The 55,928-nt window shown below is 41.4% G+C and overlaps 5 protein-coding genes across 12 annotated transcripts in view; 2 read left to right on the forward strand and 3 right to left on the reverse strand.

Annotated features, from left to right (window-relative positions):
* The window catches only part of LOC125303978 (transmembrane protein 178B-like), a 4,437-nt gene extending 2,154 nt beyond the window's left edge, over positions 1-2,283 (reverse strand). Inside the window, exon 1 of the mRNA XM_048258011.1 lies at positions 1,601-2,283. Coding sequence (XP_048113968.1) covers positions 1,601-1,997 — 397 coding nt within the window. The 5' untranslated portion in view covers positions 1,998-2,283. The remainder of the gene's footprint in view (positions 1-1,600) is intronic.
* Positions 2,284-17,810: 15,527 nt separating this feature from the next.
* Positions 17,811-21,410, forward strand: spi1a (Spi-1 proto-oncogene a). Of its 3 annotated transcripts, XM_048258013.1 has the most exons (5): positions 17,811-18,217; positions 19,102-19,195; positions 19,395-19,567; positions 20,564-20,717; positions 20,817-21,410. In XM_048258013.1, the coding sequence occupies exons 1-5, from the start codon at positions 18,194-18,196 to the stop codon at positions 21,131-21,133; spliced, it is 762 nt and encodes a 253-aa protein (XP_048113970.1). In that variant the 5' UTR covers positions 17,811-18,193; the 3' UTR covers positions 21,134-21,410. The 3 variants fall into 3 exon arrangements, with proteins under 3 accessions (XP_048113970.1, XP_048113969.1, XP_048113971.1); XM_048258012.1 differs by lacking the exon at positions 17,811-18,217 and having other exon boundaries at positions 18,244-19,195; XM_048258014.1 differs by lacking the exon at positions 17,811-18,217 and having other exon boundaries at positions 18,244-19,195; positions 19,400-19,567.
* Positions 21,411-24,917: 3,507 nt separating this feature from the next.
* On the forward strand, positions 24,918-35,340 carry LOC125303973 (protein regulator of cytokinesis 1-like). 2 transcript variants are annotated; one of them, XM_048258000.1, is made up of 15 exons: positions 24,918-25,179; positions 25,851-25,983; positions 26,316-26,438; positions 26,859-27,092; positions 27,673-27,843; positions 28,457-28,606; positions 30,190-30,337; positions 30,621-30,757; positions 30,991-31,086; positions 31,556-31,702; positions 31,799-31,909; positions 32,107-32,199; positions 32,372-32,536; positions 33,838-33,872; positions 34,835-35,340. In XM_048258000.1, exons 1-15 carry the CDS (start codon positions 25,169-25,171, stop codon positions 34,881-34,883), a joined length of 1,803 nt encoding a protein of 600 aa, XP_048113957.1. In that variant the 5' UTR covers positions 24,918-25,168; the 3' UTR covers positions 34,884-35,340. The 2 variants fall into 2 exon arrangements, with proteins under 2 accessions (XP_048113957.1, XP_048113959.1); XM_048258002.1 differs by lacking the exon at positions 33,838-33,872 and having other exon boundaries at positions 24,919-25,179.
* Positions 35,341-35,475: 135 nt separating this feature from the next.
* LOC125303977 (ubiquitin-associated protein 1-like) lies at positions 35,476-38,731 on the reverse strand. Of its 2 annotated transcripts, none has more exons than XM_048258010.1 (6): positions 38,622-38,731; positions 38,060-38,192; positions 37,166-37,848; positions 36,819-36,998; positions 36,562-36,663; positions 35,476-36,397 (listed from the first exon to the last, which is right to left on the reverse strand). In XM_048258010.1, exons 3-6 carry the CDS (start codon positions 37,658-37,660, stop codon positions 36,263-36,265), a joined length of 912 nt encoding a protein of 303 aa, XP_048113967.1. In that variant the 5' UTR covers positions 37,661-37,848; positions 38,060-38,192; positions 38,622-38,731; the 3' UTR covers positions 35,476-36,262. The 2 variants fall into 2 exon arrangements, with proteins under 2 accessions (XP_048113967.1, XP_048113966.1); XM_048258009.1 differs by having other exon boundaries at positions 37,166-37,859.
* Positions 38,732-39,268: 537 nt separating this feature from the next.
* Positions 39,269-55,162, reverse strand: LOC125303971 (ATP-dependent Clp protease ATP-binding subunit clpX-like, mitochondrial). Of its 4 annotated transcripts, none has more exons than XM_048257996.1 (15): positions 55,144-55,162; positions 53,226-53,297; positions 51,577-51,740; positions 51,329-51,443; positions 50,996-51,150; positions 50,340-50,499; positions 49,993-50,034; positions 43,439-43,615; positions 43,022-43,186; positions 42,621-42,709; positions 42,190-42,354; positions 41,782-42,084; positions 41,500-41,592; positions 40,601-40,707; positions 39,269-40,408 (listed from the first exon to the last, which is right to left on the reverse strand). In XM_048257996.1, exons 2-15 carry the CDS (start codon positions 53,281-53,283, stop codon positions 40,318-40,320), a joined length of 1,884 nt encoding a protein of 627 aa, XP_048113953.1. In that variant the 5' UTR covers positions 53,284-53,297; positions 55,144-55,162; the 3' UTR covers positions 39,269-40,317. The 4 variants fall into 4 exon arrangements, with proteins under 4 accessions (XP_048113953.1, XP_048113954.1, XP_048113952.1 ...); XM_048257997.1 differs by lacking the exon at positions 55,144-55,162 and adding an exon at positions 53,677-54,018 and having other exon boundaries at positions 51,577-51,737; XM_048257995.1 differs by lacking the exon at positions 55,144-55,162 and adding an exon at positions 53,677-54,018.
* Between the last annotated feature and the right edge of the window lie 766 nt (positions 55,163-55,928).

Raw genomic sequence — 55,928 nt, forward strand, 5'->3', positions numbered from 1 at the left:
CACTGCAAGATACTTTGCTGACAATTTCCCCAATATAGGGACATCTTTAAGTGTAGTTCTGACTTTTAAGCAAGCTTGAACTTTTGAAATGTTTCCTTTCTCAGCAGGCCACAGAAGTTCTAAATCACAGATTGCCATATACAGTATATTTGTCAGGAATATTCTGAATTATTGCTTTAGCATAATCTGCAGCCTCTATGGCGTCTTGTTGATTGGCATGTGTTTGTAAAGTCATAAGACCATGTCAATTATGTAACAATAAATTGAATATACAATTTTGAACACCTGCAAGGCTCCTCACTGGAAAAGCGTGTTCTATATCTACTTGTTCCCACACAAAACAGTTCAAACAGTAAGTGTCACTGTGAGCTGAATGTAGCTACTGTATCATCCCCTAATAATTAACTAAGTAGCTTTGCATTAATTACATACAACTAGTTTTGGACAAAATAATCAATGTAGTCATTTGAACCCCTATTTGATTGGTGAAACTTGATAAAGTGGTAGGCACACCTGTGTCTGAAAACCATTACCTAAAATATTATATCATTTTATCAATACAAATGTAAACACATAAAACATACACATTATTTCAAATCAAAGCAGGGAGTAATTCTGTATTACGCCATATAGCCTACTCTGGGGAAAGAAATCCTTGTCATATTACACACTGGCAGGATATTCTTTTCAAGATTCACCTTGGTCTTATAAAATTATGTTTAGTTGTTTGTTTTAACCCCAAAGTCCATATTGTGCTATTCTGCTTCTGTAGTGTAGACACAGCAAATAATACATAATTTATCGGTAAACATTGAGAAAATGTTTAATTGTTAGGCTTTGCAGACCAAAGGGCAATGTACTGCAGATGTGTGCAGAAGTAAGTGTGTTATGGGGGGTCGTTCATAGCCGTTTCTGAGGTCCATGCGACTGCCCCAAAGCCACACAACCATAAAAGTGAGAATTGTATTTCTCAGTTGTAATGGGGGTGTCAAAAGGATAACCATAAGTACTCATATAACATAACACAACAATGGACCTCAATCAACATGCATTAACATTTGGCCTGGGCATTGGGCCTAAATGTCCATTGGGCCTTGGTGTAGGCTGGCCCCTGGCTACTCTGGAAATACCAGGGAGCTTGAGCAGAAGCTGCATTAACATATAGATCTGAGCAAACTGGGTTTAATTCAGGGTTGACATCCCCTGATTCATCAGCCTCGGGGTGAGATGTTTATGTGAGTAAATGCTCTATTTTTGTCTTTCCAACCACAAAAACAGTTGCCAATCGAACGTTTGGTTCCTAAGCCTTTCAAAAATCAGGACCTTGGATAGCGTCCAACGGGGCGTTAGACATATGAACTCCAATTGTTAGTTCATTGACCCTCACACTAGCTATCCAAAAGACACACAAACACAACTGAAATAAAAACATAAAAACAAATCATAGAAGCTAATCCACAACTGGCTACATCACATATGCTACCGTAGTAGCATAAACACGATGGCGCATGGGGTAACTGGAGCGTAACGGTATTGTTTAAATAATCTCTTGACGTGATTTGCAATGGACCCAGGATTAGAGACAAATGACAAATCCTACCTTTGAATATCAATTCCTCATTTTCTACATCGAAACCTGCCCGGTGACACTTTCTCCACAATCCGGTTACAGTCGAGTTAAAACGCCGACTACAGCGGGATTCTATGCCCGCAGCTGGAGCTATAGATTCCCGTCTAACCCGCAAAAGAGCCCCATCAGTGGTCTTCGTCCTTTCAACAACATTTCCATTTGGATGCATCCGTAAAGGAAGGTTTTGATTTGAAATATAAATATATCCAGGGTCAATCCTTTTACTGGCGTATTTTTTGCATCTTTCTCTGTGCCGCCTCGCATCAGTCTCATACCAGTAGTCCGTGCTTATGGCCATTGTCAACAGTCCCAGAGCACAGAAGGCCAAGAACAGTCCGGCAGCTGTTAATATCCTCATGGTGGCCATGTTCAGAGTCCGCTTGAGAGCCCGGGTTTATCTGAGACGTGTGTGCCGCGGCAGCAATTTTATCCCGGGACAGAAATTACGGTTTGCCAAGCATCCCCCAATTCACTGCCGAAAAAGGCATCGATTAGGTCGAACGAAAGACCCATAGGCCTATCATTTGAGACATTTTAGCCCTGCATGGTAAAGCTGTTTTTGTTGTATTAAGATGAGACAGACATTTTTTTTCTCACCACCTGAGCTGCTTCCGATATAGACTCGCATCTGATGCTAGCCAATGCTGCGAGGGGACAGCTGATGAAACCTCTTCGGATTCGTCCGGAGTTGCGAACATCTGATTGCATGTATCCAAGTTAACATGCAAAATAATTCGAATGCCTTCATGGATCTAGGTTGGAACAGCAACACAAACTTCATTCAGTTTAACAATTCAAGATTAAAAAATATATATATATATATATATATATATATATATATATATATATATATATATATATATATATACACACTACATACACTAATGATAATAATAATGGAATTACCATGAAAGACCACTCGTTTTTGCCAGACTATGCTGTACATTAACCCAGTTTAGCCAAGTTGTCGCCATTGTTGCCAAACAGGGATGTAGTGGAGAGTAAACCCAAGTAAACGCAGTTTATCCACCTCTCAAACGAGTTTATTGACCAATTGCAACTTTTAACATTCAAAAATCACACCGTAGCCTATTATCCACTTTCACAATATGTAGGAACCATTTAATACCCCTGATATCGTTATAAACATTGGACAATAGCCTCCACGATCATCAAACATGTTCTGACACAGTCCACCTCACAGAATTCATAGTTTACCCACCTCTTATTTTACCACTACATCCCTTTTGCCAAACTAGGCATAATTATGACCGCCGCGCAGCGAAGCGGCGGCCATATAGGTTTAGTCAGATTTTTTTTTTTTTTTTTTTTTTCGCATGCCCAAATTTCCGTCAATGATTCCCGGGACACTGAAAGACCGGGGTACACGAAACTTGGTGGGCATGTAACCCCACATGGATAGCATGGAACCATCGTTTTTCGTTTTGATCTGTAGCCCCCTGCTGGACTGGACCCCCGAAAGGAGGGTAGGGCAGACACAGTTTTCTGTGAATATCTCGAAAACCGTTGGGTTTAGGAGGACCATTTTTTTTTTGTATGTTGATCTCAAGGGGCCATGTCAACCCATTCCATAACCACTCATTTCATGTATAGCGCCACCTAGTTAAACACAAAAAGTAAAATGAGGTGTTGTAATTGAAGGTATCTGTGACCTAACATAGTCAAACTGCACGAAATTGGAATTGTAGGATCATTATGACACCCTCTGTATGCACGCCAAGTTTTGTGGAATTCCGTTCATGGGGGCCACACAATAAATTAATTTATGTTACTATACACCAACTGGCCTGTAGGTGGCCGGAGACAGTTTTCTGTGAATATCTCGAGAACCGTAGGGCCTAGGAGGTCCACCTTTTTATGTATGTTGGTCTTAAGGGGCATGTCAACCCATCCCATTACCACTTATTTCATGTATAGCGCCACCTAGTTAAAAAAATTAAAAAGCAAAAAATTTGGTGTTTTCATCACAATATCTCTGGCTGACAAGGTCAAAACTGCACGAAATTAAAAGTGTAGGATCATTATGACACCCTCCGAATGCATGCCAAGTTTTGTGTACTTTCGTTCATGGGGGGCTTTAATAAAATAATTTATGTGTACATTTAGTGACGCACACCAACAAGGATTCCCGACACTGAAAGACCGGGTACACAAAACTTGGTGGGCATGTACCCCCACATGGATAGCATGGAACCGCCATTCTTCGCTTTGATCTGTAGCCCCCCCCGCTGGACTGGACCCCCCCGAAGGAGGGTAGGGCAGACACAGTTCTCTGTGAATATCTTGAGAACTGTAGGGCCTAGGATGACCAATTTTTTCCGTGATGTTTGCCTCCAGGGGTCATGTTAACCCATTCCATGTGCACACATGTGCATAAACAGATACACACGCACACACATACATTTACAGTAATCATAATGCATGACACATACTCACACAGTAGACATATGTACGCATGCATGCACATGCACAAACACACATCCGCAGGCAAACACACAAGCACGCACATACACACACACCCACACACCCACACACATAAACATAAATTTGTACACGCACACATGCACATAATTCAAGAATTTTTCCCCGCCATCTACTCCCTGAATTTTTGGTCATTGATACCGGGACACCGAACCACCGGGGTACATGAAATTTGGTGGGTATGTAGCCCCACTAGACTTTTACGGAAAAATTTCATTTCGTACCCGGGGACCACCACCAGACCCCCACCCCCACCCCCCGGGCTGGGCCCCCCGAACCGCAAAAAAAAAAAAAACAGTTTTTCCTAAATAACTACCTGAACCGTGGCACTGAGGATGAAGAATCTTTTATGGTATGTTGGTCTCAAGGGCCCACATCAACCTGGCTCATAATCTCATTTGTGATTTGCACCCCCACCCCTGGTAAAAATGAAAATGCAATATTATTTTGCTTTAATTGCCCCTATCTTCAGTTAAGATGTTCAGAACTGCACCAAATTTTATGTGTATGATTGACCTGGCATTCTCTGGGGCCAAGTTTCGTAGAATTTCATCCATGGGGGTCTAAAAAATTAGGTTATGTGTACATTTAGTGACTGTACACTCATTGGCCTGTAAATGGCGGTGCACACATATACACATGCACACACACAGGCACCCACATACTATCGGTATTAGAACGGGCCGATACATAATTACAAATTCAGTAGGATTAAAAGAAAGCCAAAATAAATATTCATCATCATCATCATCATGGCTGCATTTTCAGTATTGGCGATAAGTAGTCGCTTTGTCCACTAGATGGCGATCGTTGCAGTGAGACGTAATTTTGTTGGAAGTTAAAAGTGGGTTGGAAAAAACAATGGACGCTTCCTACAAGGACTGTAATTTACCGCAGCGGACATCTAATAAGGATAGGACGATGTTCACATGAAGTGTAATTCCCATTTCTTCTTGAAGCCGAAATAAATCTGAGGATGTTTATCGGACATGCTTGGTTTTTACTGCAGGTACGTTAATCTTGTAATATCAATAAGGACCTAGGTAATGTTACCGTTAGCGCTTAGTTGAGTGATGGAGGCATTTGATTGATTGCATTTGTAGAAAACTATAAAATGCGGTTATACCAAGCAAATTGATAGCAGCACTGTTTGTATCTTCGACTGTCATTTATTGCACGTATACAAAATCATTCTGTGCAATGGAAGATTTACCAACGCTACACTGGGTCTGATACAGTTTTGCCTATACATGCGTGAGACTGAGACGCCTGTTTATTTTGTTTTAAGTGCGTGCATGGTGTGAGAGGGGAATCGATGTGCTTTGATTACAGCTTGGTAGTTGTAGTCTTGTGAAATTAAAAAGCACGTGTGTGAAGTATCCAAACAATGACACCTTCATTTCATTATGGCTGCTTTAGCAACACACCTTAAGCTACTGTGTAGTGGGTCCCATCTAGAAGTGGCTACTTCATTCGCGCTTTCCTTGACTCATGGAGCTGCTTGAATGTTATTACAATTTTTCGCCACGATATGGCAGTTTAAGTCCGCTTGATACTGTAAGGCGAAGCCATTGGTTTCAAAGGAGATTTTATTTGTGTCGCCAGCATAGCCTATTGACAATTTATGTTGTAAATAGGCCTACCTTATAATCCTACCTGTAGCTTAGGGAAGCTAACAGCTTTCTATTAGGATCTAGTTTGTTAGTTACCGCTTTGTCATAACTCCCTGATGCATTTTTGCATTTAGAATAGCCAGAGCGTGTATATCTCAATCGAAAATTAAACAATATCGGGTGCCTATGGACTAGGCTGGGTGAACCCAGCCTGATCTGCCCGCTATTTATTTTTTTGATTTCTTAAAAGATTGAGCTTGGTCTGATGAAAGCCAGACTAGCCATGGACCTCAGTTACACAATGCAAGGGAACATGAATCAGCCTATATTTGCAACGAACAATAACGGACAAAAGCTCTTCAACTTTGGCCCGCTAAAATGTGTATGAACAGTCTAGCGACGATTTCATCAAGGCCCATTTGGACATGTCAGTTATTTGCACCACTGGTTAGATGTAAAACAGCATTTCGTTTCAGACTAGGCTACTGTTACTTAATTTGTGCATTAACAATGTTTCAGACTACTGTTACTTAATTTGTGCATTGACAATGAAGTATTACATGAACTAAAGATAACTAAAATCTTATGTAGAAGAAGAAACATTCACAAAAAATCCATCCATCCAAAAATGACCTTTGTTTTTGATAGCTGTTGAAAACGGCATGGAACTGACAGAGATGTTTTTGTTTATAAATACACAAAAAATAAATAAATAAATAAATAAATAACTAAATAAATAAATAAATAAATAAATAACATTATGCTGATACCTTTTGCTTTTCCCAAATACAATGTAGCCTACAGGTGTAAGTGACCTTTCATCAATCCAGTTGCAATGGATGAACTGTGATGAACTGCCCTACTTGTGATTGTTTAGAGATTTTAAAGGTTTTATAACAATGCTACATCTTCTTTGGCTATTCTACAATCTATTCACCTTTTCAGCACCAGTAGGCTACTTTCTGTGCAGCCGCACACACACACTCAGGCATGCCAAACAAGCATACACAAAAGTTTCAAGAGTGGGGGATGGAGTAAAATATGGAGACAAATTGAAGTGTGATTTATTTTCGCTGAACGGATGTACAGGACTGAGCGGCGGTCATATTTTGTACCGCTATGCGGTACATCTAGTTTCTATAGTTTTAACTAATCGCAGCCAGCCTTTTGGTTGGGCTATTAGTAGGGGGGGCCTATGTGTCTAATTTGGGGGCTTGTGGGATTCGCATGTTCATTTTTGGAGAGTATTATATCTTTGTTCTAGGGGTTCTTAAGAGTAAAAAAAAAATGTCTCCATTTTTTTTTTAAGGTTTTGAAGGACCCAAATCAAAGGTCAAATTCAGAAAAGGTCAAATTTGGTGTTTTGTCCATAAACCTCACATGTTGGTATTATAGCATAGGCTAGGGTTTGGTGCCAAAAAGCAAAGATATTCTACAAGGCAGTGTGCAAAAGTGGACCACATAAACAATACAACATTATAAAACATTTTTAGGCTGATGATTGATCTCTTTTTAGAAATTGTGCCTAAAATTCTTGAAATTGTCCGCTTAAAAAAATAATACTTCAATATCAATACTATCAATTCATGCCTTATTAGTGTGCTTGAGTGTAGGCCTAGCCTGCTCTGCCAGTTCTTGTCTACACCCCTTCAGAGCACAAAATGCAGAGATCTCTGTTAAATCATGTTTAATAGACTTTCACATAGCTAGTAGGCTACCAGCTGAAGTCTGTAAGGCCTTCCGTAGCCTATGTAAGTGTGAAGAAAAGAAAGGGTAAAAGGATCAGATAGACAAACAGACAGGTGAGTTTATGTGTGTGTGTGTGTGTGTGTGTGTGTAAGAGAGAGAAAGAGAGACACTAGCAGTGACAGTTGGCTGTTGATAGCTGGCAGTTATAGAATTTAGAATATTGAATAACCTGAAGCACATAGTGCTCTGTTCTTCATGGTTGGTGATATTAGTGACCTTTTAGCCTTCTACATTTGAGCAAGCACATTTAAGTATAAGTATATACAGTGTTGGGAAGTAACTGAATACATGTATTCAGGATTACGTATTCAGAATACAAAATATGAGTAACTGTATTTAGTTACAGTTACATTTTCAATGAGTGGTATTCAGAATACAGTTACTTTGGCAATTTTAAGGGGTTACTTTTAGAATCCTTTTCATTTGAATTTCTGGGCTTTTTGAACTGAAATTCTAATATTTCTGTGAGATGATCTTGTGCATTAACAAAATGTAGAATGTTTCAGTTTATCCTATAAAGTTAAGTTGTGGGTTTTTTGCTGACATCGCCTGTGGGTCTTACAAACTGAAATAGCAGCTTGATTCACACTTGATACAATGTAATACAGCGCTTATGTAATCCAAGTATTTAGAATACAGTACATAGATAGAGTAATGTAACGAAATACGTTACAAATTACATTTTAGGGCATGTATTCTGTATTCTGTAACTGATTACATTTAAAAGTATTCTTCCCAACACTGAGTATATATACTCTTTTGATCCCGTGAGGGAAATTTGGCATTTATCCCAATCTGTGAATTAGTGAAACACACACAGCACACAGTGTACACACAGTGAGGTGAAGCACACACTAATCCCGGCGCAGTGAGCTGGCTGCATCAACACCTACTGGTCGGGGTTCGAACTGGCAACCCTCCGGTTACAGGTCCGAAGTGCTAACCAGTGGGCCACGGCTGCCCCAATAAAAAAAAAAATCATAGTTCATGGTGGCACAGTCTAGTTAGGTTATATTCCGAGATGTGTCTTTCTGTTAGTCAGGTGATGGCACACATATTTTAAAAGAAACAGATTTTGGGCTATGTATCCAGTGGCAGATATGTGTGGACTTGTGAATGACCCATCACTAGAGACTCTCTCATGGACAAAAACAAGAAATTTGGCATATTATGATCACAGATCAGCCAACGATTACAACGTTACAGTGCAGTTATTTTACAACAGAACAAAGCAGTTTGGCACAGGAACTGCTACAAATCCACCTGTAACAGTGAGCATCTGCAGCATGCTAAGATTCACTACTAGAAATCATGTGAAGCAGGCAGGAATCAGTGTCTTCAGAAAAGACGTGGTAGACCATCTTCTGAACCTGCAGCAACACCTGCAACTGCATCAAGTCCATCTAGAGGGACTTTGTAAACTTGTTCAGCAGCAGCTGCTGCCAGCATAGATAAGTGCTTCTTCTGTCAGAAGCAGACAAAAGAGCGTCTTCATGAAGTGTCCTCTTTCAATGCAGGCAACCAACCAAGAGATATAAGTAATATTTTGAAGTCAATGACTTATAACAGGTAGCCAGTGTAAATATGCTAGGATGGGGGAAATTTTGTGTGTGTGAGCAGCTGTATTTTGTATAAGCTTTTTAGACAGGTATTATTACAGCCAGCATAATAGCATTGCAATAGCATTGCAATAGTCTATCCTTGAGGTGACAAAAGCATGGATTAATTTCTCGGCATCTGGTAAGGATAAGGACTTCCTTATCTTTGAAATGTTCCTTAAATGGTAAAATGAAGTTTTGGTGATCTGTTTTATGTGATTATTTAGTGCTAGGTCCTGGTCAATTATAACTCCTAGGTTTTTAACACTTGTGGATGAGGTCAGTGGAAGATCACTATACAGTATGTAGCCTGTGATGTGGATAGGATATCCCTCATCTTTTTAGAACCTAAAACCATGACTTCTGTTTTATCTGAGTTCAAAAGCAGGAAATTATTCGTCATCCATGTCTTTATATCTCTTATACATGTGTCAAGTTTGGCTAATGGGGTTAATTCATCAGGCTTTATGGAGAGGTATAGTTGTGTATTCTGCTAAACAACAGGGGCCCCAGTACTGAGCCTTGAGGCACTCCATATTTTACCATAATCTGGGTAGATGATTTACTATGGACCTGTACAAATTGTTGACGGTTAGGAAGGGATGATCTAAACCAAGCCAGTGCTGAGTCTTTGATGCCTATCAAATTTTAAAGCCTAAGTAGTATGTCATGGTCTATGGTGTCAAAGGCAGCGCTGAGGTCCAGGAGGACCAGTATTGATACAAGGCTAGGTTTTTTGAGGGAGGGCTTATAGGGACACCAGGCAAACCTGATGCTTTTTCTCTACGAAACTCCCCTTCGCTCGGTCTGAAGCTCTTTTCCTTTTTTCTTTCGCTTCCGTCAAGGGTTTTCGCTGCTTCTTTGCCGGCTCTGCCATTACATGTTTGCAACAATCTCTAGCGTTTCGGTAGCCTGCCTCTGTGCTGTAAACTGATCCTGCTTCGGTCGGCGGGTGATACACCGAACTTGCAAGTGGGATATTCTTCCTACAGGCAGTAGGGGCGGGCGAGAGAGCCTTCATTCGCCCCATAATGAGTCATTTAACCATACACCGACTTACGAAGATGATTAATTAACACGAAAACGTTGCCTGGTGTCCCTTTAATAACAGATGTCCTTAAATGACTGCGGTACATGCCCTGATAGCATTGAATTATTTATAATCTAGAGCAAAACATTATCCAGGAAGGGGAGAGCAGTCTTTAGAAGGTGAGTAGGAATAGGGTCTAGTAGACTAGTTGTAGATTTTGATGAGAAAATTGTGGAGGTGAGATCTAATATGTTGTGTATATGTTAATTAATTAAATGTTGTTTCGAGGTCTCATCTGTGATTCTGTTATGTTTTTGCTATCTTTCAGCAATGGAGTATGTGTATTTGGTGAAACTGATTGGTTATTGTTCTGCCCAAATAAGTTGTGTGTGCTAAAAAGACTTTAAAAAATTACTAAGTTGTATTTTTCTATGTTAAGGTAATTTATGTAGTTGTATTGTTGCTATTGTGGGGCTTTTGTTCTGACACTGATTGCTATTGGGTAGATCGGAACGTTAGAAGCAAAGATTATACAACAATTGGGTTCTATGGAACTATTTATTTGTTTCTGATTGGCCAAGAGACGTTCCATGAGTTGGAATATCCCTGGACATTTCAACTCCAGCTAATAATAAATCACTCCGCGATACAATGCGAAGATTTGACACCCAGCTCTCCACTATTTCAAGCAATGGGTTACTCCTTAGCAAACCATAACGAAACAGTGCTTCACCACATCTGTGGATTAAGCCACACAGTCAACTCAATGTAAGTAAGATAAACGAGGATGCTAATTGTTCTCAGAATTGCCAGCATTGTGTATAATATGATTGTCACTTGGAGGAGACTTGTAAATAACTAACGTTAGCATAATTAGCTAACGTTAGTTATTTACAAGTCGTTAGTTATTTACAATTGTTGCCTGCGCCACTCGGCCTTCGGCCTCGTGGCTACAGCCGAACAACACCCGTGGGAATATCCATGACCAACCCCACTCTCACTCGTGCTATATTGCTTAATTCTAGAACAGAGCTCTATTCTTTGGTTAGAAGGAAGTGGTAAGAAAGCAGGAAGAATAAGAACGTAAACAAATGCATGGTTGCTACTGTTTTACCTTGTGTGTAAAATCCCTTTTAATCCGTTGGATTGAGCCTTCAGAAAGCAATGACTAAGTCCTATGAGTTTTGTACATGTTTAGAGTTTCTGTATGAATGCTTTCGATGAATGCTTTTTTAGTACGTCATACTATGCTACTGTTGCTATATATAGCATACTAAGTGTATTTTCCGTTTTTCTCTTCTTTTTTGTAGTTTCACTCCAATTCAATGTTGTCAAATTGACTTTATGCTGCAAACTTAATAAAAAGGAGCAAGCACGCTCAGTTTCCTGGCTCTTGAAAAGGAGTTTGGCTGCCTGTTTAATCTATGTTAACACTGAGGAAGTACAACACATAGTGAGAGCAGAACAGTGAAAAGTCATACTGTCAGAAGGACTTGACAGCTACAGATATGGAGACCCACACAGCAGATAAAGATGAAAAAGCACCATCAGTGGCTGGCTCTAAGCATTCATCCTCCTCCAAGTGTTCAGTGGCTAGCATTTAATCCAAAGTCATGTCTAGTGAGACAGCCGCCAGAGCCAGGGCTACAGCTGAAGTGGCGCACCAGGGCTACATTTGTACGAAAGGAACTAGAAATGAAAAAGCAGAGAGCCAGATTAGATCTGGAAAAGGCTACACTAGAAGCGAACCTAGAAGCCCTAGAAATAGAGAAGACAGCGGCTGCCGCCAATGCAGAGGCTGAAGTCTTAGAGGCTGCAGCAGGAATGGAATGTGAGGACATATGCAACAGGAGTGGCGTCGAACCACAGGAGACTATGAGGCGGACAGTGGCATATGTGGAACAACAGGCTCAGGTCAGCTTTAACCCCCACGCACCCCCTCCAGATACATCACCTCCTCTCCGTATTAAAGTGTCACCACCAACAAGACAGGTAGCCCCCGTGTGAAGCTCTGCATATCCCCACGACACACCATCTGCATATTCATCCACACCAGAGTGAGTATTTACCTGCATCAGAGCACCAGCCACACCTGCCTCACCACCGCAGCTCATACCCTCGCTCTGCATATAAAGCCCGTCAGCAGCAAGGCTATTCTTCATTCAAGCAGGCCAGTTATCCCTACCATTCACCTAGGAACGACATACAGGACCCTCCTGTCACTCCAGCTGCTGACATGATAGACTTTGCTAAGTATCTGGCCCGCAGGGAGTTAGTAACTACAGGGCTCACTAAATTTGATGATCGGCCTGAGAGCTTCAGAGCGTGGCAGTCCTCTTTCCTTAACGCCACTCAGGGTCTAGAGTTAACTGCCAGCGAGGACCTAGATTTGCTGGTAAAATGGCTCGGAAAGGAGTCCTCTGAACATGTTAAGAGAATTTGAGCAGTCCACGTCACAAACCCTCAAGCTGCTCTACATTTGTCTTGGTCAAGACTCCAAGAGTGCTATGCCACCCCCGAAGTGACCCCCGCGCTATTCAAGCGGCTGGACAGTTTTCCTCGTCTCACTTCAAAAGATAGCACGGAGCTAAGAGAACTTAGTGACCTGCTCATGGAGCTACTCTCAGCTAAAGCGGATGGCTACTTACCTGGCCTTAGTTACCTCCACACGCCACGGGGCATTAATCCCATCATTGAAAAGTTGCCACAAAACCTACAAGAGAAATGGCTTTCTACCGGTTCAAGATATAAAGAACAACAAAGAGTTTTCTATCCCCCATTTGCTTTCTTTGTTGACTTTGTTCGCAGTCAGGCAAAGGCCAGAAACGACCCCAGCTTTATCTTGACCAGCAACAGCCATAACCATAACCGCAGTGAAAGGCCCATAGCGAAGCATGATGGCATTAGGACTGCTATATCTGTCCACAAAACAGATGTGTTCACAACAGTGGATTCAAACTCAACCCATAAAGCAGAGACAGATAGTAATAGTGATCCAGCTAAGCACTGTCCACTCCATAATAAGCCACATCCTCTGCAGAAATGTAGAGCCTTTAAAATGAAGCCGTTGACAGAACGCAAAAAGCTCCTAAAAGAACACAGATGATGTTTCTGGTGCTGCTCTGCTGTCCACATGGCAAAGGAGTGTCCAGTGGAGCTGAAATGCAACGAGTGTGAAAGTGACAAGCACTGTACAGTTATGCATCCAGACACTGACCTCTCATGAACGACATCTCCTGTGGTGGAGCCAGACAGAGAATAGTGAAACAACTCTTCTCCAGAGGTAACTTCAAGGTGCACTGAAGTCTGCGGAGATGGTCTCCCGGCTCGGTCATGCGCAAAAATATGCTTGGTGCAGGTCTTCCCACGAGGCAAAAGGGAACGTTCAGTCAAGATGTACGCCATCCTTGATGACCAGAGCAACCGCTCGCTGGCCAGGAATGAGTTTTTCCAGCTCTTCGGCATCCAAGGTAGCCTTTCACCTTATCTTATGAAGACCTGTGCAGGCACCACTGAAATGATCGGAAGGAAGGCAGTCGGTTTCCAGATAGAAGCAATGAACGGTGAAGTGTGTTTGGATTTGCCTCCACTCATCGAATGTAATGAGATCATGAGCAACAGATCAGAAATCCCTTCACCAGAGGTCACTCTTTCCCATGCTCATTTGAGACCTGTAGCTCCTTACATCCCAGAGCTTGATCCTGAAGCACAGATTTTGATCTTATTGGGTAAAGACATTATTCGTGTGCACAAGGTGAGACAGCAGATTAATGGGCCTAACAATGCACCTTTTGCCCAACGTTTGGATTTGGGGTGGGTCATAGTTGGGGAAGTTTGCATCGACAGCGCCCGTAAGCCCACCGTAGCTGTGTACAAGACTAACGTCCTGCAGAACGGACGTCCATCTTTCTTGACGCCATGTCAAAATCACATCCATGTTAAAAAAAAGGCAAGCTACGGCGGGGAGCACAGGCATGGTCCCTCCACTCATCTCTCCAGCCATTCAGTCAATCAGACAGCCAGTTTGCCTGCTGAAGACAAACTTGGACTTCATGTGTTCATGAGAACAGCTAATGACAACAAACCTGCTTTGTCCTTTGAAGATGAGAGACGCACAAAGAGTTCTGGAGACCATGCACAAAGAGTTCAACAGAGAATCGAACAAAACAAACTGGATCGCCTCCCCTGCCATTCAGGTCACCCAAAGACCACAGCTTCCAAATAACCGTGCTTTGTGCTGGGACATCTGACACTTTTACATTCAGCTTTGTCTTTTTTCAGATGCCTCAAACTGGGCCATAGGAGCAGTGAAGTCCATGACTTACCTGAGGGTCATCACAAAAAGATGGTCAGTGTAGAGTGGGCTTTGTGCTGGGTCTTTTTTCAGATGAAAGCAAAGTTATCTCCCCAGCCAGAGCCAACTATCCCTCAGCCAGAGCCAACTATCCCTTGAACTATGTGGGGCTGTGCTGGCCGTGGAAATGGCTGAACTGATCCTGGAGGAGCTCGACCACAAGCCAGATGCCGTGCAGATGTTTTACTGCGACAGCAAAGTGGTGTTAGGATATATACACAACGAGTCTAAGCGATTCTTTGTATATGTACATAATCATGTTCACCGCATACGACAAACAACCTCTCCTCAGCAGTGGAACTATGTGCCTGCAGACCAAAATCCAGCTGATATGGCAACCAGGTCTGTGCCTGCATCACAGCTCACCAACACCATGTGGTTTACAGGACCAGACTTCCTTTACAAGTCTTTCCAGTTAGTGGATCCTGAATCAGATGTCGATGTGAGGTGTCAGCTGACCACCCTTGCTACTCATATAAGTGAAGGTAAACTCACCTCAGAGCGGTTCCAGCGGTTCTCCACTTGGGAGTCTTTGCTGAGAGCAATTTCTTTCTTGATCCATCAAGCTTCGTCGTTTAGGTCAGGCCTTTCAGATGCATGTAAAGGATGGCACCTGTGCAAAAAGCCCCATACTCCCAAAGAGCTAGCTGCAGCAAAGCAGGTCATACTCAAGTCTGCTTTACAACACATAGTGAGAGCAGAACAGTTATTGATCTTATCTCCAATTGTTTGACATACAATCATAATACAGTTGTATTATACAATCATACTGTTTAAAATAACTGTTTTGTGAACTTTATTCAACATAGCCAGTGATTTAGGTGAAATTTATGGTGTTAATTACAGTGAAATATACAATTTCAAAAAAATAGGGTTGAAACAGGTAAAAAAAATGGAGACATAATTTTTCTCCATGTTCAATGACCTCTAAAGACAATCCAACCACTCTCCAAAAATTAACATTTCAAACCCACAGAAACCACATAGGCCCCCTGACTATATAATAATAAATAATAATAATAATACATTTTATTTGTTACATAGTGCCTTTCAAAGCACCCAAGGTCGCTTTACACACTAGACATTTACGCATAAGACAAAAGATGCGGACGGATGGTATTAAACCAGCGTTCCCGTGACATCAAGACAAACAAACAAATTTACAAAAGATGCCTGATGGAGCGGCGTAATCGCCAGCGTACTCGAGACACCTAACGGTAGACATACAAGACAGACAACAAACAAAGATTAACAAGTAATAAAATAAATAAATAAGAAATTAAAATAAAAAAGTCTGTGTTAACTTAGTCCAACTCAGTCCAATGGCAATGATATGGCGTAGCTACAGCTGTGTCTTCAGACCAACCCGAGGATTTAACGTTAACAGGCCTTCAGTAAGTCACGTTAGTAGGCCCTACTTGTAACAGTTAGACTGCAGTCTAGATCACTGGAAGCATAACGAAAGATCCTTGATGCTCCGCTTTAACCCTCTCTGGCATAACCGTCTGAAGTCGTAGGGCGATCTTGCAGATCAGCAACTCGGTTGTGACCAAAGATATTAGAGCATAGCGCTCAAGGAGGATTGGTTTTGACTAAGCCTAATAAACCAAAATATTTGAGCCAATCCCATTTCTCTTTTTGTGATGTATGAAAGATAGTAATGCATAATTACATGGACTAAAATTGGAGACATTCATATTCTCTCTCAACATGAAAAAATAGTGGCAATGGTAATGCCAAATTGAATTCTCATGCTATTCGACTTAAAAGACACTGTTTAGTTTGTCAAAAGGGACTTGTAACATGTCACAGCACTAAACATTTTGACCTCTCATTTCAACAGGTGCCCAAGTTGCTTAGTCATCAATTTGTTAAATGCTGGAGGCAAGAGGCAGGAAATGTACCTTGACAGATAAAAAGGAAGGACACTATGCAAGCTTGCCTTGCACACAAACAAATGTAGAAATGTGCGCACGTGCAAGCACACACAGAGAAAGAGAGAGAGAGAGAGAGAGTAACCTGGTCACCTGGTATCATTCTACACATACCACACAAAAATGGGAGACAACTGCACATGTTCTAAATGGCTGCAGCATTTACAAAGGCCTGCATGATTGGTTTGTGGAAGTAAAAATAAGGCTACCGTATGTAATAGCAAAAATGTACAAACATTGTGCTGTACAACAGGACTGTCTCTGATGAAATGATTCACTCTCAGTTGTAATTCTAAGAGGAGAAAATACCATGGCATGTGTAAAACCTGGCACAAACTGGGTTAAGATACAGGCTGACCAAAGAAAAAAGCCAGACAGTTGTTTGGGACAACAGAGGCATTTTCTATCAAACTATGCATACCTCCTGTAACATTGTGTCTCACAGTAGTCTGTGACTACTTCTCCAGGCCCAGCATAGTAGGCTGCAAAAGCCTTGATCCCACAACAGGGTCTTCAACTTCAGCTGGACATCACAGGAGTCTGCAGGCAGAAGGCCATTAAGCAGGTAACAGCCATGCCAACTGTTTTGATTTGTCTCCTGTGTCCACACGCTTCCATGTGATAATGTTACAGTCTCAGATAGATTCCCAGATCAACATGGAGCTGTGAGAGTTATTGTGAAATGCAACAGACTTCCTGCTTTAGAAAACACCATAACAAAAAGGGCTGCTGGGAAAACACCAACATGCAGTTATGCTGACGGGGACCGTTGACAGGCTGCTCTAACATATTTGATTACAAAGTATTTGATAACACAGCTCTTCATTATTTATCACATAATAGTACAAAACATTTTGTAAATTATTAGACCTAGAGACACTGAAATGCATCAGTATAATGTTTTTCATGTAACCTTCATTCTATAAAGTCGAGTCTTGCGCTTGACATAAACCTGCATTCTGAAGAAAACCTGCTCAGGGCACAGAAGGCAATGGCTGGCCATTCAGATTAGAAGTGACACTACTTACAATAATGTGAATAAATTAAATAGAAAAAACGATGTACTTTCTGAGACTACCACCATTTTCTGTCCTTGGTGTGACCGTCAGTACTGAAACTGTGGCTACTTCCTCATGGGTGATGTTATAGTGCTTTGTTAAAGTGATCAAAAAACGGAACAAGCCACTCTCCATACTTCACTTTTAGCATCACTGACAGCAATGGTGGATGTCTGAGTTGTTTGCATGATGATTAAATCTCCACAGTGTTGAATAACCTCTGGATTTCTTTGCAAATATAGTTGGAATTTATTACTATTAGACAAAGCATGTTTACATGTCATCATCTGTGATAACTTTCACCTCTGATCACATCTTGGATAGTTGCCTCTAATGTGTACATTCACAGTCTCTTTATATTAGAAAACACTCAAACACATTTACTTATATTCCTATTTGAGTAAGTAAAATTAACTCCCGCAAACCACTTCATCTGACTCAACATTGTTTGACATCACGTGACCTACGCATGCATCAAAATGACAGAAGCAGTACTGCATCACCCTTTAAAAACAGTGTTGAGGAACTTGTGATTAGAACAGAGTACAGTTTTCACTTTCATCATTGTTCTCGTTAAATTCAACAAGGATTACAGCAGGAACCTAAGATACAACAAACTAAGACTAAGACGTTATTTAGTGCTCTGTCTGGAAAAACTAAAGATTAAAAATAAAGAAATTAATCGATTAATACGATTTTGAAGTCTGCTAGTAGTGAAGGACCGAATGGAGAGCTATGTTATCACTTCTGTAAGTTTTTATATTTGTGTATCGTTACAATTTAAAATGTGTATTTTCATTTAATGTTTGTTGTAAATATGAACACATTACGTAGTATTTAATAAATCATTAACTGGATGGTTTTCATCATGAGTTTGATACTGTACAGTATATCATGCTGATAGCCCCTGAACACTGTGAAATAACCAGAGGTGGACGAAGTACACAATTCCTTTACTTAAGTATAGATACACTGTGTGAAATATTATTCCATTACAAATGAAAGTTGCTAAGTCAGATTTTTACTTAAGTTGAAGTACGGAAGTACTTGCTTTAAAAAAACTTAAGTATTCAGAAGTACAAGTATTTTTCCTTTTTAATGTACTGTAATGTAATGTTTATTTGGTCATTAATACGGTATACATCCTTTGGTCAATCATAGGACTTGAACAGACCTTTAGTTCCTTACATCCAACAAAAACATTTGACCTATTTTCATAACTTTGCAATTGTTCATCAAATGGATGCAATAATTAACACCAGGCCACTTCTAAAATCTCAATTGCTAACAGATTCGTCTAGGTTCTCCCAGGTTAAATGGAGGATGTTCTGATGAATAACCTGCTGTCAGCATCATTACCACAGCTAAGTTCAAATTGTGCTTAAAATTAACGAGTACTCCTATTTCAATTGGAGTCAAAAGAACAGTATTGTACTGAAGTAAAAGTAAGAAGTTTCCAAAAATATTAATACTCAAATAAAGTACAGATACTCAAAAATCATACTTAAGTACAGTAATAAAGTAAATGTACTTAGTTACTGTCCACCCCTGGAAATAACACTGTGAAAATGTATGCTTGTTGACTAAATGTATGACTGTTCATATATTATTGCTATTGATGTTCCTATTAAAGCCTTCAGAAGACTTGCTTCACTATGACCGTGATCAGTGTCAGCCAGTGTACGATTTCTATTCCCACATCAGCTCTGAAGTAAATGGCCATGGGGGTAAGTGCACAAGGTTGATGTGAAAGTTACAAATGCTGAGTGATCTCAGTACTGGTTAATAATGTGAGTGTACGCTATTAAGCACAGCAAAGATTGGAACTGGATTGGATTGGAATGTAGGATAATAGGATTACGAATGTCATCACAACATCAAATGTCAGTACACTTTCTAACTTTCTTACTAACTGTCTCTCTCTAGTACAGAATGGGTGGGAATGCCATCCTGTCCATTTGCAGTACATTGACAGTGGATTGCCTCATGGATATTTAACTGAGCTTCACCCTACCCCATATCATTATGGTGATGTGGAATCTCTGCATCACCCCTTAGAAGCAACATTTGCTGGACCTTCCACTGACATTCCTCCACAGGTTAGATCTCATCAACCCCCACAAGACATTCCCCTGTCAGTCTACTTGCGTGGTAATAATGTTAATCTGAAATCTAGAAAGGCCTGTTGATTGGGGCAGAGTTGGAGCTTGTATGTGTACTTATACAGTCTCTGGAGGCTGCGTGTTGCAGAACACAGAATGTTCTAGAATGGCAATACTATGGTATATGAACAAATGTTGGTGCAAGCTTGTTTTCCATACATCTACAGTCAACATAACTGAACCACCTGTAGGACATCAGACAAATAATTTTTTTTTACACATAATGGCTAGTCATTTATGCCTACATCTAAATGCCTACTCCTGAGAGCAGTTCACATTTAAGAAAATAGATTTCTTTTTAACATGGCTATAAGCCTCATGGAGCCTCCATTACGTAGACTTGTGGTATTTATATGCTGTTACTTCCTCTTTCTGTTTTGGATCTGAGTGTTCTCAAGAAAAACATTTAACTAGACTGACATTTGTGAAAATAATTCCCCTTGATTCAATTGCATTGTTGTCCTGAACTGTTTATCAAGGAACTTATGACATTTGTTTCCCTAGTGGTATGTTTTTTAAAATGCTGACTTTTTAAGTTGAAGCATTGAACAGTTAGATGTTAAACAAATAGGACTTATGGAGTTTATATTTTCTAGGTCTATCTCTGCCTGAGTTCAGGAAATGGAAATTGAAATTGAGGAGATGACATCAGATACTATGTGAAGGTTTGGATTATGTTAGGGTATAGTGTAGTGAATAGTGTTTAGTGTGGAATAGACTATTTTCACTGACCTTATACGATCAATACAGTCTTGTTCACAGACAGACATGTGCTTCACAGGCACTAACCTTATACGATCAATACAGTCAGTGCTTCTTGTGAGCGTCTTGTTCACAGACAGACATGTGCTTCACAGGCACTAACCTTATACGATCAATACAGTCAGTGCTTCATGTGAGCGTCTTGGTCACAGACAGAAATGTGCTTCACAGGGCCTGTATTACCAGCAGCAGCAGCAGCACTCCCCTGCTGCCCGGTGCAGCACAGACGAGGAGGACCCAGGAGGCCGGAGCCCCCCATTAGAGGTGTCTGAGGGGGAGGAGGCACACTCAGAGCACCACGCCCACTGCCTGGGCACCGTATCCAGTAAGTACTTTAGAGCTGTAAAATCATGACAAAATCAATAACATACTGATCTAAAGCTGAATATACTTGTGTTTTTTTTATTCACAATCATGTTTTTAGGGAACAACAAGAAACTGCGACTGTACCAATTTTTGCTGGACCTACTGAGGACTGGGGATATGAAGGATAGCATCTGGTGGGTTGACAGAGAAAGGGGGATGTTCCAGTTCTCCTCCAAACACAAGGAAGCTGTAGCCAGCCACTGGGGTACTCAGAAGGGCAACCGGAAAAAGATGACCTACCAAAAAATGGCCAGAGCCCTGAGAAATTATGGAAAAACAGGAGAAATTCAAAAGGTCAAACGAAAATTGACGTATCAATTCAGTGGAGAGGTACTGCAAAGACTACTACCCTCTAATAGAAGGCAGTATAACTAGACTGATGAACACTGGACCACAATCACTGTTATACTATTGATACTGAGGAATTTCTCTGCATCTAATACAACTTAATGGCATGAATTGGCAGAAAAGTCATGTATAATCTTATTGTCATTTCAATATCCTACTCCCACAGTGGTATAAAATAAAACTACAGGTCATGATTACATATATCTTGGGTGGTATACCATCATTCAGATCAGCTTTATAAATTAAATGTTCTTTCACTGGTAAAACTTGTGCCACTGTTCATTAAAAATATGTGAATACTTCATTGACATGTTTCTGAATGCAATTTTGTTATAGACTGTAACATTAAGTCATAAGGCTATTCAAAACATTAATGCAATGCGTTATGAGATACAATTAAGTGACAATGAGGATTGTTGCAATTCAACTAATCCCTAAAGGGCCTTTCACATTGTAGGCGAAAGTGGCAGAGCTGCGCTATGAAATTCATTATTGTCAATGGCTTGCGCGCGCAAGAACTGGCCTACCACTGAGCAAAGCGTAGCCGCTCTTGCACGTGTTGCGGTCAAAGTAGAGTCTTGTTGAACTTTGACCGCGGCCCGCTGTAAATCATAGGTCTTTTGCACTGAGCCCGGCGGCAAGCACAACAAAAATCTTTGGAACATTACCTCAACCAAGAGCAACCTAGCGGTGAGGGCAGTGCATGCCGTGTACAATGTGAAGCCCCCTTAACTCAATCAAAACATTATGGAGCAGAATTCCCCTGGTATTACTGGTATCTATATCTATATATAGAAAACACTGCTTAGGGGAACATATCAGCTTGTGGCTTTTCCACATTTCAGGGGAAAGAATGTAAACATTTCAGTCAGTTTCTTCACACAGTTAAATTTAATGTGGCATCACATTTCATTTAGCTGTGCTGTGATTTCTGTTGTCTATTGTGCAAACTGGTGAGGCTTATGAACTTTTCTTGGGGCCAATAGGCTAGTCCTTGAACAACACTAAAAAATAATTATTGAAATTGAAACTGCCATTGGAAACATGCAGTTAGGCCTACTCTATGATTGGTATTATTTGGCATACTGTATCTACAGTTGTTCACAAGCAATTGTAACAATACTGAAACTGATATTGTGAAATATTTCAAGAAGGACTTAAATACTGAAATTCTCAAACAATATACTGTATAACCATGCTGCAATCTTACATTAAATATCAATATTTCCATTCTGGCCATTGATGCGTACATGGAATGAAGCCAGAATCTGACAGAAAATGTGTTGCAGCTTAATTTGGCTATGGGCCTAAATTAGGGCTATTCGCTGAATAGCCTATGATTTATGTATTTTTCTCTAATAAATAGACATAGCCTACATATTTAAGTCTGAAGGTGAATTCACATTACACGTGGCATGCGCTTCGCTCGCCGCTAGGTTGCTCTTGGTTGAAGTATTGTCCCAAAGATTTTTGTTGTGCTTGCCTCCGGGCTGAGCGCAAAATAGCCTACCTATGATTTACAGCGATGCCACAGGCCAGTTCTTGCGCACCCAAGCCATTGAAAGTAATGGATTTCATAGCGCAGCGGCAGCCAAAGAATATAGAAGTAGGCCTAGGCCTAAAGCCGGGTTCACACTGTACAGCGGCATGCGCTGTGCTCGCTGCTAGGTCTTGGTTGAGGTAATATCCTAAAGATTTTTGTTGTGGTTACTGCTGGGCTGAGCGCAAAAGACCTATGATTTACAGCCCGCTAGTATGGTCAAAGTTTAGCATGGTTCAACTTTGACCGCCACCTGCAAGAGCGGCTAAGCGGCATAATGACGCGCAAGCCATTGATAGCTGTCAACATTGAACATTGAAAATAAAGGCGATTTCCCGAGTTACTCACCTAAAATACCGGAAAATTTCCAGATTCGTCTTTCTGTTGCTATCCCTCTGCTGACAGCAAGAATTCGTACTACAAAGCTGTTTTGACCGCGGCGAGATGTAGCCTAAATCATAGGTCTTTTGCGCTGAGCGGAGGCAACCATAACAAAAATCTTTGGGACATACCTCAACCAAGAGCAGCGGCCCCACATGCTGGGCCTTTCCCCTTCATGGGTTTCAGCATTGCCGCTTGCGCACAATGTGAACCCTCCTTAAGTAAGTTACTTGGGCAGCCGTGGCCTGGTTAGCGCTTCGGACTTGTTACCGGAGGGTTGCCGGCAGTGGCGGATTTAGCAAATTGGGGGCCCAAGGCGAAGGTATGTATGGGGCCCCCCCATACGATCTTTAAAAGAGCACGAAAAAAAATGTAGCCTACCGACTGAATGGTGGATAGGAAGGTAAAGCTACGGGAAAGTAAAAGTTGTAGAGGAGAAAAAAACATTCCCCTTTAAACCCTGCATACACTTCTTTACTCCAAAATGAAGATGGAAAGCAGAGAACACAAAAGTGTAGCACTACACAAACTAGTAACGATAGCCCAACAGAGAACCCGACAGTACTCCAGCCGACAGTCTGCATTGACAACATGCTGCATAGCCTAAACAAATGTTATAGGTTTTTCTACTTTTTTTTACTTGTATGCTCGATTTTAAACTATCTACTTTATGAATGAAGTTGTAGCCTAGCCTACTTTTGTTCAATGTGCTTGTTGAACGACTGGCAAGCGTGTCCCTGTTTCCCTGTCATCATGTCATTGCTCTCATCTCGTTGCTGCACCTTCCAGTGAAGTTTTCTGAGCTGTTAGATTTATAGAACATCTACTTCCGTGTAATGACACAGGCTAGTAATACCACATAAGCCAGTCGTAACTTTTATAATCGTGGGGCAACGCGATGTAGGCCTAATTCACTAACGAAACTGGCATGAGAGAGGACATTTTCTGACGTTTCAACAACGAAACAGTTTGCCATCGTTGCAAGAAGTAAGCAAATTTGTCGCTAGTCGCTTGATGGCATTTTCTCTTGCTAGGGATGGCCAAAAGTCACTTAATCTAGCGACAAAGTCGCTAAATTGGCAACACTTTCCCAGACGTCCTTTGTGTTTATCTTTCGCGCAACGCACGTTACAGAATCCATTTCATTGTGGAAGTAGGGGGTGTATGTGTAGGGACATATACCATGAACTGGACATTTTAACTAGCCTACTACGTCAATGTTTTAACGTATATCTTAAGAATATTATTACAATTTACCATACTTTTGAAGCGTTCATGATGACAAGGGGTTTTTATTTATTTATTTTTTTAGGTTGGTTGGGGGCCCCCCTACTAAGCCTACTGGTAGGGGGCCCCAAGCAGCCGCCTACCTATATGCCTCTATGTTAAGACCGCCCCTGGTTGCCGGTTCGAACCCCGACCAGTAGGCCAAGGCATGGCTGAAGTGCCCTTGAGCAAGGCACCTAACCCAACCACTGCTCCCCGAGCGCCGCTGTTGTTGCCGGGATTAGTGTGCGCTTCTGTTCACTGTGCTGAGTGTGTTTCACTATTTCACGGATTGGGATAAATGCAGAAACCAAATTTCCATCACGGGATCAAAAGAGTATACTTATATACTTTGGCGCAGTGCTGCTTGCAACGTACAATCTGAACCCGGCTTAACATGATTTGATGATTTGACTGTTAAATAACACGATACAATAATACAATAAAATATGTTGTAGATAGGCGTTTCATTTCTCATTTAACGATGCGCATTCCATTTTATTTGGAGCATGACAAGGGTGGAAACAATTAAAGCTGTCTTCCTTTTGAGTCAGATTTTAGCAGACGGTGTGAGTGACGTCTTCTGAGTTGATTAGGCTAGACGGTCCCTAGAGCCTCCCCTTCTGCAAATCCAACCAATCGTTTAATGGGACGCTAAATCGCGTCTATCTAACAGCCTGTTAACCAATCAGATGTGAAGACTTTTTTCAGTGCAAAATTTGAATCTACAAGCTAGGAGGAAACACTGCCGGAGTTGTTTAATTTGAAATCGCAGTCCACTGTACAACGACGTAGATATTTAGGCAGTTATATGTTAATTCGATGTGCTGGTAGTAGTCTAAAAGTTTAAGACTAAGGCGTTTGGTTTTTGAAACATGAGGAAGAGGTAGGTAACGGGCTTTATTTCGATACTGTGTGGATAAGTCAAGTGAAAATACTGAATCGAATTGCTAGGACTAACGTTAGCATAACTGATAACGTTCGTTTGTTAGCTACCGATAAGTTAGCATACACTGCTAACGTATGGTTAGCTGATGTTTACCCTATATTAACGTAATGACAGAACAAATATTGTGCTAACTCATAATGTCATTAGATAACAATGCAGATTACTTTAGTTAAAACGTGAATGCTGATCTTAAGGATAGACTTCTTGAATTTCCCCTTGAGGATCAATAAAGTATCTATCTATCTATCTATCTATCTATCTATCTATCTATCTCTATCTAGACTCATGTCGAAACTTAACAGTATTTAACGTAAACGTTGTTTCCGTCAGCTGTAACACTGACGTTAGCGTTAAGCACCAGAAGAAACATTGGAATGGTGTTAGTTCGATAACTAGGGTGGGTCACAGTAAACGCTATGCTACTTAACTTTTGCTTAACTTTTATGTTCTTGATTGCTAAAATAGTAACGGTAACTAGCTAGTTAAGATTAGTAAGTTAAGTGCTAGCTGCTACCTGTTGCTACCAAACATAATGTCAACAGTCTTGTGGGGTAAACTTGAATCTTTCATGGCTGGGTCTCTTCTAATCTGGTTTGGTTGGTTTGCAGTGAGGTGCATGCATCAGAATCGGTGGCGTGCCTGAACAACGCATTGAACCACTTGAAAGACATATGGGAGGAGATAGGAATTCCCGAGGACCAGCGCCTACAGAGGGTCGAGGCAGTTCATATGCACGTCAAAGTGAGTGATATACAAGTTTATGTTTTTCAAACAGTCTAAGATGCTAGATATGTGCCATCTGTCATCTCTCAGTTTTTCTTTTTTGTGTTTTTTATAAAGATCTAGGAAGTCAGAACCCATGCTCAAATACTTATCTCCAACTTTTTAAAGGTCCAGTCACAATATGTGGGCCAACTAATAGAGTTGTTTTGGCTTATCTGTCATAATATATACTTTGAATAAAGTTATTGAATGAAGTAGTAAGCTGCTACATGAGACATTTTTGATGCTCAGAAGGGACAGATTTAGTTGGGGATCAGCCTTTAATTAGAACCCATGCATATTGTTTGCAGAATCTTTTGGATATGATGATTTCTGAAGAGGAAGGACTGCGGACAAGGTTGCTGGCCAGCATTGAGACATGTCGTAAAGACCTGGACGTGTTGTGCAAGGAGCTGCACCTAAAACCTTTTCAAGTAGGCTTTGTTGTTCATTCTCTCTGTACTGTGTGCTACATGAAGGAAACATGTCAATGATGCATCATGCTATGTACAGTATGTCTTTGGGTTAAGGTTGTTGTGTAATGAAGCATTTAAAGGACAATGTTTTCGAAAAGCAACTTTTTTGTTGGAGCCCATCTGTAATTTGGTTGCATACAACAACATGGCAAGGAAGGTTCATCTTTGCCATGGTTTCTTTCTCTAGCACAAATACAGGTGCTTCTGATGGTCACTCAATCAAACATGTCAGTGAAAGATTTTACTGGCACACTGATGTATTTGGAACATGTCTCTATGAATGGCCCAGGGAAGAGCTTTCATTCTGTCTGAAAAGCACATAGTTTGACCACTCTTTTTTTTTTTACATTAAATTTGTTTGCTGTTTTTTGTGTGTAGGAAGAGGGGGGCTATACTATGCTGCAGTTAGAGAAAGACATGAGGACCTGTCTGAAGGCAATGATTCAAGAGAAGACCCAAAGAATGAAGGACTTGAGGGAACTGAGAGAACGGGATAAGGACCTGTGTGATATCTTGTGCACAAGCCTCTATGCCATTGAGATGAACTCGGTTCCTTCCTCAGAAGAGTTGGATGGATACCGTGGTCACCTTGGTACACTTAGTGCTGAGAGGGTAAATATCCATGTGTAGTTTATACAAAATAAGTTCTTCATATACAAGAGAGCTCTCAAATAACATGCCAATGTTATACATGCATAGAAAAATACACATAGTCAATCACTGTTATACCGTTAAGCTGTAGTACAGCACTGGCAATTTGATGTTCATGTTCCAGTTAGCTACCCCACATACAATTTTAGTCCTTTAAAATGACTGAAAATCATAACCTTCACTTATTTTATCCCATATAGATATTAATGCCCATACATAGCTTATCAGATAATGTGTTTTCAGGCTGTAAAACTGAAATGATACAGAGAGCTAAAAAATACGAAGGTACATTCTAATGAAGAAATATTTTGCAGACATTGGTTTAGGGACCCATTCATGATATAGTCAAGGTTTGAATGAAATGGCAACAGTTTAGCAGCAGCCTTATCTGATTGGACATAGAATGACCCATGTAGACATTCAAAGTGTTTCTTGTAGTGTTAGTGAAGTCTGAGCTGTTGGCTGTGATAAAATCTGTTTCACTCCAGTACAGCTCTGAGCTTAGGGGGGAGTTAAGCACCTGTTTGCCCTGTCTCCTCAGGACCGCCGGCATGCAGAGTTTGTGGACATTAAGAGGCTGATCATATTTTGCATGGAGGAGTTGGAGCAGGAGCCAGACACCAGCTTTGAGCGTGATGTGGTGTGTGAGGATGAGGATGCCTTCTGCCTCTCAACTGACAACATCGCTGCTCTGCAGTTGCTGCTCAGTCAGGTAGGACTGGTCAAGTAGTAACACTCTCACATGTTCTACCTTCACACTAACAGTCAAGAGGTTGCCTTCGTTTACAGTAAACACAGTGAGTTGGTGAGGGTTCTGTACTCACTCCTTTAGTAAAAGTCCCTGATGACTCCAGCAGCCCAGTCCAACCACACCCACCGAAATCAACATGTTTTATTTGCCAAGCCAGGCTTTCCTGGTTCAAGTTGTGAGGCAGTCAGATCACTAGCAGCTTGTACTAGTGGGATTACAAAATCTGAATGTTAAGGAATGACGCTCCCCCAACTAAAAGTTGTTTGAAATTGCAATCTTGTACATGTGATCCTTTGATGTAACTGCAAATGTTAAATGACAAGCATTCAGCCCTAGGGTGTTCAGGAGTAGTGTTGTTGGTGCTGGTGCTGGTTTCTCACCTTGTACTCTTGGCCAATTGTGGTTCAAGGAAATACTCTTCTGTTCAAAGTCAGTGGAAACAACTGCTGGAGGTTTTTCAATTTTGTTTTGTTTTGCTTTGCTTTGCTTTGCTTTGAGAACAGCAGCTGAAGCACCATTTGTAAGCAAACTTTTCCAGCATGTCCTTGTGTTGATATTCTGTGTTGCCGTGCAGCTGGAGGGCCGCAAGGCTGAGAATGAGGCCCTGTGCGCCTCCTACCGTGCACGCATCCAGGAGCTGTGGGAGAGGCTGCAGATCCCGGCTGAGGAGAGGGATTGCCTCAGTGAGCACATGACCGCATGCAGGAAGAAGAACAGAGAAGCGGTGAGTCCACATGTCATTTCACCCAGCCAATTGACTGAGTATCAATCTGTCCTGGTATGTCTGTATGTATGTGCGAGTGTAGTAGAGCAGGAGCAGCATCACCGCTTGACAATTGGTTGGCCTGTGTTCAACTCCTGAGCCTGCCACTGTAAACCCGCGTCACTTTGGATTCTTTTTCATTTTAATTAGGGATGCTCATATATATATATATATATATATATATATATATACATACATACATACATACATACATACATATATATATATATATATATATATATATATATATATATATATATATATATATATATATATATATATACATACACATACATACATACATACATGTACATATATATACATATACACATACATACATACATACATACATACATGTGTATATATATACATACATACATACATACATACATGTGTGTATATATATATATATATATATATATATATATATATATATATATATATATATATATATATATATATATATACATACATACATACATACATACATACATATACACACACACACACTCATACAGGTGTTAAAGCTGTTACATCGTTATGTTACAATGAACTTTCTTCTCTGAACGACCGGTTTCAAATGAAAAGCCCCTCACCCCTTACTACAAAAAGGCATAAGGCCTCTTCAGTCATGAACTAATAAACACATTTCAGACATTATCAAGAATATGATTTATAAACGGATAAATTGCCTTAATTAAATAATGGGGTAATTTACAATAAATATCCTTGATTAGGCTATGCTGAGTTGTGAAAGGGAAATGGGCTGTATGTTTTAGTAGTAGGCCTGCAGTATGGAGTTATATCATCATTTGGATTTGCAACAGATGGATTCACAAATTAATTACATTTTGCAGGATACTTGATAGACAGACTAAATGCAAATATGACATCACATGTTTATTAAAACAAAATATAGACAAATAAAACAGACCAAAAAGGCACTAACACTAATACCAAAAAGGCACAAACAACATTACACTTACGTGGTAGTGAGTAGAGGGTCCCTAAAGCCAAACCGAAGTATCCCGAGGTCTTTATGTGGTCGAATAGAGAGTCCAGAAGGAATTTCATCAAGCCAGTACCTTTCCGGAAATGTTGCTGCTGCAGCTGGCGTCTTTAGGGGAAAGTCCGTAGGAGTCGATTGCCGAGTGTGGAGAAACACGCTCTGGAAATTCACAATTTCGTTGCTGTTTTTTTTTTTTTTTTTTTTAAATGTTAAAAAACATAGTTTTTCGGTTTGGCTTTAGGGACCCTCTACTCACTACCACGTAAGTGTAATATTGTTTGGAACTGTAGAAGAGGTATAAAAATAGCGTTTTGTAGCGGCGAAATGACTTGCCCTGGTCACTTCCAGGCTAACGAGTTTTGATTAAAAACGGTAAAATCGAACTTTCTCAAAACACATCCGAATGACATGATTTTGATGTCAACTCAACTTATGTACTCCCAATCATCCGTAAAGTGCATTTTACTCCGGATAATTCCTTTAATGTGTTTCATCCATCTATTCATTCTTTTATTTCACTTCACTCCTACTTCAGTTAGCAACAGAGGTTCAGCGTCTGGATGAGCTGAAAATCCAAAACTTGCAGAACTTTGTTCAGTCTATCCGTGAAGAAATTGACCAATACTGGAATATCTGCTTCTACAGTCAGGACCAGAGACAAGCCTTCACCCCATACTACAGTGGTAAGATGCCAAACTGAACTGATACTCACTTGTCAGGTTTTCCGTAGGGTACACATCTTGTGTGCTGCTGGTTTGTTTATGTTTATGCCATGTTTAATACTAACCATATCAGGGCAGCCATTGATTGTGTACAAAGTGGTGCCAACCGTCCTGTCACTGTATAAAGCCCGCCCCATTTTAAGCCTTTATTTGACAGGATAGTGAAAAGATGACCAGAAATGAATGAATGGAATACATAACATGTTGACATGACGTATGAAATTTCCTGTCTCTGTTTTGGCAGAGGACTTCACTGAGGAGCTTCTGGGTCTGCATGAAGCAGAGATGGAACACTTGAAAAAGTACCACGAGGATCACAAGGAGTTGTTCACTGGAGTCCACCAGTGGCAACAGAACTGGACTTTGTTCCTGGAACTGGAGGTTAGGACTGCCTGCTCATCTGGTATACAGTAAAGATTTGCCAGAATAGCTGATGCTATATGTTATTTTATAAGGAGTATCAAGTACAGAGCTTACTGCTAATCAAACTCTCAAGTGTGGTGTTCGCTTTGGAAATCAAAGCCAATGTTTGCCCTATTAGTTGACATTACAGGGTCTTTGGGTTGATGTAAACCTATTAATATTGAACTGATCAGGACTCATTTCTCCCACAGAAAAAGGCAACTGACCCGTCCAGATTCAACAATAGAGGGGGAAATCTCCTCAAAGAGGAGAAACAGAGAGCAGATCTGCAGAGGAGTCTGCCTAAGGTAGCACTATCCAGCAGTATTACTTAGGCCTACCTAGAGCTGCAACTATTAATAGATTAGTTGTCAACTACTATAGTAATCGCCAAATATCTTGGTAATCGGTTTTGGCCATTTTTAAAGGGAAATGCATCAAAATCTGCCAATTGCAACTTCTTAAACATTTTCTGCTTCACTTACTCCTCTATGATGGTAAACTAAATGTTTGGGGCAAAAAAAAAAGAGGCATTTGAGGACAAAATGATTACTTTCTAGATTAATTGATTACTTGTTTTAATCTATGTTGTAATCAACAGATCTACTATGAATAATACAATGATAAAATAATCGTTAGTTGCAGCCCTAGTCCTACCGTTTTAAAGCACTGAATTACGCCTTGAGATGGTAGCCCCTCTTTTATGGACTAGAAGCTACACATTTTTATACTGTTTTAAAGCACCTTTGAGTTCTTAAGTCCTGTGCTCTTACTCAGTTGGAGAAAAGCCTGAAGGCACAGATTGACCAGTGGGAGCAAGCACAAGGGCAGTCCTTCCTGGTGAACGGGCAGAAGTTCCTGGAGTTTGTTCAGGAGCAGTGGGAGCTGTATCACACCGAGAAGGAGCGGGAGAAGCAGGAGCGGGTAGGAGTCCTAAATGCACTCCAGCCACTCCATCTCATCTTCTGCTTACCCACACGTTTCCTGACCTATTTATTTTTTTCTCCTGTCAAAATAAAGCAATTGAAGAAGAGCAAACAGATTGAGGAGGATATGCTTTATGGAACAACAATGAGGACACCCACGAAAAGAAGATTGGCAGGGACTCCCACACCAGGAAAAACACGCAAAGTATGTACACAGGTGTTCCCTTTCAGATCAGAGTAGCCGTAAGCTTTGTCCAAATCAGATTGGGGACTTCCATATTGTTACAAATAGAAATCCCAAGATTCTCAAATCTTAAGTTGTGCAGAAAGTAACCTTTATGGCATCAGGGGGGAAAAAAAATTTGATGATGTGATCATGTTTCTCTTGCCCCATCTCTGCAGATGAACACTACATCCATCATGTCCACGCCAAACACTACACTGCGCTCCACTTTCCAGTCTCCAGTCTTGAGACCACCTCTGTCTGCAAGCAGGGTAACGGTCACTAAATTGGCAGCAGCAAATAATAAAAAATACAGCAGAAGCCTATTGTCCTACCATGTAACTGATAATGCCTTGTTTTGCAATTATCTTTATTCTGTCCAACCATGGCTGTAGGTTTTATCTGTACTCTAAGAAACATGTGGCATTAATCTGTGAACCCCAGGTTGGCCTTGGGCTGCGCACTCCAGGGCGTGGCAGGACTCCCCTTGGGCTGGAGAAGAACAAGGAGAACATCTCTCATCTCGGAGGCTCTCTGAGGACCGTGGCTGCGAGTCCACAGAAGAACTACAGCATTAACTCGGTTGCCAGCACCTACTCTGAATTTGCGGTAATTCAAACTTTTCCATTTTAATCACTTCTCATCCTGCTTTTGCAACATGTTGTGAAGCTCTGGGCCTTGTTTGCACCAAAAGCGTTCCTTTGAAGGAGTAGTCTGGATGTTCATGATCTGCACACACCAAAGCTGAATATGTAGTTTGCTAGAGGGCTGGAAAGATAAGTCTAATTAGTCAGCTGAGGGGGAAAATTTCTGGTTGGGCAGGTTCAGATTCCACACAACACCTGTATCGGAACTCCCCCTATTACCACCGGTCCTGTATTTCTGCCGGCTTGCGTGTATGTGTCACTTAATATCCATTTCTATACAAACCAAAACGGTGGATTCCTAAAGAAATGCAAACACCCACACCATAGGTGTATCTAAAGTAGCTATGTACCAAAAATGACATTTTACCGTGACTCGAAGAGCTGTAAACAGTGTTGTAAGGCTGCGTGTACACATCCGCTTGGAGCTCCAGTGGAATTTTAATTTCATGACGAGAATTCTCAGTCTAACCGTTCATGTGCTGTTGAAACGGCGTAAATAGGCGACCCATCAGGCCAGCACTATAACTCTGAGCGTGGTAAACAAAATTGGATATTTCAGGCAGTAAATGTTCCCGTTAAGAACCAAACCAGATTTTGTTCAAATGTACACACCTATGGCTACTGAAACATGTAAGGTTAATTTAGCAAATGTTATTTTGAAGTGTTAAAAAGAGTGTTTAGAATTTCTGAATAAAAGTGGTGATAATTGGGGGTGTACCGATACAAACTCTTCAACTTTTGACGAAATGTGTCATTTTGGAGTCATGGATTTAGGTTCAACGCAGTAATTAAGCTTATAGGTTAGTCAAGCCACTGAAAAGTCCATGGCTTTTCCATTTGCTTTCATCTTTTTGTCAGCAGAGGGCACTTGTAGTCCAGAGTAGCTCACTACCTGGTTGGGTGTTATGTAAGAGGGTGAAGTGGTACCTGTTCCCATCATGGTAATTTATGGGTTTTAAAATTCAAACCATTGCTCAAACACGTCCCAGTTAGCCATGTCCGTGCTGCACTGTCAGTATCCTAATATACAATAACATGTTGCGCAAGCACCAATGCCACAAAGACACATGGAGGGACATTAGTCAGTCAGCTGACTGTTCTATGAATATGGCTCCTGTTGGAAACCCTGTGTCTTCACTCAGTCACGTAGGAGTTGGATGAAGTTGAATACTGATTATGAAGTATGACCCAATCCCATGCTTTGGTTGTTTACCAGCCGTTGTATGGTAAGACATTGAGTTATGGTTTACATTTTGTTTTTAGAGGGATTGTATCAACCTTGAGTCTACCATCATAAGGTTTGTATGCATGTTCAGTACTAACACATCACCAAGAGATCCCTCTAACTCCCCACCTCTTGAGTTCGGTTTCCTTGGAACTCCTTTTTATTGAACTATGAAGGGCTACTTAGACAGTAGGGAATAAAATGACCCTAATAGAATTTGGTGTTCTGAGAAGTTGGCTTCCTTTTTGTATTTTTTATTGACCATGTTCTGAAAGGTTTTCTCTAACACTAATTTCACCCTGAACTAGGCTTATATCCCTCTGCTTGGCATTTTAGTTTTGTTCTCTACTTCTACCTTCTTTGTCTCTCCAAATGGTATAAGAATGTACATCCTGTAAGTAGGTCCTCCCCTGTTATGTCTGCCAGTCAGGTGCATCGACTAGTATTGACTTCAAAAAGTTGTTGATTATACAACACCAAGAACAAATTGGGGGCCTGGTTCTGACTAGGGATGCACTGATACGGCTGCTGCTATCAGGCATTGGTGGTATTGGGTGCTGCTCATACACTTGTACTTAAAAAGCAATTCTGATACTATGCACCATTACCAGTTCATGGCAACATTACTTTATTTTTTTTGTGTATTTTTGGTTGGAGATTGCCTCCAGTTACACAGGAATACATTTTGTTTTATTTTCATCCATCTGATGAAAATTAAACCTTTCTTCAAATTCACTGTGTTAAGATGGTAACACTACCTTAGTAAGTACAGTAATTTCCTGTGTATTAGCCGCATTGTGTATAAACCGCAGGACTGCTGTATAGATACTTTGATTTGTACACTTAGTATGGAGCACTCATTCTTGGTTTACTGTATCAGTGCATCTCATCATGACACTTTTGTAACTCAGGGCAGACCACCTGAAATGTGTATACTATTAAGTGATGTATATATTTTGCATTATGGAATTTGTTTTATGTATATATCCATGTATATACCCTTTGATTGTAATTGTTCTACTTTTCATCCTCCAGCGTGAACTCTCCAGTGCCTCAAAGTCAAACGGAAAGAAAGGATCACTGAACTCTACCATTACACACTGATAGCTGAAGAGACTCCTCTCTGCTTGCCATTTTAATTATCTATATGCCTTTGAAGGAAAATGTAAGCTCTCTACAGGATTCTGCTGAATGTAAATGTACTTTAAAATCGTTAATATTGTGTGTGTACAGTATTTTTCTTAGCACCTTTATTCAGAACTCTACACTTACTTTTATTTTTAATCAGTTAAACTATTGCTGATCACCTCTGTCTGAACTTTATCTGTTATTTTATTATTATTTTAGCAGTGTACACAGTACAGTGTATGTTGTTTTAGGATGGGGAATTATGCAGGTGGCTTTCTGCACAGTATTCTGTATATTTGTGTATTTTTGTGCTCCACCTGAAATGTAATGATCTTTGAAGATTCTCACTGTATAAATGACATCAGCAGTAGCAGTGGCCCTGCTGTGAAGGCCATAAATCAACTCCAAAGGAATGTGTTCTTACTTTTTTGACTTGGGGCACACACAATGGGCAAAAGAGTTTGTGATGTTAAATCAATACCAAAGGCCTACACACTCTATACAGTATCAGAGTGAGTTATCTTACTATGGCCATAGAACTCAGGTTCAGCTTGCAATAAATGTTTTAGCATTCCTATGTTTGGTGCTGTTGCTGTTTGTCTTTTCTACATTAGTTACTGCCTTTGATTCCTACCATTTGCCTCTGTTGACTTTTACTACCGTGCTGCGTAGGGGCGGAACAAAATGTTTAATATCGAAATATATTGACAGTGTTTGTAATAAGTTATTGATATACTAGTGTGAAATATCAATATTTTTACAAAAAACATGCAAGCGCGCTACATGTTTAACCAATTTGACCAAACCAATCTGATGTTCTAGTCACTTCATGACTTGGGGCATATCAAAGAAGAAACTAACAGGGAGAAAATGAACTTTGTTGTACATCAAATACACAATTTTTGCCTACTCGGGAGTATTTTTTTTCTTCAGCCGTTATATTGTGATGAATCACAGATAGAAAACTATCAATGTATTCAGTTTTGCAGTTTCACTGTATTATGATCTTGTTATCGTGTCTGCATCGATTCATATTGGCCCACCCCTAATCCTGGGTACAAAATGTAGTTTACACCACATGGTTAACCATCTGTTGAAGAAGAAAAAAACACCATTGGGTTTATGTCTACTGTATTTGTATAATTTCTCCCATGTGACCACGTCATAATTAATTTCGGCCTAGTAAAGTGTCATGAATAATGTTTCTATGTGCAAGCATACAGTTTTTTCCGGTTATGCATAATTTCTGCAAAAACAATTCCTAAAAGGGGACTGTGTGTGTCTGTGTGGTAACAACTAATCAAAAGCATGTGTGTTGAGCTAAATGCAGAGTTTTCACAATGTGTTCATCATGAGCTCCTCTAAGGCCCTCTCCCGGTGGTTGCCATGCACCAGCAGCACCTCTTTGATGGCATTCTCTTTAAAGCCCATCTCGTTGAACTGGGTCAGGAGGCGCAAAAACTCTGAAGCCTGAGGGGAAAACAAAGACATTGTCACTGACAAATTCTGGACAGTTGTCATGTAACTAGTCATGTAGTTTCCAGTCTACTCCACCTTGGACTGTTTCCCAGTATGTCAAGACAATTAGCTCTGTGCACATGATCGGTTCTCTAAACCCTTGAGGAAGCAGTCACCTTGCTTTCGCTGTAATGGAACATTTCCAAAGCCTCTTCCACCTGGACTTGGTCATAGCCCAAACCACGTAATCTTTTGCAGGCCACCAGGTAACTCAGGATCTGTGAACAAAAAGCCTTTGTCATTGAGGTCAATGTAAAAGGACTATAAGTAAAACAGTGTGAACTGCAGCAATTCTCCTATAGTTTCTCCAGTGTATTGGTTGATAAACGCCACAGTAAAACTGAGCAGAAGCAATTATTACTGAGTATCAGACCTGTTCAGGTTTGCAAAGGCCGGTCTTCTGCAATGCAATGATGGCTGTCCGGAGAGAATAGCCCCGCTCAGTTATGACGTCCAGTAGCTCCTTCTCGTCCTGACTCAGGGCAGAGAACAGCTCTGTTGCGGAATCTTGCCCTGATGGTCGTCCATGTGAAGTCTTGCATCGCTGAGTCCTCTAGAGATTCACAAAATAGACAGTTCCATTGCCTTGTTCTAATAATCAAACATCATGTTTAGGAGGTAAAATTATTAGTTTTAACTGTGGTACAATGTCTCCTGGCAACTAAGGGAAATGTGATATTTTCACTTAAATCAAAAAGTTTGTCATCTAATTGGCCATACCTGTGCAGCTGGTTGGTGATTTCTGGATGTAGAGATGTGCCCAGCTGAGGATGGCCTGGTCTGTATCAGCGTGGAGGACGGTGTGATTGTGGCTGGATTCAGTGTGGCTGGATTTCGGCTCTGTGAATGCCTTCGACCACTGGAAGCAGGAGTGCCACGCCTGTTGGATGTCCTTTGGCTGTGGCACTGTGGGCTGGCCAGCCGCTGTGGTGCCAGCTGAATGTCCTGGCCAGTGGACATGGATCTCCTGGGACGTGACGTGGTCCGTGGGGAGGACTGTCCGGACAGACGAGGAGAGGTGTTCTGCTGGATCTCAATCCACCTGGAGCCCAGCCGCTTTGGCCCTGAGCTACGGGGCCTATCCCCACACTGGCAGGACTGGCAGTGCGCACTGTCCTCTGTGGATGAACCTTCATCATCTTCAGAGTATCCACCAGCGTCACACTCGGACTCAACAAGGAACTTGACTGTGCGGTGCTGTTGGGGGTAGCCCATGTCGGCTGCGCCCAGACTGTGGCTACGCGGGCGGCAGCTTGGACTCCCAGCTTTCACTGCTTCTTCGTCGGGACATGCGACCTTCCTGAGGGCTGCTTAACATCATCCAGTGAGGGGGGCAGGAGGGATGCGTGCTTGACCAAGAACCACAGGAACCTTGAAGACTACTTAGAACCCAGTTTTCCACACTAAAGTCATACTATAGAGGATAAACATACACATTATGTAATAACCAAGTGTCTAAACTGCAATAAATGTCAGAACTCTAAACTGTCAATATATTATGCATTATTTTGCAAAAACAGTTGGTGTGGTACTCTGGCCAACTGATAGCTGAAATGTATCTTGTGAAACAGGTCTCCACAATTATAAAGTATGGCAAATATCAGTGGTTCCCACCTTTGTATCTTGAAGTATTTGAAGGCAATCTGGAACGTTGATGTCCGGAGCTGTTACCTCTCGAGTCTCTTCCAGTGGCTCATCTAGGGCACCCATGGGGATCTTAAAGGGGATGTCCTCAAAGCTACTCATGCTGTTCACAAACACACCACAGTTATATTTTCATCTACTGAAGTGTATCTGGAAAAACAGTCTGAGTGTTCATAACATGATGACATATCTATTGTTGTTCCTGATGTTTAAGTTCATCCTGTGGTCCTGTATAATACCATGCGTAGTGGCATTATCCTACTTTAATTAGTCAGTGCTTATCTTTCACGTGTCCAATACACACGTATACATCTTCATATCTTTGTACAAGTCTGTTCTAGAAATATGTATACCTAGATGCTGAAATAAAACAACATAACTATTTAGGAGAAAATCTAATGTTACATTTACACTCAAAAGTCAACCACTGCATTGCAACTTCAAATTCATTTCTAGATAGATCATACAAGTGAAATATATTAGTCTAGATTCCCAGTACCCAACAATACCACACAATACACAAAATACTTACAAACACAGAATGGATAAATCCCAAAAACTGAAGAAACAGGAGAGCAACCTGCACTTCTGGGTGTAACGCAGTGTTCAGTGGCAGCCCGCTGGATGGTCTGTACTGGAGGCAGTGTCCCAGTGAGGCACAGGCTGTGCTTAAAGCTCTTATGGCTTACACATGGCTTACACATTCTGAGTCACGCATGATTCATACAACTTGTTTACAAATGCAGATCCTCTAGGAACCTGTTGCATTTGCATAGTGCATTGGCTTTTTGGTATTTTCCTCATGCATTTGACACATTATTGTAATGACTACAATAACATGGCTATTTCTTGCTTGTAAAACTATGATGCTCCCTTTCACCATAACAGGAAGATGAAATGTGGTCTGTGTTACTGGTCTACATCAAAGCTGTAGAGGACTTAAGTTTTTTTCCTTCATCAGATTATCCAAAATGGATATTAACCACTAAATTACTAAATGGGACTGGCTTGAAATTCTAATTCCAAGGTTTTACTTTCAGATCATTTTTACAAAATGCATTCCTCAAAGTCATAAGACAAATGGTTGTGCTCTTGGTTTGCCCACATCATGTGTGCACACTATTACAGTGATCACTTCAAATCCTAGAATCAATTCATTAAACATACAATGAAGACAACTTTTACAGATATACATTTTATTTACGTATTTAAACAATCATATCTATAAATTCTTTGCTTTTCCAAACTTAAGGGCATATAGGTTGTCGTGTTGACCTCTGAGGGAGAGAAAAAGAGCAGCAGGATCCTAAACAACTAAATGAATCAAAAAATAAAATAAAAATTAATCTCATTATGTACTGCACTTTAAAATCACAGAAATGGTAATGTGGTTCTTTTTGGATGCCATGTTTAACAATGTGAGATACAGTCGAGTTAATGGTGAGGAGACCCATGACAGCCTAGTGTAGCTCACACCTCCATCTCCTGCCATTCCTCAGCCTGCAGGCGACTAGTGCCGCTGGGGCAGAAGGACTCCAGAGGAGACATTTCAAAAGAAAACAATACTTTCTTAGCCATTTCAAAAACAGGTCATTATTTCTATCCGTGCTGGTTTTGGTGTGATATGTTCTTTTAGTATAAAGACAGCCTGGACATTAGCAACTCTACTGAGCAGAATAGCTTTAGATTCCATGTACCATTTTTAAAATGGTGGGGAAAATAACATCACAGTTATGATGTTTCTGGAATAGTATGCCCCAGTAAAAAGGGGCATGGTAGTAGTATGTACTATCTTAAATGAAAAGACTAAAATTCAAACATTCCTTTCCTACCCTATGCCTTCAAATGTATCATATGATCCCATTCAGGGCAATTCTTTCCCTTACTGTTGTCGCGACACACTTGAGGAAAGGAACAAAATACCCACAACGAAAATTATCTTTACACAGATAAAAATGTTAACAATCCCCAGAGATTGAACAGAACATAGTCAATGTGCATCCTTTTCCTAATGAGTCCAATAATCCGATAGGTAGAACCAAAAGAGCTGGGGAGGGTTGTTCGTGATTACTGAAAGAGAAGGTCTCTTGCATTAGCTAATATCTTCCTCAGTCTACCAGCAAGGAGCAGCAAGACCAGATCAGGAATCCAGATCTCCGCTCCATGACCGTGTACTACAACTCATTGTTTAATTTGAGAATTTGTGAAAATCACTGAAGGGTCGACAATCAGTTTTTGGCAGCGTCCGCCTGCCGTGGCCAGTTCTCCTCCTCCACTCCTGAGTCGTATTCCTCCTCAGCGGCGTCCTTGGCCGGCGCTCTGGTGAGGAAACCACAGGATTTTAGAGGAGGAACTTCTGGTGAGATGATAATTATGGTGTGTACAGGGATTTTTCAGAGGCTTCACTTGGAACTTCATTATTAACCTCTGTCCAATTGAGATGGTTTATAATGTTATGGTTGTGTACAAAATTCAGATATGTTATTTCAGAGTGAGAAAACTTCACTTTGCCTGATATACAGAGGATCCATCTTTCCTTGAACAACTTCTTGGTTCAGTTCCACAGCAACTATGTCAGAATGGGGCACCTCAAACATGGGTTCCAGTAGAAGTTTTTCCTGTCAAAGACATTCAAGAGCACCAAGATTTCAGACACACAGATTTTGAAACATTAAAAATATGCAGTATATATTTTGGGAAATTTCTCAGAAATTATGCAGTATATATCGGGAAATTCTCTATACAATCTTAGGCCCCGTTTACACGAAGGGAAGGCGCAGATATTTTCCTGCGGTTTGGCCTCTCATTTACACGAAAACCCCGTTTTTATCACAGAAAACGATTATTTCTAAAAACTCCGGCCAAAGTGGAGATTTATGATAACGCCGGTTATGTGTTGTCGTGTCAACTGGGAGAAACGGGGTTTTAGGTTCTCAAACGTCACATTACGCACCAGAAAATGCTTAACGTCATGTGAGTGCCCTATGTTTACAGTTTGTTTGGCTACTGATTATGGATGCTATTAAGGTGGTACACATTTTTACGTTTGTGCAAACGCTTTAGGCCTGTTTGCATTGGCAAATATCAATCAAAAGAGAAATAGGAAGTGATTTGTTTCTGTTGTTGCTAATTTCGGGATTCTGATTGCCTAACGTGGGATTGAGCTTCTCCTTACACTGCCACTGACAGGTTTGGCATGCTCTTGAACGGCATATATATACACGGGGAAACTTCTCTGAAAACTGACAGGTGTGCATGATGTTATTTTTGAAAACGGAGAGGGTGAAATGTCCGTTTATGAAAATAGCCGGCCATGTATAAATGTAGCCTTACTGATTGACGCAACAAAATGGTATTGCGTATGGGTCATGGGTCATGTAAGTGCTGTAAAGAGGTGAACATGTCTTTACCATGATTGACCTCAACCCTCGGGCTCCAGTCTTCCTGTCCAGGGCAAGTCGGGCGATGGCCCTCAGGGCGTCTGTAGTTACATTCAGATCACACTAGGAAAAAGTGGAAAAAGAGGAAAATATACAATTAACATTTGGTTCAATGTGCATCACAACTGTTCAGATATCTTGAATACTACTTTAAATAAGCAACTACATGTACATGTGCCAAACAAACAGAAATGAAATAAAATAAAATCAAAACAAATGAACATGCAAGGTCTAATGGTGGTCTGTGTCTACCTTATCCATGCTGAACAGGGCCTGGTACTGGGGCACCACGGCATTGCGGGGCTCCGTGAGAATGCGAACCAGCGTCTCCTCATCCAGGCTGTGCAGGGGCACCACCACAGGCAGACGGCCCACAAACTCAGGGATCATCCCAAACTCGATTAGGTCCCGGGCCTCCACGTGCCGTAGCAGTCGATCCTTCTCCTCCATCTCCGCCACCGCGTCCAGCTCCCCGCCCGTGGTGTTGGCCAGGTCTGCTGCCGCCGCTGCCCGCCGGCCCTTCCCCAGGTTAGACGGCGTTCCAAATCCCAGGTACTGCAAGGGAACAACGGAAGGTCACTGGTGCAAGTGACCACTTTCACAAACACCTAGGGATACTTAAGAGGCTGAATCTGAATGTGGCGGCCTTCTTTAGCTCACCTTCTCATTCTTCCTTCTGCTGATGATCCTGTCCAGGCCATTGAAGGCCCCTGATGCCACAAACAGAATGTTGGTGGTGTCCACTTGCACAGTCTCTCCCCTCAACTTCCTAGAATTCTTCTCAGGGACATTCACTATTGTGCCCTCCAGCAGTTTTAACAAACCCTACAGAGACAGAGACAGAGACAGAGACAGAGACAGAGACAGAGACAGAGACAGAGAGAGAGAGAGAGAGAGAGAGAGAGAGAGAGAGAGAGAGAGAAAACTGTCCATCACATGATTTCCAAGAATGGTCCGTCCAGTCAAGGCTATGAGGGTCGAGCTAATCAAATTAAGCCAAAAGCAATCTTAAATATCAAGGCGTTCACAGGGGTGGCCTAAAGCACACATCATTGGGAATGGCAGTGAGAGCAGAGCGAGTGCACTCCAACCTGTTGAACTCCTTCTCCCCCCACATCTCTCAGCTGATGGATTCCAGGAACACTGCCAATCTTGTCCACCTCATCCAAGAACACTATGCCTGCACAGCAAGGAGACTGCCATCACCTTCTGGACACTGGTTTATGATTGACTACATGACTAATCTATAATAAAATCAATAAGTCATAAATTCCCATTAGATAAGATATCAACATTTTGATGGATCAATTGGGTCAAGGGTGTGCAAAAGGTGAGTTACAGAAAATTCAACACACACTTGCACCCTAAGGCCCCAGAGCTCATCTATACCCAGGCTTAGGATGCCTTCTACCACAATCCATTCTGAGCACAGCTGTTTACAGAGAAAATCCACAGGACTTGAGGAAGTGCAACTGCAAAGCTCTTTTTTTACCTTGTTGGGCTTTATCTACTGAGTAGTTGGCATCCTGCAGTAGTTTGGCTATGACTGACTCTATATCTTCCCCAACATAGCCCGCCTGAGTCAGGGTGGTACAGTCACAGATGGCAAAGGGTACATCGAGGCATTTGGCCAAGGTCTGCGCCAAAAGAGTTTTACCTGCCGATAAGATATTGCAAACATTAGGGTCAAGTTCACTGTTGTGTCACACAAGTGGCATGTCTAAAATGTTTTCATTGCACGATATTGTTTATCAGTGACTCATTTCATTCAAACGAAAATAGAAATCGAGGTCAACCTCAATCAACATAAAAGATTTGTTTTATTATGCCAGTCTTATCCAGCTCAACTACTCCCTGTTTCAGCAGAACAATCATCAGAATGAATTATCAGCGCAAAGCCAAGACCGACCTGACCCAGTTGGTCCCAGCAGCACGATGTTGCTCTTCTCCAGTCTGATGTCACTCTGGGTGGAGTCTAGCACCTCCCCGCCCCTTTTCTCCTGCGGGCTCTGCTGAGTGGCCTGCTGCTGCACGGATGCACCCAGAGCGTTGCCATGAGGACTGATGCCCGCAATCTGAAGCAGCTCTGAGAAATAAAGGATTAAAAAATATATATATATACACAGTATATTGTTAGGATCGGTTAGGGTCACATGTTTGGGGTAGCACTGACTTACAGGCGGGTATGAGATGAAACACAGAATTATAATTTGATCGTTTCAGCACACTTCGAAGAGACCCACATTAGGTTAGTGTTCATGGATACTTATCAATGTGCATTTTAAGCCTTTTAAAACCGTAACTTTAATATAAACAGAACCAACATTAGGCTAAAACAGATCATCTTTTCAACACAGAATAAATTTGAGTTCAGGGTACCCAAGGTTAGTTTTAATTTCAAGTGATTTCAAAGTAACAACAAGAGGGGTAGGCTTTGATTTTTCGTAGGTTGATGTGTATATTTTAACTGGCTGCAGCCTTGATGTTGATGCTGCAGTTCAGCGCATGCGTGTGCATTTGTGCGTCTTGGCATACATGCTGGATGTGACATTGGGGGTGTGGCTGCATCGTCGATTCTACTTTTAAATTGAAGTTCGAGATTGAGATGTAATTTGAGCGATTTATATATATATATAAAATATATATATATATATATATATATATATATATATATATATATTTATATATATAAATAAATAACCAGTAGCAATTTTGCCCTGACTATTTCACCAAATCCCTAAAAAGTATTGGTCCAAAACGTCAAAGCACATTTAAAACAATGGCAGTTAACCAATCTGCTGAACATTAAAAACAAAAGATCTGCAAACATAACAGTATACACAAATATAATCAGTTATCAAAACTAATCCAAAAAGTAAAAAAATGACAAGAGACAGCAAATAATAATAATACAAAAATACTAAAGGGTGTAAACATAAAAAATAAATACTTAGAGTAAGGTAATGCCATCTATAGCAAATCAAGTCAGAATTAGTTGATCAGTTTTGTCTGTGTTATATTAGCTCTGTAGGTTTAGTTGTAGTAGGCCAGTGGGTGATTCAGGGTTTAAAAAAAAAAAAATCACTGCTGCTTAAATGTCACAGGTAACAAATAATTCTGACTGTCTGACTGAATTTTTGCAGAAATGTAGGCAGAATAGATTGTACATTTCAATCCAATTCAGGTTTGGAAAATACTTTACTCCAGTGAGCTGTGGGACACAGCATAGACGTCCAGTTTTACAGAAACAAAGAGATGTGCTGTAGAACTGCAGTACTCTGCATGTGGGCCCCAACTACAGTAGGCCTACTCATCTATAGAGTGGCAGCCTACTCAGCAGCTCCGTGTCTTAGTGTTTGTTTCTACGTCTTGTTTACTTTTTACTTCGCAACTTTTTGGATTACACACTTTGAGGAGTGTTTTTATTCTATCCTATGGATACGGACATATTACAACGCTCCAGCGACAGCAAGCTTGTGTACACAAGGAACCAGCTGATCGCACTACGACAGAATGCTGGCTGTGTTCGCGACAACATTCCAGAGGAACTGTGGTGCTTTTGGGGTTGCAGAGCGGGAGTTGACTGCCCTACAAGGAAAAACAGGACAATAGAGGAAGTGCATACAGTGCAAACCCCCTCCCCCCACTGGGAAAGTCAGACCACAACCTCATTCATCTCCAGCCAATGTACAAGCCCAAAGTACAGAGGCTACCAATTGCCACACGCACCTTCAGGAAGTGGACACCTGAAGTGGATGAGGCTCTGAGAGACTGCTTCAAGTGCACTGACTGGAGTGTGTTACAGAATGGAGAGGACTTAGAGGAGGTCACACAGTGCACAACTGACTACCTGAACTTCTGCATGGACATTGTTGTTCCCACCAGAACTGTACGCTGCTTTCCCAACAACAAGCCTTGGATAACCAGCAATGTCAAGACCCTTCTTAACAGGAAAAACATGGCGTTCAGAGAGGGGGACATGGCAGAGCTGAGGCGCGTGCAAGGGGAACTCAATTTCAAGCTGAAGGAAGCTAAGGAGGACTACAGAAGGAAGGTGGAACAGAAGCTCCAGGAAAACAACTTGAAGGAGACATGGGACTGCATGAAGGTTATCACTGGCCTAAAGAAGAACAGCAGCTCTGTGGAGGGGGACCTGGACAGGGCGAACCAGTTGAACCACTTCTACAACAGGTTTGACTGCCCTGCTCCAGCTCCAATGGCGGTGGTCTGTCCACCATCCCCCACTCCCACACCCCCTCAATACCAGTGCAACACTCACCTCCATCATCATAGGCTATCGTACCCCCACCATCACTGGATTTTGCACCCCTCCCCCACATGGCGATCATTAACAATGAGGTGACAACGACCTCAGTCAACAGCCATCAGACACACATTTCCCAGATGCACCCCTCACCATTACAACAGATCAAGTGACAGTCCAACTAAAGAAATTGCGCAGCAATAAAGCAGCAGGGCCTGACAGACTGTGTCCAAGGCTACTCAAGGCCTGTGCTGCTGAACTGGGGGAGCCACTAAAGCACATCTTCAATTTGAGTCTACGCCTTGGACAAGTTCCAACACTGTGGAAGACATCATGTCTTACCCCTGTCCCTAAGAAGCCACACCCTAGTGAGCTTAATGACTACAGACCTGTCACTCTTACATCACATGTGATGAACAGGATGGATCACTGCATGGGCCTACCGGGCCCAGGCCCAGGGGCCCAAGGGGTCAGGGGGCCCTGAAGCCGATGCCTTTGCATGGAATCATTGCCTCAATATCAACAAATCAGGATGGAGGCTATGAATCTGATTGAATTAAGTATTGGCCATCCCCAAAATGCACCAGAATACAGGAAATCACATCAAACAAATTAAAAAAATTCTGGGGGAGGACCCCCAAACCCCCTCCTCCCACATATAAGACAATAAGTATTAATTATTACATCTGGGCCCAGGGGCACGAAAGTTCATAATCTGCCCATGGTGATGAAGACAATGGAGCGATTAGTCTTAGGTATGCTCAGACCCCAGGTACGCCATGCACCAGACCCGTTACAGTTTGCATACCAGGAGAAACTTATCACTTATCTTCTACACAGGACACATTCCCACCTAGACAAGGGGAAAAGTGCTTTGAGAATCATGTTCTTTGATTTCTCAAGTGCTTTTAACACCATCCAGCCCCTCAGATTGGGAGACAAGCTCTTGCAGATGGGTGTGGACGCTCACCTGGGAACCTGGATTTCAGATTACCTGACCGAGCGACCACAGTTCGTCAGACTGAAGAACTGTCTCTCTGACACTGATCAGCAGCACCGGAGCGCCACAGGGAACTGTGCTCTCTCCAGTCCTGTTCACCCTGTACACATCTGACTTCTGCTACAACACCGAGTCATGCCACATGCAGAAGTTTTCTGATGATACTGCAATTGTGGGATGTATCAGGAACGGGCAGGAGGAGGAGTACAGGAGCCTGGTGGAGGACTTTGTGCAATGGTGCAAACTCAATCATCTTCAACTCAACACTTCAAAGACCAAGGAGATGCTGGTGGATTTCCGCAGGTCTAAGCCCACTCTGCTACCAGTCCACATTGATGGGGTCAATGTGGAGGTGTTTAGCACCTACAAGTATCTTGGTCTCCACCTGGACAATAAACTGGACTGGTCAGCCAACACTGATGCACTCTACAAGAAAGGGCAGAGCAGGCTGTACTTCCTGAGGAGGCTGCGGTCCTTCAATGTGTGCAGCAAGCTCCTCAGGATGTTCTACCAGTCTGTTGTTGCCAGCGTCCTCTTCTATGCAGTAGTATGTTGGGGAGGAAGCACAAGGAAGAAGGATGCGGGACAAATTGACAGGCTGGTAAGGAAGGCTGGCTCTGTAGTGGGAGCTGAACTGGAGTGCATCACTTCACTATCTGACAAAAGGACCCTGAACAAACTGATCAACATCTTGGACAATGAGCGTCACCCACTCCACAGCACTATTGTTAAGCAGAAGAGCCTGATCAGCTGGAGACTTCGCTCACTGCCTTGCACAACAGACAGACTGAGAAAGTCATTTGTCCCCAGGGCCATTGAACTGTTCAATGCTTCACTTAAGGGAAGAGGAGAGATAGACTTCTCTGCATAGTCTGTCTGCCTCTTCACCCCCTCCATGATACTGTCTGTCTACTAGCCACTTTTACCACTGTCCTTCTGCCTCACTGTGCTGCGTACATATGCATAACCCCTCCCTCCATGCCACAGCCGAACTGTGGCCACACTTATACCTTTTCTTAAAATAGTTAAATATATAGATAGATAGACTTTACTTTTGCATTGTTGCATCACCATGACCACTATCACCATTGCACTATCACCATGACACTCATTCACACAGAGCACCTTACCTTACCTTACTATGCACAGAGAATCACAGGCTCAGTCCCTGCCTCAGTCATTGCAAGCGCCTCTGACTGATTAATCACCACTATGTGGATACTGTTTTTACAATTGATTTAGATTAAGTGTTAGTTAGTATCATTTGTATTTTAGTATATTCTTTATCTTCTACTGTCCTTATTGCTTAGTTGTGTTTTACTTTAATTACTCTTTCTGCCATTAAAGAATGTGTTTGTGTTGTCTGTATGCTGCTGAGACCTTGAACTTCCCCTGGGGATCAATAAAGTATCCATCTCTGCATGAGGGTGCATTTTTGCAAAGTTAAACAATTTGTGAGCTTCTAAATGGGCTAGATGCTATATACTTGAAGGTAATTTAGCAAATGTCTATCCTTATCAAGTTATGTGTCTATGTGGCTATGAATATGTGAATATGAGACATAGCCAATAATTTTAGCATTAAAAGGGACGCATTTAGCTTAGCATACCCTTCTAAAAATACCTCAATAGCAGTGCATAGGGTGTGTCTGTATGTTATAGGGTAAACATGCCATTGATACGGTTGGCCCCAGTGCAGGGCCTGTAGACATACCCAAAGTAGGTCAGGCTCAACTTTACAGCACAGCTGATAAAATACACTAATCATCTGGCTATCTTCCCAGTAACCCAGCTGCACTGATACACCTGAACATAGCAAAATAGCACACATTCACATGCACGCATACACAAAGTTAGAAATGTATGCTGTTTTTGTCCTCAACTGCACGTATACAAATAACAGAATGTCGTTGATGCAGCAAACATAACTGACTGGATCTGGGGATTCTGATTAGTGCAATTAATGCAATGCCACTCTCACTAATGATACTGTTATTATGTCATAAGACCAACCTAATTTCTAAGCCCAGCTGCCTAGGAGCTAAAATGTCATTCCAGTGGAGCGAAGTCCAAGTTTTAAATATAACCAGCTTGAGAGGGTCCAGGAGGAGCTACTGAATGAAGGCCGGGTGACAGACAGTGGGTCCCCAGACTGGTAAACTAGGTCACAGGAATACAGTAGTTTCCTTACATAGGTCAACATCAGCCTTCGTCTTCACCTTTCACATCCTAGGCCTAGTTTATACTAGTTTATAAGTTTATTTAGTTTATAATAGAACATATTAACAGATCTCATCTGTCTAGATCTACAGAAGTTGGGCATTTTTGTTGCATCAGCACTACAGATAGGGCAGGCTTCAAGCACACAGCCAAGGGGCTGATGTTGTCCAACAACAAATGGAAAAATAAACAAGTTCACTTCTACTCAATCACCTTATCAAGTTTCCTTTTCAGCAAACATGCAGAACAGAGAGAATGGTCATACCACTCATCTTGAGTTATGATTTGGAAAATGTCTTTTCAGACTCTTTATCCAAAAGGCGCCCTAGCGGGCTAGCCTGGCCACGCCTACCTAGAGCTCCTTTCAGAGAGATACTAGTCTGGAACACCATCGTTCACTAACGTTTCCATCGGCAAGTGGCTGTGGTAAACGGTGGTAGCAACGCCTACAAACATCAAACATTGCAGTTGGTAGAATGTGTACATTTATTTACAGCAAAGGTAGGCCCACATACATTGTTTCCTGACTGCCAGTGCTGTTTAGTGTCAGTTTGTAAAGTTCAGGCAAAGATGGAAGAATCCCTGATTAATGTGATTGGTTAGGCTGGACCAATGATTTGGAAAGAAAAGGGATCCCAATTGTGAGTGACCAGACTCTATTCACTTCCTGAATGAGTTTTGTTTACCAGGCTATGGTGGGGCTACTCAGATACCTAAACGCATCTGGTGCTTATTCTGACTGGAGCATAAATCACCTTTAATACCTCCTGAGTGTGTGACGATGTGACACAAGCATACAGACATGTCTGTAATATTTGGCATTTGTACAACCACAAGGGACCAAAATAATAAAACAAAGTAAATCAAATAAAGACAGAGAAATGGGTAAATGGTGTCAATTGTAGTGTCTGAAATGTGCCGGTGTAGTCTATTGGACATGGACTAGACATTATGTGAGGTGGAACTAGCAGAACACTTACTTGTGAATCTGTATTCATCCTCCCGTCTTCTGAGCTCTAGTTCTACAGAGAGAGGGGGACAGTTATCTTACCGTGGCTACTGGGACTACAACTGTACACCAAAAACCGTTAAATGCTCTGATTCCATGAGGACGGGAACGCGTTCCTTCCCATGAAGGTAAAATGCCTTTCGCTGCTGCCTTCCATCGGTCATTACTCATTGGACAAATGCCAAACCATACAGACAAACACACTTCAACATGGAACTGGGGAGCTTTCACAGGTCTAGGTACAATGAGCGGCGCATTAACACAGTCAGCTGACAGCAGAGCAGCAAGTGTGCGTTTCCATGCGAGAGCTCTACCCACCCCGTGGAGTGAGGGAGGTCTGCTTCTCCACCTCCACCTGCTGCCGGCCTCCTGCAGGGATGTTGTTGTAGATTCTCTTATAATGGTTATACACAGCTACTGCCAAGACTTTCTTGGCATAGGACTGGCCAACAACATACTTATCGAGGTAGGCATAGATCTGAAAAAATAAATCAAAGACAAAAAAAAAAAAAAAAAAGGATCAATTATGATAGATAGTAGTGATGGGCAAATGAAGCTTTGGTGACCCACTAAATCACAGCAGTGTGAAGCTAGCAACAGTAATGAAAAAAAATCAATATGGCTGCCACATGTAGATTTTTCAACATAAAAGTCCTTACCCAAACCAGTATATGTAACCAAAAATATTGGTTTGCTAAGGACTTTTATATTGAAAAATGTATGTGTGGCGGCCATCTTTTCAGCTAGTGTCGCTAGGTTCACACTGCTGTGGTTCAGTGGTTCACCAAAGCTTCATTTGGCCATCACTAATTGATAGCTGAACTGGTAAAACTATTGTGACTGACTTAAAACTTTGGGACAGGCAATGAAATGTATTGATTGATCTATGTATGACCGAAGGAAAAAAAGCCAGAGCCACAGTTCAAACATCTGTGTACATTTGAGAAGATGTGAAGTCTGGAACCAAAGCTTACCTTCTTAGGGGGAGGAGGTGGCTTCTGTGCAAAGGCCAGTTTGACAGCTTCAGCAGCAGATTCAGCCTCCTTATTCAGACCTTTTTTGGAGTCAGTCTCTGACAGCACCACAAAAAAGTGGTGACATTTTTCACATTTCACAAACCGCGTTGAAGCTGACAAACACAAAAAAATATTTAGGCAAGAAATACACTGTTGCAGAACAATTAACTGCTCCAAATGTACAAAGGTATTACATCTCTTAGACAACTGCACACAGATAAATCACCCAAACTTTGCCATAGTCCTCACAGAAGGATATCTACATGAATCTTTCATATGAGTGTCACTTACAGACGAAGGTCTCCACGTGAGTGCAGGGATCTCCACACTTTGGGCATCGGAGCTGACCGCCTCCCTTGCCAGAGCCACCAGAGCCTGACAGCCTCTTGCCTTCAGTCATACTTTTCTGCAGAACAAAATGTCAAGCTGAATTACAGTACTCAAGAAATACATTTGTCTTCGAGAAACTTAAAACATGAGCAGACACATAAACAGATGCAAAATACGTCCAACAAAAATTACCGTAGGAAAAGGCATACCTTTGCTCCATCACCTGAGCCTTCCTTAGTGGTCCCATCTTTTGAGGCAAAACACACAACAGTTTCCGAGAATGACCTGACACGCACTGAGGGAGGTAGGTGGGTGTCACGAGATACTGGTCTGCATAAGGCAAACAGCTGAACCCGTGAACTGGAGAATCCTGCTGTAGGACATAGAACATTTAAGTCACTCCACACAGTACAAACAATCATATCCGCTTCACTACAAACACAGACAAATACCTGGATATAATGACGACCGTGGTGAGCATTTAAGAATTCAGTTGGACATAATGTGAAACGCTGTTAAAAATGCACATTTACACGTTGTATGGTAGGCCTATATATAAACATGGACAACAAGGAGGCGGACATTGTGCGGACTTTTGCCCATCAACAGCCCCCTCTCCCCTGGACAATTGCCTGTTAAGGTGTCCATGACCATGGCAACCTTGACAGGGACAAACATTTACCTCAGGTTTTAACAAAATGTACCGATACAATTTTAAAGATCATAACAACCGATCAATTCAAAACAGTTCAAAATCATTGGTAACTCATCCAAAACAGTTTTCTGTCCAATAGTGTGATGTCCAATCAAAAACGCATGATAATTTGCTATACAAATTTGCTGACAACTTACTAAACTGTAGTTCTTTAGATGTTAACAGGGTTTAATAAGTAACTGAACATGTATTGTATACAAATATTTAACTGTATACTAATGCTGATGGCAAGAAACATTTGTTCCAGGTATCCAGGGGCATTCTGAAAAACGTCTTACATTGATTGTGAAATTGCAGGCAACAGTGCATTGACATATTTAGAATTATTTTTCGAAGCAAATAATATTAAAATGTTCCTCAACTTCAAAGTCTGCATTCCAAATCAGTAGCCTTTGCACCCCTCATCAGCATACTTGCTGACATGTATGGGCAGGGGTGTAGTGGTAAAATAAGATGTGGGTAAACTATGAATTCTGTGATCACGGTAAGGTGGACTGTGCCATGTGGTATCAGATTTGTAAAAAAAAAGGCATTCAGAACATGTTTGATATTTTCCAATGTTTATAACAATACCAGTGGTATTAAATGGTTGCTAGAGTGTTGATGAGAATTTGGATAATACAGTGGGATTTTAATGTTAAAAGTTACAATTGGTAAATAAACTCTTTTGAGAGGTGGATAAACTCCATTTCTGAAATTTCAGGTGGATAAATTGTGTTTACTTGCGTTTAACCACCACTACAGCCATGTTTATGGGGGTATCGCTTCAGAGGCGTTACATAAACCCTCCTCAACTATTTCACAACCCCACTGGATATTATGCCACAGAGGAACGTGTCTACATAATTATTGGAACAAGCACATTTTTAACACTGTTAATTGGAGTATATTTTATTCATACCAAGTTCCAACAGGCTGTACAGGGATAACCCATAAACTGTATAAAATAGGGATAACCATGTAATGTATCCAACTTACCAGGAATGTTACATATATGACTTAATAAGCTAGAGAAACTTCATCAGACTGAGGCGGACAAGAATAATTCCATCCCTAGCTAATCATTAACGTTACGTAGCCTAACCGAAATGAATGAACGTTCATGTCAACTCTTAGACAATTAACCGGAACGTATAAACGTACCTTTCTGTGCTGTATTAAGAAGTACCCTCGCAGCAGACGTGCATGTGCAGCAGGACATGTTTCTGTCAAGGTCTGGGAAAATTCAGAAGCACATTATGACGCTTGAGGTTGGTGCTTTGATGCACACAGAATCACAAACACTACACCAAGCGCAAATTAAAGCTCAACAATTGTGAGTGATCTGCTACTGGTTCTGGTAATCCTATAGGCCCATGCCTATGGAAAGAGAAGGAAATTCATACCAGCAGAGTGGAAAACCACTGGCTAACCATAGAAACAGCTAGGTTAGCATTAGCAGTCAGGGACGAGCTAGTTAGGTTAAAACCACAACACCCCATAACATGCATCGTTTCCAAAGTTAAACATTCAAATGGAACATTGCATACAGAGGATTGAGCATACCTCGATAATGAGGTTTGGTTCTAATAGATTCACAAGTGTCGTCACTTACTGGTTTGTCCGAGATAGGACCAAATAAGTATATGGCAGGATTTCCACCAGCACTTCGTTAGCTCGCCAGCTAGCAAATAATGTTAGCTAAATTATTTCGTCGAGTCACTGTGTGGATATCACGGATAACGTAACACGGACATGAAATATGTCATGCCAATGTCACAGTATGCAGATCGCATGAGTCTCTCTCACTCAGTTATCTCACTGTCAAGGGCCTACTTTTGTGATGTAACCTCTGCTGTGGTGAACTAGGTCGGCCAAACCATAGACCTAGGGCTAGTTATCAAAGCGGCTAGTTTAAGTTGCGTAGACGGGTCCCTTGATGACTGTTTGCATCACATGGTACAAAAGGGGAGGGCAAGGTGTTTTTCCAAAGATTGTTAAGGCGGAGCAAGATGTTTCATCAGAAGCCACTTCCGGGAACCCGGATCGCACGAGGGGGGGTCAAAATCCCCCTTTATGCAGAGCAGAGGCAGCGACTGCTCCATTGAAGTCTATGGGCATAGCTCAGAATTTCACCACATATGCTAAGGTCTTGGTTCTATAGAGTTAGGAATGTGAATTTCGGGCACGTTTTCATGATCCTCAAACCCTTCTGAACATTTCAGGTACATTTTTAGCATTTTTGAGCATTCCAGTCTGGAGAAAATCAACCTTATATCAGGTGTGCGCCGGTTATTTATGCAGCTGCTGTTGGCCGGTTGCAACGTACGCTCGTCAATACGTCATCGACACGCCTCTTTATGCAGACAGGATTCGATCCCCATTTCGCGCCCATAGACATGAACTACGACGAAGTATCTTGCTCCACCTTAACGGTCAGTGACCGAGGTATAATTCATGTTCACGATTCATATTCAACAATGGGAAAACCCATTTTCGGGGTGTTTCGTTATTTCATTGTTCAAATACGTGAAATTTGGTTTTTCTGAAAATGAAAGTTGAACAGATATATCATTGTCCAAATAGGCGAACGCACGGAACCGTCACCTTATACCATTCTCAACTTGGAAAATGAAAATAAACAAGGAAGTTGGGAGACAGGGGAAAGTGTCAAAATAAAAGTTGCGTATCTTGCTCCGCCTTAACAATCTTTGGTTTTCTGGTACCATGGGACCTATCTTCCGGTCCATGGGAAAAAAAATTATGAACGGGAGTTAATGGAGAGATAACAATAATTTTTTGGTCCAGTTTGAATTGTGCCACAAATTTCACATATGATGTGTGTGAATTTAAAAGATAATTTTTCACGTCAAAAAAAAAGCACTGTTGTTCGATAGACTTCAAAAGTTATGTTGGTTTTGTGCGAATCCACTCAGTGGACTACATTTCTCGTCTCGAACGATGTACGTCACCAACGTAATGAAACGATAAGAGCTGTTATGCTAGTTAACGGTTGCATCTTGCTGCCTGCTATGTCACTTAACAGTATGTAATGTACAGTCTATGGACGAATACAACTTACCTGATGTGTTTAATCCTCTGACTCATGGTATTTTATTCGGCAAGGAAAGCCCAATTAAGACCTGTTGCTGGTATGCTTGTACAATCTAGTGTGGCTGTGAATGAGCTAACGTCACTAGCGCGACTGTTGGGTTTGTAGTCGTAATCTTTCACAATGTTGTAATTCAATAGTTACAAAACAAACTGCAAATGTCTTTACATGAAAAATTGTCTTTAAAATTGAAAAACATCATATGGGTAATTCAAGGCACAAGTCAACCGGGACCAGAAAATAATTTCTTTTTCGCCATAGACTGCCGTTCAAATTTTTTTGAAAGATGGAGGCAAACGGAAGGGGCGGGACTTCACCACTCTATTCAGGGCACCTCGGAATGACAAGGACCGCCCCCATGGCTAGAACTACTTTGTTTTTCCGACAGCAAGTGTTCATGTGCTTTGCCACCGGAATGTGTGACAAACACGGATGCCACAACAAAGGTTAAAACATACACTCACTAATCCTAAATAAACAACTGTATTTGCTTAAAATATAGTGTAAGATGCTTGTGAAAGAAAGACATGCAGCTTTCAAGTGACAAAAACGGCAAATTCCCAAGTACACATGAAAACTGTTGGACAGGAAAGGCCACATGGACTACAAACTTTTACTTTTCTTTTACTGTCTATGAATACAAACGAACTACAACGTGACGACAAAAGTGATGACGAGCACCATCAATAAGGAATAAGCACCCACCAGCCCAGCACTAAACTCCGAGCGTGGTAAACAAAATCTTATATTTCAGG

The sequence above is a fragment of the Alosa alosa genome, chromosome 11 (assembly GCF_017589495.1).
Source record: "Alosa alosa isolate M-15738 ecotype Scorff River chromosome 11, AALO_Geno_1.1, whole genome shotgun sequence".
Taxonomy (NCBI): domain Eukaryota; kingdom Metazoa; phylum Chordata; class Actinopteri; order Clupeiformes; family Clupeidae; genus Alosa; species Alosa alosa.

Bases quoted from the DNA above. Each gene is read 5' to 3' on its own strand.
- spi1a (XM_048258012.1), top strand. From the start codon at position 19,060: ATGACTGTTCATATATTATTGCTATTGATGTTCCTATTAAAGCCTTCA. The intron at 19,568-20,563 runs GTTAGATCTCAT...TGTGCTTCACAG, and splicing joins CCACTGACATTCCTCCACAG to GGCCTGTATTACCAGCAGCA. The intron at 20,718-20,816 runs GTAAGTACTTTA...TCATGTTTTTAG, and splicing joins CTGCCTGGGCACCGTATCCA to GGAACAACAAGAAACTGCGA.
- LOC125303973 (XM_048258000.1), top strand. The intron at 27,844-28,456 runs GTAGGACTGGTC...GTTGCCGTGCAG, and splicing joins TGCAGTTGCTGCTCAGTCAG to CTGGAGGGCCGCAAGGCTGA. The intron at 30,338-30,620 runs GTAAGATGCCAA...CTGTTTTGGCAG, and splicing joins CTTCACCCCATACTACAGTG to AGGACTTCACTGAGGAGCTT.
- LOC125303977 (XM_048258010.1), bottom strand. From the start codon at position 37,660: ATGGGCTACCCCCAACAGCACCGCACAGTCAAGTTCCTTGTTGAGTCC. The intron at 36,999-37,165 runs GTATGGCCAATT...GTGAATCTCTAG, and splicing joins ATCACCAACCAGCTGCACAG to AGGACTCAGCGATGCAAGAC. The intron at 36,664-36,818 runs GTCTGATACTCA...TTTTGTTCACAG, and splicing joins GCCTTTGCAAACCTGAACAG to ATCCTGAGTTACCTGGTGGC.
- LOC125303971 (XM_048257996.1), bottom strand. From the start codon at position 53,283: ATGTCCTGCTGCACATGCACGTCTGCTGCGAGGGTACTTCTTAATACA. The intron at 50,035-50,339 runs GTGGGTAGAGCT...CTCTCTCTGTAG, and splicing joins GACCTCCCTCACTCCACGGG to AACTAGAGCTCAGAAGACGG. The intron at 43,616-49,992 runs GTAAGTGTTCTG...TTTATTTCTCAG, and splicing joins GGATGAATACAGATTCACAA to AGCTGCTTCAGATTGCGGGC.